Source organism: Xenopus laevis, chromosome 6L, assembly GCF_017654675.1.
Source record: "Xenopus laevis strain J_2021 chromosome 6L, Xenopus_laevis_v10.1, whole genome shotgun sequence".
Taxonomy (NCBI): domain Eukaryota; kingdom Metazoa; phylum Chordata; class Amphibia; order Anura; family Pipidae; genus Xenopus; species Xenopus laevis.
Window position 1 is genome coordinate 97,195,865 of NC_054381.1, and position 72,089 is coordinate 97,267,953.

The 72,089-nt window shown below is 39.3% G+C and overlaps 1 protein-coding gene across 1 annotated transcript; it reads right to left on the reverse strand.

Moving 5' to 3' along the window:
* Nucleotides 1–2,786: 2,786 nt before the first annotated feature.
* ranbp9.L (RAN binding protein 9 L homeolog) lies at nt 2,787–41,501 on the reverse strand. The gene is made up of 14 exons (NM_001172176.1): nt 41,366–41,501; nt 27,226–27,337; nt 19,986–20,038; nt 15,512–15,679; nt 13,976–13,998; nt 13,441–13,616; nt 12,340–12,452; nt 10,225–10,333; nt 9,189–9,280; nt 7,704–7,851; nt 5,518–5,639; nt 4,538–4,689; nt 3,738–3,849; nt 2,787–2,917 (listed from the first exon to the last, which is right to left on the reverse strand). The coding sequence occupies exons 1-14, from the start codon at nt 41,499–41,501 to the stop codon at nt 2,787–2,789; spliced, it is 1,647 nt and encodes a 548-aa protein (NP_001165647.1).
* Nucleotides 41,502–72,089: the final 30,588 nt, after the last annotated feature.

The window sequence follows — 72,089 nt, forward strand, 5'->3', positions numbered from 1 at the left end:
AGGTATTGTGCAATGCGATTAGCAAATACACTATTAGCAATAAAACATTTTGTTTTAGGCAAAACAACACGATACAGTAAGAAAAATAAAAAAAAAAGCTTTAAAATTGTTAGTGTGTATACACTAGGTAAATTGTGTGTTGTGTGCAAGTATGTGTCAGTGTTGTGAATGTGTGAAATTCCCCTGATCCCACAAAAATATATGCGATTGTGTGTAAGTGTAAATATAAGTGTGTTATAGTGTAAAATGTTTTTGTGTGTGTGTTACACTAACCTGGGGAAGCCTGGCTTAAGTCTATGCAAGAAGAAGCAGGAGGTCAGGAAGCCATCCATGTGCGTATCCGGTAAGTATAGAGTCGGGGGGAGCAGGAAGAAGCAGCAGCAGGCACGTGTTGCACATGCTCCTGCTTCTGCCTAAGGGGTCCCTGAGCGATCGCGCAAAGGGCCCGCTCATTTCCCCCTACTGCTCGTTGCCTAGGGGCGGGGAATGAGCAGGAAGTGAAGGCGTGGCTTTACTAGCCGGGGATGAAATCGCTTCCCCGGGATGAAATGCTCCAGAACGCAGAATCTACGTTCTGTGGCATTTCAAGTTACTTTGCCACAGAACGTAGACTCTACATTATGTGGCATTTAAAAGGCTGAAGAATCATAACATTGCCTTTGCATGCTATTTAAAATTTTGCCATAAAAGTACTTGCCCAATGCTCCTATCTTATCCCCCATGTTCCTGTATGAGATGGCTGCCATATTCGTGCAGCAGGAATCCTTTAGCATTAGAAACTAGTCAGGTTTAGGAACTTTAAGGGGGTTATCGAGTTTTAGAGTGTTTTTTTAATTGAATGAACTCAAATGTTTCCTGATTTAAGTAAAAACTTAAAATGGAAAAAAACTTGACTCACTGAATTTGGGGTGAATAACTCGAAATAATGCTCAAATGAACGTTATTATAAGTTTTTGAGCGAACCCCACCGAAAAAATCTCGAACATCATGAAGGCTACAGACATCTTCAAATGGTTCGATGGACCTCTGCCATTGACTCCTACGTGACCTGGAAAAGGTTTTAGCTGTGAGTATTTTCAAATTCGACCTATTTCCAGGTTCGGGGTATAATAAATCTTGAAAATGTTAAACTTTTTTTTTAACCCGAAAATTCGTGTTTTTACTGAAAAATACCTTCGAAAACTATAATTGTTTGGGTAGAAATCAACTCGACCCTTGATAAATAACCCCCTTAGTAACAATAACTTAGAAAAGCCGCCCATTAAATTGTATAAAAATATGAAGTTCGAGTGAAAAACGAAAACAAATATCAGCGAATAATAATCAACATGACCTATAGGCAAATTTTAATGCACATAAAAATTTAGAAGAGTCGTTTTTTAAGTGTCAGTATCACTTTAAAGCATCAAGAATCACCATTAAAGTTCTCCTTTAAATTACCTTAAATGTGAACTTCTTTTTTTCATTTCTGTAAGAGGAAAAGTTTGCATTTCTTTTCATTAGAAACAAAAAAAAAAAAAAGCCACACTGCAGTGTCCAGAATTAAACTTTTATTTGTGGATTAATTTACGTACAGTTACATTTTTATTGCAACTTTTATTTTTGCACTTAAAAATTAAAGGATACAAACATGAAATTAAGACACTTTTTTTTTTTTTTTAAAGACTAAATATTTGGTTGTTTCTACAAAGAATTAACCACGTCTCCCTATTTAATATAATGGAAAGTTATCTATGTTATAACAAAGAGAAAAGTTCTTCGCATCTTATCAAATAGGGCCCTGCTGTGCTGGCGACATGCAGCAGAGATGGACTGGGCTGTCGGACCTGTTGCTTTCAGGGCAATACACTCCTACACGCCTGTCGTTAAAACCCCAGCTGCTTTATCGGCCCTTAAATACAAGGCTCTTGTGCGTGGCAATGTTGGTGAAGAGAGAGTGTCAGCCCGTATGGTGGAGGGAAGAAAACACGTAAGCTAGCTATATCACACACACTGTGGGACCTTCAGCTTCTGCTGCCTCGCAATACCTCACTCCTCCTCGGGATGCTCACAGCAGAGGTAGGATCTTAACGAAGTCCCACCGTATTCCGATGGTTCACTTTGAAACGCAATAGAATTACCAGAAGCAATATGGGGGTGATCTCTATGTATCAGCCTTGTTAACATACACAATTGCATCATTTGCAGCCAGGCTCGGTAAGGGTTAAAGAACGGTATGTGATTTTTTTTTTTTTTCATCTGTAATCACAGTGCGTGCAGGTTCACAACAATCATATAATATTACAGCCACTAGAGATCTGGAAATGAAGGACTACACCAAAATCTCTTACTGATATAAAAAAAAAAAAAAGAAACAAACTGCAACTCTGGGGGTCCTGTGTCCTCGCTACTGCACGGCTAAGCAGTAAATGAAAGGACCCACCTATCAAAAACTCCACACACCCCTCCCCCTTCTTTTTTTTTTTCATTTTTAAAACTCACATTATTGAACATGCTTCAGAGTCCAGTCGCTGGGAAGATGCTCAACACTGGCGAGTTTCATTTAAATCAAATCAACTTATTGCCGTTATGCCAAAATAGAAGGGCACAACAATATGCGCCACCTTTGTTTAAAACTGAAAGAAGAAAAAGCGGCTAAAGTTCAGGAAAGAAACGTGCCTGGTAGAAATTAGATGATTAAATAATAATAATAATAATTAAAAAAACAAAACCCTAAATGCAAAGTAAAGGGGTACTAAGTGTCCTACTTTATTCCCATACTGCATAAATCTGGTTAGACTGCATAGCTAGTGTAAATAATCCGCCACCCTGGCAAATGCACATGAACCAATGCCACACTGAGCCATCATCTCCAAGCACTGAGAGGCCTGTTCTAATGCCAGGGAAAGTGGGGGCTGCTTTGGCAAATTGTGGATATCTGGGGGGACAGAGAAAAGAAGGGGTATTAGCAATGAACCACTGGAACAACACACATCAATAATAATGGGCAACATGGCTCACAGCCCAGGCAACACATTAGACCCCTGTACCCCACATAGAACAAGGTAAAGTTAGAGTTCTAAACACTATTACTAAACTATTACACATTTTCATGACATTTGCAGTTTCTACACTAGATAGAACTGTGTGTAACTGGAGTGTACCTGCAAGAGGGTGACATGATGCTCCCCAGATCTGCTTCATAACAGTCATTTGTTTTTAGCCTCAGCACTAGCACTTATTTTGGCTGGCTGGTCTGCAATAGGATCACACTAGATACAGACTAGTAAGACTATTGCGTGTCTGTGTGTGTGTCTGTGTGTCTCCGTCTCCTTGTGTGTCCATGTCCGTCTTCGTGTGTCTGTCTCCATGTGTCTGTGCCTGGGACTCCGTGTGTCTGTGCCCGTCTGTCTCTGTGTGTGTGTCGGTGTGTGTGTGTGTCGGTGTGTGTGTGTGTCGGTGTGTGTGTGTGTCGGTGTCTGTCTAGTGCATGTTATTGGATCATTATATCCTTAACATGCATTTTCAGCAGGGTGGGAGATTGCAATGAGGTTTGCTATTGGTTTTCTACTGTTCTGACAAAGAAGGGAGGAATGGATAAATCACCTAACAATAAATAAACTGAAAACGGCAATATTTGCATACTGACAATCATTTTTCATGATTCCATGTACCCTTAGAGGCTGTTTCATTGACTGTAAGTGGAACAAACAGACTTGCATACACAGGAAAAGCCATTGAAGCAGGGTGAGTCTTACCTAGTATTGCACTGTTAAGTGAGGAGCACACGTGCTCTCTCTGGATGGGGTCAAGCTGGTACCCAACTGGGCTATTCCAGGGATCAGAATATGCTAGTAAACTAAAAGCATCCTGTTCAGAATAGAAAATAAAGGAGAACTATAAGAAAACAATGTTTAATGGCACCATTTATTCATTGCTGTGAAGTGACATTTCGATGAGTTACGGGAGATTTCTGCTCAGCAAGTTAAGATCTTTAAATTACAGGAGAGTGGCAATTTTTTTTAGGAAGCCCCCAGTGAATCTAGCCCCTAACTCAAAAATAGAGTAAAGGTGGTCGTGGCCCAGGATCCAATCGATTCCAGGTCCAGCTCTGGGCTGGCGCAGGCACTTCAAAATCAGCTTAAGGCTGCACAAGAATTCCATGGGAAACATGATAGCACCACCGCCAAGTAGGGATGCACCGAATCCAATATTTCAGCCGAATCCTTCATGAAAGATTTGGGTGAATACTGAACTGACTCCTAATTTGCATATGCAAATTAGGGACAGGAAGGGGAAAAAGTAGAAAAAACATTTTTTACTTCCTTGTTTTGTGACAAAAAGTTATACGATTTCCCTTCCTGCCCCAAATTTGCATATGCAAATTAGGATTTGGTTTCGCCATGCACAAATCCTGCTGAAAAAGGCTGAATCCTGGCCAAATCCCAAACCGAATCCTGGATTCGGTGCATCCCTATCCCCAAGTGAACTGGCCTTTTAACCAGTAATAAAACACAGGAATTGTGGGATAACAGATGTAAGTCCAGAGCTACTGTACCTTAAGCATGTTTTTGTTGGTTGCATTTTTCCCACGTTCTCTCCTTAATTGCTCGCTCATGGCTTGAAGCTCTCTCCCAAAGCAAATCATTCTCTCAACGGCGGCTTGGCTGCCTCCACACAGCTGACGTCGGCCATGAGAGGTATCAACTTCTGCAACCACATATAATAAATCAGCCTTATGTCACAGTATGTTTGTGTACCTGGTAAACTAACACACTTCTTCAAGTGCCATTCCTATTACAAATCAGGATATTGACCACAATGCATCTTGTGCTGAAAAAAAACATTCCACTAAGAATCTCACTTGGTTCCTCTCATTTATGTAAAGATCAATGTTCAAACACTGGACAGCAAATCCTCCAATGGGGGAAGGGACACAATATTTAATGCACCAATAAACTGCTGTATAAAATGCAGTGTATGTGCCAAATTCGAGGCTATATTGTATGTAGGTGTTTGACGATGAAGCTCAAGTTTGTCATCTGACATATGAATTAGGTCCAGAAGCTGAAACAAATCAGCAAATTGGCAGCATGGTGGCACAATAGCTAGTACTGTTGCTCTGCAGCTATGGGGTCCTATATTCGATTCCAGCTAGGGTTCTAACTGCAAGTAGCACCTATGTTCCCCTGTATCTATGTGGGTTTCCTCTGGGTACACTGGCAGACTCCCATACTACAAAAACAAAGGCAGGTTAATTGGATCCTGATTAAATTGTCCCCCATGTGTGTGAATGTGATAGGGACCTTAGATTATAAACTCTGCTGAGGAAGGGACTGATGTACAATCTCCGTAAAGCACTGCAGAATATGTTGGTGCTATATAACAATAACAACCACCAATCAGGAACTGCTTCTGTACCAGTCCAACCTGCCTCCAATTGATACTTTAAATGGTTGGCTTCACAGCAATTGGAGCGTCGCGGGTAGATTAATGAAACTAAACATGTAATAGACTAGAGTTAAAAACACTGCAGACCCATCTCGGTGTCACATTCTTCCAGTTCAGGCTCATGTCTTGAGCTGCCATTGAGAAAGCCATTGGACGTGGATGCTGAAAAGCCATTGGAATAATGATCAGTCTCCATTTCTACATCATTGCTGAAGAAAAAAAAAGCACAAAAGAAAGTGTCATACTTCTTATAGATATTGCTTGCTCATTCAGTTCATAATCTAGAACAGTGATTCTTAACCTATGGGTTAGGACTCGATCTTCAGTCCCAGTGCTGTTTAAAGTAGGTCACCATGATCCACAGTGAAACTTACTTCTGCAACAGACAATAGTAATTAAAAGGTGATAGGGTAATTATATACCAATTCTTGGGTTCAGAGGTGGAATTCCAGACTTAATGTTTATCCAATTTTAAAAAAAAGTTTAAGAAACCATGACCCTAGAGACATATACAAAGTATAATTGTGTAATGTTGCAATGTAAAACGTACTTTAACTTTTATATGGGTAAAGGAACACCCTACTGGTAAATTAGGAATGCACCGAATCCAGGATTCGGTTCGGGATTCGGCCTTTTTCAGCAGGATTCGGCCGAACCCCTCTGCCCGGCCGAACCCGAATTTGCATATGCAAATTAGGGGCGGGAGGGAAATCACGTGACTTTTTGTCCCAAAATCAGGAAGTAAAAATGTTTCCCCTTCCCACCCCTAATCTGCATATGCAAATTAGGATTCGGATTTGGTTCGGTATTTGGCCGAATCTTGAGCGACGGATTCGGCCGAATCCAAAATAGTGGATTCGGTGCATCCCTATGGTAAATATAATGAGGAATTTATTATACAAAGTCCTTGTCCTTAAAAAGCTGCAAATGCTAATGCTCATTGTGCTGCAGTTGTCAGCCTCTGGGCATACAAAGTGATTACTTTGTTCAACAAGAGATTCTCCATAACTCTTACAGTGACCAAAATATACACACACACACATATATACATATATAAACACAGAAGGGAAAACGAATACCATAGGCATTTGTTTTTCTGCCACAAGAAAACAAAAAGTAATATAAGTAACAAACAATGCTGTTAGGTGCAGTTTACAGCATATACTTTGGATATTTGTATGATGCATCCATAGCAGGAGAATGGGCCAATCCCAGGAATGCTCAGCTGACTAAAGCCTGTCTGGGAACACTAAGAAATAACAGTTTCTGTTATGGTCTCTATAATGTCAATAGCAGCCTGAACCTAAATAAAAGCAGCTGGAAATAATTTAATGTATTCAATTCCACACATAACTAATCTCACCAGAGATAATAAAAAAACAAAACAATTACATCGTAGTGCCATAAACAGGAGGGCACTGCACGGCTATGAGAATTTAGTGCTCTAAAATAAACCCAGCAAAAGATCTAATTAAAGTAAGGGGATATCTGAAACCACTAACTTTAGAGAGGGAGGTGATAACAGCAGACGGCCTATTCATGTACTGAAATGCTGTTCAGCGGCTGAGCCATGAATTATTTAATTGTTAAAATCTTTAATTGGACAATATCATCCCTTATAAAAATAGTATTAAAGATTGTCCACACTAATTATAGCCCTATGCAACCGCATGCATGTTATAATGTAGTGTGTTGGTTTATTGATCCATGCAGCAGTTATATCTGAGAAGGCAAGACCGCCCCCAGCTCTCCCCTTTTGCCCCTCAGCAGTAAGTGTAAACTGTACAAGGAAAGGTCTGTGTATGGGAAGGCCAGTACACCGTGTTCTCTCCTCTGTTATCATTGTTATATTTTATGCCTGTGCTTGGCAGGAGCAGGAATTCCTAGTGTCCAGGCTGCTAGTATGACACCCACCATGAGAAACAGGAGAGCTGTTTGCTTCTACGTTCAATGCTTTTAGACGGCACACTTTGTACCTGATCTCAGAGAAGAAAGTTAGGGAAGCAAAACAAAATAGTGCATCACTGCACAGCCCCAGGGAACATACTGCAGCATTTCCTGTCACAGAGCCATTCATCATGGGGCAGAGGTTACTGCAAGGATGAGGTGCAGAGACGAAAGATGCCTGTTTTCTGGGAATTAAAAAGTAAGCACTTGGGGGAGGCAACAGACATGTGGCAGAATGAGTGGGGCTGCGGTTTGGTTCACTCGGATAAATATCACTTGTCAGTGCAGGGAAGAAAGTCTGCACTATACAGACGATGGTTTCTCACCTGGAGTAGCTGTTAAGTTGATGTGACATTGTCATGTTTATGCTGTTAAGTTCCGTTACATTTAGGTTAGAAGACTGGGATTTGCTATGACAATGCGTCTGGTGAGCCTTGTTTGATATTATTCCATTGCTGCAGTTGCTATCAGAACCTAAGGAAGAGAGATACAGACACATCTGAGTTCAACTTTTTATTTCAAATAACTATGTGCTAATGTTAGCTATGCTTTAATCATTAAAGACATTGCTAGTCCTCAGGCTCTAAGAACAGGTATGAAAGTAAGTAATACTAGTAAAAACCCTAAAAAACATTTACATGATAGAATATTCATAGTCTGACACCATTTCATGAAAAGGATTATATTTTTATTTGAGCATTGTGCTGACCACTGGTAGTTTTTCAGTTAAAACTCCCACTCTCTCTAGGGCACAAGGGAGAATGAAGGGCTGAGGGATCCTGCAACCAGTTCTCAGATCTGCCAAAATCTCTGCCGAGCTGCAGATTTTGCCAGAGCTTTGGAGTTGGAAGCAATTTTGGGTATCTGGAGTCTGTGTTGCCAAAAATATTCCGACTCCTAATAACTTCAAACACAAGCACTGAAAATAATCAGATTTAAGAGCTTCTATGAAGGAGGATATGGCAGAAGGAATTCTGTTTCTGAGAATAATACTTTAGTTAATTTTGGATGGTGTTTAACAGCTATTCTACAGCTATATGCAAGGTTCAATTAATATATAAATTGTTTTAGGTTTTACAATTGTTTTTGGTTTATGCAGTTTAGCTTTGATTCTAGTTTAGATTTACCAAAAGATTTATATTTTTGAATTTTGGCAGTGATAAAATGCCTTGTATGTTGTGTACTTAACTTCTTTTAATCAACATAAAAAATAGATTAGTATATTAAAGGAACAGTAACTCCAAAATATAAACACATATTAAAGTAATTAACATATAATATATTGCAAGCATGAGAAAGCGGTGTGTTTGCACAAGTTACATAACACCATTGTATTGGACAGAGTTGATCTGTTATGTGCTCTGTAACCTGTGCCTTTTCACTTAAGTCACCACAGCTGCAGCCCTGAGTCCACTAAGCAAGTGCAGTGCCACTGGCACCCAAAAGATGGTCTAACAAAACCAGGATTATGGGGAGCTTATGTACATCACTACTGCTGAACCTCAACAACACTCCTTTTATAGAGCACTAATAATAAGTGATGCACCGAATCCACTATTTTGGATTCGGCTGAACCCCCAAATCCTTCGCAAAAGATTAGACTGAATACGGAACCCTAATTTGTATATGGGTCATGCAATTTCCATCCCCACCCCTAATTTGCATATGCAAATTAGGATTCGGTTCGGCAGATGGACTCGCCTAATCCGAATCCTGCTGAAAAAAGTAGAATCCTGGCTGAATCCTGAACTAAATCCTGGATTCGGTGCATCCCTACTTATAATCAATATAGAGACTGCCATGTCACTTACCTAAGCAGCCATCAGGAGATTTGAGGCTGCGATTTCCTAGACATCTTACTTCACTGTCTGTGCCATTGACCATTTCTATAAACTGTCGCACTCTGAAAATGAAGAAAAAAAATACAACTAATTTTAAGACAAATCTGATACAAAATAGCCTAAGTAATATTAACCTATTAAATGGTTATATTCTCATTCAACTAGTATTTGTACATATATGCAAGGGTAGTAACTAGAGCAGGCTGCTTACAACAACATGGGAGTTAACATCCTGTGTTTTGCTAATGCAGAACAAGGAGTAATTCAGACATACAAAATCACAGTATGTCTTTTTAAAAGGTAAACATTAGCTGCTGGCTAGGGTTCTCTTTAAGGAACTGGCAACGTTTCATGCATGGGTCAAAAATAAGCTGATGCTGTATAGTACAATCTAACTTTTTCGTACATATTCTGATGTGCTGTTAACGGACTAACATAAACCCACTTTTATTTATAACATATAAGGAGAAATAGCTTAAAGGAACAGTTCAGTGTGAAAATAAAAACCGGGTAAATAGATAGGCTGTGCAAAATAAAAAATGTTTCTAATATAGTTAGTTAGCCAAAAATGTAATGTATAAAGGCTGGAGTGACTGGATGTCTAACATAATAGCCAGAACACTACTTCCTGCTTTTCAGCTCTATAACTCTGAGTTAGTCAGCGACTTGAAGGGGGACCACAGGGTACATATCTGTTCAGTGAGTTTGTAATTGATCCTCAGCATTCAGTTCAGATTCAAAAGCAACATATATGACCCATGTGGCCCCCCCTCAAGTCTCTCATTGGTTACTGCCTGGTAAACAGGGTAACCAGTCAGTGTAAACCAAGAGAGCTGAAAAGCAGGAAGTAGTGTTCTGGCTATTATGTTACACACACAGTCACTCCAGCCCTTATACATTACATTTTTGCCTAACTAACTATATTAGAAACATTTTTTATTTTGCAGAGCCTATCTATTTACCCAGTTTTTATTTTTACACTAAACAATTCCTTTAAAGGACTCACTTTAAGGTGAATAAAAGATTAGGATTTCTTTCTAGCAAACTTGGATATAATTGTTGTGTTGTTTCAATGGCTTCTCCCATTCTTCCTGACAATACCAGTTTCTGAATTCCTGTAGGAGGGAAAGAATAAAGCAAGAGAGGACATTAGGTTTTATTCTTATAGTGCTAATAATCATATACAGTGCTGTATGCAACATTTTTCAGACAAAAGTTCATTTATTAATTCAGGAGCTAAATTGTACCAATGCAATAACCAATGGCAGGGATCCCCAACCAGTAGCTCGTGAGCAACATGTTGCTCTCCAACCCCCTTGGATGTTGCTCTCAGTGTTCTCAAAGCAGATGCTTATATTTCAATTCCAGGCTTGGAGGCAAGTTTTGGTTGTATAAAAACCAGGTGTACAGCCAAACAGAGCCTCAATGTAGGTTGATAATCCACAAAGGGGCTACTAAATGGCCAATCACAGCCCTTATTTGGCACCCCAGGAACATTTTTCATGCTAGTTTTGCTCCCCAACTCCTTTAACATCTGAATGTTGCTCACGGGTTCAAAAGGTTGGGGATCCCTGACCAATGGTAACCAATTTTGTTAGTCTAGTTACTGGTGCAAATTAGAAAATGAAAGCAAATTGTTGGCTGTTTCTTATGCATCACTGCAGTTTAGCAGCTATGTGAGTACAACTGTCTACAACAAGAAAGTGACCGAGATGCAGTGAAAGAGATTAATGGATTGGCTTAAATGTACAAGACGTGGGCAAAGAAACTGACAAATTTCACTACTCGATTTGTGTTCAAGGGCATAATGTTTTTGAGGGTGATGAGACCTACTGCTTCCGGTCAGTCTATAACCTCCCACATGTTACAATGGGGGATAACTGACTGACAAGATCTTCAGTAGAAACACATTTAAGTACAAAAGAAGGCCCTCAACAAAACAATAGTTGTTAAATGTCTTGTTATTTAATTCATTTTATTGCATTTCATGGATAAGTATAAGTTTTTTCAAAAATCAATATAACAATAAATAATTTTATTTGGAGGTATTTGCTCCCGCTGGCAATTGCTGTGGCATACTGCACTGATGTCTCAAGTGACCTTAGATTCCAACAGATGTTTTGAGAACATCTTGACTCAAGGCTGGATTTCTTTTTTTATTATAACCCTTTACCAGAATAGGTGTGCGCACATTGCATTTTTTTCAGAGGTAAACCATTAAAGGAGAACTAAAGCCTAACTAAAGAAGTAGCTAGAAATGTTGTACATTATGTTTTGGGCTTCTATACCAGCCCAAGGCAACCACAGCCCTTTAGCAGTAAAGATCTGTGTCTCCAAAGATGCCCTAGTAGCTCCCCATCTTCTTTTCTACCGATTCACTGCACATGCTCTGTGCTGCTATCACTTACTGAGCTTAGGGACCGATACAATATCCAGTAAACATAGAATATAAATGTCCCAATATAAGGCTGATTAGATAAATACTACATGGCAGCACAGAAACCAGTGCAATTAGCATCAGAATTTAGTAATCAGCCCTCTAGCGTTAGCTTATATTACAGACAAACTGCATTTTCTGCTTGATCATTTGTGACGACCCCTAAGCTTAGCTTTTCAACAGCTGCTCAGAGCCCACAGAGCATGTGAGTGTCACAGACACTTTCCAAGATGGTGACCCCCTTTGACAAGTTTGAAGTCTTGGATCATTGCTAATATCGAGAAGCTGAAACTTTAGGCTAGTGCAATAATTTTAGTATATAAAATATGGCATTTTAAGCCATATTCATTTTTAGGCTTTAGTTCTCTGTTAATATCTTATCAAAAATATATGGGAAAGCTCTGCGTATGGCAGGCCAACACCACTCTCGAATACCGAAGCAGCCACGTGCCAGTTTCTTCCTTAGGCTTAGGGTTTCCAAAGTGTTTCAATGTCAGCAGACAGGCTATTATGGGCATTTTAAATGTCGAGCACTGTGGAGGTCAAAAGAACTGGGCACAGCTCTAAATGCATATCAACGAGACTGTATTGTCTTTAGTGGAATAAACTAACAACAGTGGAAAAAGACACACCAAGATACGGCGGCATGTGATGTAACTATATACCATACCATTCCTTACTTACTCTGTCTATTTTTAATAGATGCTAATTCTTCCTGCACAGTCTGGTCTGTAGATTTGGCAAAGGCTTCTGCTGTAGAACAATATCCATGGTGCACAAGATATGAAGAAACCATCCTAATTAAAAAAAAAAAAAAAAAAAAAAAAAAGACTGGGTTATGGTAAATTGAAGTATAATGGTCACATAAAAGGTCAGTTATGTGGTTATACAAACAATCAGACAAAAGCCTGAACACTGATCGAGAGGCATCAGCAGACCAGGTTTCTGAGTTCTGCCAGTTGGCCATAAACAAAAAGGTCCTTTCATTTAGCAAGCTTGGAAAACAAGCATATAGTTGCCCGATTCAGCCATCAGGGTCCTTGCACAATTTCCATCCAGTTCAATCATGCTGTAGGTTTTGCCCCACCCTATGCATGGGCCAATAAACAGCCCAGGTATGAGCAGATTAAGATCCAGTGTATCAGGCATGTTTAAAAAAAGAATTGTAAACATATGAAGTCAGGCATTTCACATGAATGTGCTTAACTACTTTGCTTTGTGTATTTTCAAAAAGACCAGAATTTCTTCCCAGAGTCAGGAATGTGTAAAATATATCATATATATTTTATATGCACTAAAGCAAGTCTTGAAAAAAAATCTGAGTCACCTGGCATTGAATGAATTTATCAGTGACTGTGATGTTTGGACATATGCCATGTAACAATATACCCATAAGAATGTGGGTGTAGGTCACTAACATAGCATCTGGTGAGCAAAAGTTTAAGCAAAGTGAACTGCTTCTCCAATACTGACCTATATTTGTATTCAAATTACTTATTATTGCAACAAACATGCAAATTATGCTGTCCATGAATTCTTTCCTATAATTGCTTCTCTCTTTCTTGCTGAGCTCTAGTGTTGTGTTCATTTATACAATAGGAAAAAAAATATATATTGAAAGGCAATTAGCAGATGTGGATTCAACCATACACACTAACATATTCAGACAAAAACCATGCAATATATAGAAATCTAAGAGAACAGCACTCATAACAGCAATAAACATACCATTTGGTGTGCAGGCAGTTACTCATGAATGAATAAGATGAAGCCAAGACTTCTTACCTCTGTATCATGGATTGCCATTCACCTGCTACAGGGAACCTCTCAATCTGTGCCTGTATTTTGGATCTCCATTCTCGAATGTAATCTTCTATGTCAAACACAAAGGGACTTTGTCCAAAATTTGCATCAACTACTTCTCCTGGGGTCTGCAGTCCCACTGTTGGATACAAGTTTGGCTGAACAAAAACAAACAATACATTAAAAACAATGACAAACAAAAACATTTGATAGAGTATATAGAATTGCAGCATATTTTACAAGACAACACAATTATCCTTTTTTACTTTCCTCTTAATATACTGCAATTTAGCACAAAATGCTTCATTGCAAATATTACAATAAGTTAGAATCATTGCAAATATTACAAGAATAGAATAATGTTCACTAAAAATGTTTTTCTATATTTGATCCCACAATAAATACTATATCATGATTCAGCCCAGCATTCAGAAGTTTCTGTTTCTTTCAGGTAAACAGACACCATATTAAATGGCTACCTACTCCTTTTTTTTCCTCAGACAGTAGGATAACTTACCGGGAGGTCTGTAAATGCGATGCCTGGCAAAGAAGCAAAAAATAAAACATTAATTACTTATTGCTATGTTTAAAGACACGTTTTAAAAGTTTTTAATATTTTTGAAACCTGCTACACCACAACAAATGCAGCATGTGCCAACATACATGAACTAGGCTTTAACCTAGTATAACAGTGGGCCTTGTTAGATGCCAAATTTAAGGAAAGCAAATACATTCTGGACAGGATTTGGGAGACGGCCTTTCCGTAATTTGGAGCTTTCTAGATAACGGATCCTATACCTGTACAGGGAGTTGTCTCTGCTAAAACGCAACTTGCGTAACGACTCAAAAATACCTTTGCATGCATATTAGTCAATTTGAGTGTCTTTAGCAGAGGCAATTCCCGGTATTGTCTATGACAGGACATTTAGTAGTTGCAACAAAACAATGCATGACAAATACCATCGTGTTTCATTGCCCTTACAGTGCATTTTCTCAGATGGCATAGATATCCCTTAGAGAAAGTCAAATCCACTGCCTTTTAACCAGATTTTGGCAAAACTGCATACATTCAAGGTGCTGCACCAAATCTGCCCCATATGTGCACTGACAGGCTGATGATGTACGTGACCAGACAAAGGGCTGGTGTATCTATGCCAGTTGTGAACACCCAACATGTGACAATAGCCTTAAACAGTGCTGCTTCATCTCAAGGCTCACTAAAATTTAGGATTAGGACGTTTTCATAATTGTAACACATCTATATACTATGCCTCTGATGAGCCAATCAGCCACAGTCATTCCAAGCAGTAGTGCAGAAAGGGTACTGACCACATGGTATATCTGATTTTTTGCATTTAAATCTACCCAATAGTGCACAGGTGGATTCTATGCTGGCGGATAGGCATTTTCCACCTGTCTTTTTTGAGCCTGAGGAGGACATGTGTGGCTTTTCCCAATATTTCACTGTGGTCTGGAACACCTGTGGCTAATTCAGAGAGTGAGAGATAAGGAGGCTTATTTGGTCCATAGTAAACAGATGCATTGAACTTACGAAGTATATGAAGTGTGACAGAATGTGACAGAAATATAAATAACACTATTAAAGTGTATGCAAAATTATTCTAAAGGGGGGTTAGCCTTAAGTTAACTATTCGTATATTAGTATATCATTCTTTCAAATGGGGTTCATAGACCTCATCTATAAAAAATGCTCTATAAGGCTACAAATTTATTGTTATTGCTACTTTTCATGACTTTATATTGAGGCTGTCTCCTATTCATATTCCAGTTTTTTGTTTTTTTTTGCAGAAAGGGCCAACTGGAGAGCTGCTGAATAAAAAAGCTAAATAACTCAAAAACCACAAATACTAAAAAACAATTGCAAATTGTCTCAGAATCTCACTCTGTAAATTGTACTAAAAGTTAACTCAAAGGTGAACAACCCCTTTAATAAAAGGGAGTCATTATATAATGACTATTCCTTTAGGTGTCGGCCTACCTTTACATGCTACTACAGGCGAGCGCATTTATGGTTTACTATACAAAGGGTTACCTAGACTGTGTCCATTCTTGGTATAGAAGCAGGTGTTGTCGATTAGGTTGACGCAACAGCCGATGACGTCACCAGTTGTGAAAGTTGGACCGTATGGCTGCCCAGTGCCAGAGGAACAGAACGAATGCCCATCATCACCATGGTAACCATAGGAATGCTTGTCCCAACCTTAGAATGGATACGATAGATATGAAATTAGTGTAAGACAATACTGTAAGGACATCAATACAGTGATCTTTCATCCATTATAAATATATATCCCTGAAACAAGATTTATATATATATATATATATATATATATATATATATATATATATATATGTATATATATATATATATATATATATATATATATATATATATATATATATAAAAAATTAAAATCAGAGGCTACAATACTTGTGAAACAAATTATGTTGTCTATATGTTGATCTGTCCTTGCAACTTGATCTATGTGGGTGAAACCATCCAAAAAGTGAAGGACAGGTTTTCACAACATAGGTCAACTATAAATACGGGGAGTAGAACATTACCAGTTTCCAGACATTGCCTTGAGTTAGGTCATACATCAAATGATTTGAGATTTAAAGTTATACAACATATTCCACCACCAAAAAGAGGAGGTAATCATATTTTGGAGTTAAAGAGGGCAGAGGTGAAGTGGATTGATAGATTAGGGACTTTATCCCCGGGTGGATTGAACAAAGATTTTGATCTTCATTTATTCCTATAAAGATGCCTGTATTATATGGTGTTACCATGTTATTCGTATTGTTAACTATTAACAAGTTCATTGTCTGTTATGAGAATAAAGCTTTTTGGCTAAACTTATGTATATGTAAATTGATGTGGTAACTATGGGGATTACGTAGTAACCAATGGGCGGGGTGGAGTGTCCGCTTACGCGCTGGTCCGCCTCCTATTTTTGAAGCGCATCGTCGCGCTGATCTGATACGCCACACGAGGGAGCGAGTTGCAACATGGAGTCTTGAAACGCTAGTGCACGTGTGATACGCTTGAGAAAGGGAAAGGAGTATTCCCGAAACGTCGCGTGAGTGCCACAATGCTGCGTTATGATATGGATGTAGAAAATTAGCCGAACAACACAAGCTAGTATAGCGGGGATCTCCCCTGCAAGTTTATTAGGTCAATGTTTAGGTTTATGAGGGTGTGACCACAAAATACATATAGACAAATATAAATAAAAATATAGTATTTGTCTATATGTATTTTGTGGTCACACCCTCATTGCACCCCCGCCTAATGATTTTTAAAAACTAGTGGTGAGCACAACTTTCCCCTGTTTGTTATAGTTATACAGGAGCAGTGACCAGCTCCATGTTGTAGCTCCCACCCCCTCCAACTATAGTCAGGTGATCCCACTGGTGTCTAATAAAAGGGCAGCCAAGTTTGGGAGTTTTACTTTGAAAGCAGCTAGTAAGTTGCAGGTAAAATGTATTCGTCCCTTTTATAAAATGTATAATTAAACCATAGAATTCTTAATGAATCAGATGAAAATTGAGCATAGGACTGGCCAGATATGGGATGACTTTGACGTAGTTGGCCAGCTTAAATATATTGCAATATATGGACAAACAATCCCTGTTTTGTTTAAAGGGTAAGGCATTTTTCAGTAGCAGTATGCACAAAATGTCGCTGTCTTAAATATATTGATAATGGGTTGAGTGCAGAGGAATCTTGTATTTGTCTATATGTATTTTGTGGTCACACCCTCATTGCACCCCCGCCTAATGATTTTTAAAAACTAGTGGTGAGCACAACTTTCCCCTGTTTGTTATATATATATATATATATAGATATATATATATAGATATATAGATTATATATATATCTCTATCTATCTATATATATATCTCTATCTATCTATCTATCTATCTATCTATATATATATCTCTATCTATCTATCTATATATATATCTCTATCTATCTATCTATATATATATCTCTATCTATCTATCTATATATATATCTCTCTATCTATCTATCTATCTATCTATATATATATATATCTCTATCTATCTATCTATATATATATATCTCTATCTATCTATCTATATATATATATCTCTATCTATCTATCTATCTATCTATCTATCTATCTATCTATATATAAATACACACACACCTGTTACTACTACACAATGAATAGATAAGGGAGGCCCAATGCAACTGGCTGCTCATTTCTGCATTTTAGTATAAAAGTGCAGTTAGTAAAACATTTATATGGAGAATTAATGATGTTCCTCCTATAATTCTTGCTAGTGTTTCTGGCTCCGCAAGGCTCACTAAAGTCAGACTAGGTGACTTTGTTAAACAAATTCAGTGAGAATGTCCCCCCACCTGACCAGTCCCTAAATGGTATATTCCACCGAAGAGTGGATGCTGCATAGTGCAGAGTAAGCAGAGTGGTTCTGAAAGCTGCTTACACAGGAATCCTAAACTGCTAGACAGCATCAATGTCTGTGAAAGGCTGAATACTTTTTTCATCACTTTTCAAAATTTACCTGCATAGATTTTCAAACATAAATACCCACTGGGATCCATTTTGTGTGTGTGTGCGGGGATTCATTTCTTCTTCACATATTTTAAGGTCATGCAGCAAAATTGTATTAAATATGCAATACTGAATATAGCATGGAGAATCTAGTAGAATTAAGTCAAAGGCAACTGGAACCTTTCCAGTTGCCTTTGACTTAATTCTACTAGATACTGTATATCATGACCTGGATAAATGATAATCTTCATATGAATATAGAATGGCAAAAAGCATGGATAAGACAATGTGCATGAAAGGGTATCTCAAAACCCTGTATTATGAAACAATCTATTTCTAAGCAACGTTCCGATATATATTCACTGATGATTTTCAGTGGAAGCCAAGCAGCAGTCGGTTCTCTTTTAGTTAGCTTTAATCTGCTGGCTTGCAACGCAGTCTCGGGAGTCAGAGACAGGAGTTCAGAGAATAGAAACAGCAAGACATATATACAGCTTTCAACAGCGCTATAAAACCAGAGAGCATGTGTAATGAATTTATATTAGAATGTTGCTTAGAGTAACATTTTCTTTCACTAATGTGCAACACCACTTGTGTGTGTCAGCCTCACCTACAAACGTTGTACAGGTCGGACCCAGATCCAGAGTATAATTCACCTAATATCACAAGCAAGGATTTTTTTTTCCCCAGGGGCAAAACCACCCAATCAGAGTCAATTGCCTGACATTCCAGCACCAGCTTGGGAACTCTGTCAAATCTGCATGTAAATGACACTTAAAAGCATAGCATCCAACAAGCTTTTTGTAATAAATAAAACATGGATATGACTCTTCCCTTCTCCCTAGGGACAAAATAGAGAGTAAACAAGTGTTCCCTTGATAATGTGGTTCAAATCCTGTTCAAGTTGTGTTTCTAATGCTGTGCATAAGTATCTCATGATATCTGCATGACATGCCAAACATGGAGTGTATCCCGTCCATATCAGATCACTGGCAGGAGCTGATATTTTGCTACTAGGAAAGCTATGCTGAGCAGGTGGGAAGCACTGCTAGAACAACATTAAAATCCAAAGCAGGCACGGACAGCCTTGTAGCACCTGCACAGTTAGATAACCTTAAGGCCACTGAAAAAACATCTCAGTATGAGAGCTGCAAACCTGAATGTCAGTTATTAGTAGTAAAAAAATACTGCTGTGACCGAAGTCACGCCAGCCTTTATACATTACATTTTTGGCTAACTATATTAAAAATATGTTTTATTTTGCACAGCCTATCTATTTACCTATTTTTTATACTGAGCAATTCCTTTAATGCTAAGAAATGAATGTGATATAGCTACACTCCCCTGAAGGGACATATATGTACCATTTGCAGATAAAATGGTCTGTTTGATATATTTCCATGGTAAATGCTAAGATATCCGGGAAACTAAACATTAAATTGAAACAGCAAAGTAGTTGTTTGGGTCCTGGGCAGAGCCTCCCACTCTCAGGCCTTATGACTGATAGACTGCCCTGCCAGTGACAGTGCTTATATGGCAGATGCACCATATCTGGAATACTTTGCCTGCCAGCAGTCTGCTCACAGGACAAACAGTGCCTACTATGCTTCCACCAATAAAACAGCTTCCACAGACTGTAATGTGCAATGGATACATTTGCAGAGCCCTAGGTCAGATTTACGGCCGTTAGTGAGATTCTTCCCTTTCCCCAGTGCTATGTTTGCCTCATATCAGCCAGTGCGGTGTTGCTATACAGCAGAAAATACAGCTCTTTTAAAGCTTGGGTTGAATGTAATGGAAATATAAAGAAAGAGTAATTATATAGTATCTCTTTAACTCTAGTCTCCTCTGTGGTTTAACAAACCCAGTTTTAGTGAAAGCCTATTTGCAGTCTGTGACTGATATTAAACACATCTTAGCTCTGTAAACACACACGGATGTACACGGTAAATCACATACCTGGAAGTCTGTTCAGATTGACACCCTGAGTGGAGAGACCAATTCCCATATATCTGTTTAGAAATAAATACATGCAGTCATTGTACTAAGAGGTATTTGTGACTCCTGCAAATGCTTATAGTTGGGTTTTATGTTATATTACAACTATGCATATAAAAACCACACCTCACATCATCTATTAAATGTGCTTAACGTTCATAAATTAAAGTGCTTAACGTTCATTTAGCCTGCTAGAACATATATTGGAATGTTTATGTGCAAATGATAATGGAACATCAGATTTATCAGCCATGATATAGCAGTGACATACCCTTCTTCACTTTAACAAACATTATATATTTCATTCACATTGACCGGACTGGAATTGAGCCTAGGAAGGCAAAACTGTTGCAGTAACATCTTACTTATTAAGGTTCTTCCTGTTCACATTAATCCACTTTTGTGGCTTCACGTTTGCTCATCAGAATGCCTTCACTATTGAGCCGAATCATAATTAAAAATGGGCAATTTAAAAAAAAAAAATTATGCCCTGAAAAAAAAATCTACACATGTATCTATACAGCAAAATTTTAAAAAAATAATGTTAAAGCAGCAAAGTTACCCCCCCCCCCCCATCTATGTACAGCTTCAGCCTCTAGGGTATAGGGGAAAGAGGACCCAGAGAGACAATCACGTAGGTCAGCAGGACAGATAGACGGTATGTGCCCTAAACACCATAACTGGTCAGTGGGCTTTACTTTCCCTTTATAATTCAAACTGAGCTACAGACCTCTAGCACTTTGATTTGGTAATAAATTGTATACAAGGAATTTGCTTAACTGAGTGCAGGGACCTTGTTCCCAGTGTAACTGCTGATACTACAAAGCTTGGCACACCAGTCATTTTTTATTTCAGAATCTCTGGATTTTACCACTGAACTCTGTCTGCTATCACCAATATTGGTAGACCCTACATCCTATATCAGAGCTATGCACCAGTTGTCTCAATTTTTGGCACAAAGCAGATTGTGCAGCAGATCTCTAGCATTGGAAAATACCAGCATAATGGATTAGACATTCCCATAAGGGCAGAGACACACGCTCAGATTTGGGGGGATTTAATCGCCCGGCGTTAAAACACCTCTTCTTCGGGGCGACTAATCTCTCTGAACTGCCTCCCGATGGCTAGAATGTTAAATCGCACTCGGAGCAATTCATTTTCCGAAGTCGTCTGAAGTTTCCTCGTGAGGCAACTTTGGAAAACAAAGCACACCAATTGCCATCCCGCCGGCGACTAATCTCCCCAAATCTGAGTGTGTGTCTCTGCCAGTGATTAAGGAGAGCACTTCAAGCAAAACGGCTGTGATTCCATTTATTTATGGTCTACAGTTCATGTTTCGGCCTTTCGCGCCCTTTTTCAAGTGTGAAAGGCCGAAACATGTTGTGTGAACTGTAGTCCATAAATAAATTGAATCACAGCAGTTTTGCTTGAAGTGCTCTCCTTAATCATTGGATTTGAGATTACTTAAGGGATAGCTGTGCCCTGGATAAGGATTGATACACTTGGGCGTGAATTCGTTAAAGGCACAGCGTAAGAACACCCCTTTGGAAGTTGTGTGTCTCTGCCCTAAGGAAGCTAGGGTACCCTTTGAAGTAACTTGTTTTCCAATTTTTTTTTTAAAGGCAAGCAGGAATAAGTGAGCCTTTAGTCTGTGATTACACCTATGGCTATAGTGTTAATTTTTAGGGATGGGCAAATTTGACCCGTTTCGTTTTGCCAAAAATTTGCCGCTGGCGAAATGTCGCAGACGCCCATTAAAGTATATGGGCCTCAAAAAAAATTTGCCCATCCCTATTCATTTTCCCTGCTATGAACGCCCAGTCAGGTTTATTTGTCTCAGTAGGCATTATATAAAGGTAAATAGAAACCCCACTGTAGACAGCCACCTTATGCAATACAGCCACCTTTATTTATTCAACACTCAGTTGTTGCCATACTTGACCTTACATCAGTGTGTATATTAACTATTACACAGTGACGTAACTAGAGGGGGGCGGCCCTGGCGCGGGACGCTCTGCCGGGCCCCCAGCCCCCCTCCGTACACCCGGAACCACCCGGCGTGAGCTGCCGGGGGGGCCCTGAGGGGGTGCGGGCAGTGCCCAATCGCACCCCCTGCTCCCCCAGTAGTTACGCCACTTGTATTACATGTTATCAGTGACCAAGGATTGTGAGAAGTTTTCTTTCTGTCATCAGATGCTCCTTCTCAGCCAGAGAATACAGTAAGCCAGTAAAAGTGACAATAAATTACAAGATCTGCTCAGCTGGACCTGTTTGAACAAATGAATGAAAACAGCAATGCCATGTGTGGCCCCTCATACACTTTCTCTGATAGATCATGCCACAATGGCCCATGTATGGCTGACTTTACTCAGTTAGTAAGCAGCACAAAAAGAAGCAGGTTGGCACCAGTTGTAAGATGCTCCTTTACAGCAGAACAATAGTGCAAACAGGCATAGGGCACAGTATATGGACGTGCCAAGTCACACTAACGGGGCTCTCCTATCCACCAGTTTGGAACTGGCTGCTGCACGTGTCCTAAAATGTTTCTCCATTTTCTACATGATCCACCTTAGATGAAAGAGGTTTCTTGGGAGGACTATTGGTTTACAGAGAAAAATATAAATTATTTTTGTGACATCTGTTTTCTAAAGGACTATATCTATAGTCAAAGTCAAATCAAATGAACATGCTGTAGTCATCCGACTGGCTTTCTTAATTCAGAATTGGCTTTCTGAATTGAAAAAGCCAGTCAGATGACTAACAAAACATCTTCCAGGAAAAAAAGAAAAAATACAGCAAGTCCAGTTATTTTGACTTATTACTAAAGATATGCCATGACCTGGATGAACGAGAACCTTCATAGACACATACCAGAACTAGCGTGACATTCCACTTCTGTAAAATACAAGGCTTTATAAAAAAAATTCATACTACAGGAATATAATGTAAACATATTCTCTTGTATTCATGAAAAAAATGAAATGATTTAAAAAGCTTCATGTCTGCTAAGCTCACCGTTCAGAAATATCCATATATTTTATTATTATTATTTGTACAGCAGTCCAAAACCAAATTTTACAGCACTATAAATAGGCATACTATATATTGCAGGGCCAAAAATAAAGTCCATTATAATAAACTGACCCAATAAAACCATATGCATCAAAATGGGTTTTTACACCTACTTTACAGCTTTGCTGAAGCTAGCCCCACAATGAGAATAGCGTACATGACTATTCAGCCAATGCCAGCTCAAAACAATTACTTGATATAAAAGACCCTAACACTAAGCTTCTTCTACAAATCTGTGTTTTTGGAATTTACACTTCCTGATAAATAGCTGTATGACCTTGGACACAGAAATACCAAACCAAAAATCTTTGGTATAATTTTTGCTAGGTTTATGAACTCCCACAAGCTCTATGACAAAGACAAAACATCATATATGAATGTCACGTGTATTATAAATTATTTGATACCACATATGAACAGGATTACCCAGAGAACACAAAATATCAATAGTGTGTTATATTCTGAACACTTTAGCCCCTGCAAAAAAAAACACAATGAGCTTGTTTTATACACTCCAAAAAACAGTTTGGCAATCTACAGATATATTTAGGAAACAGACTTTCTGGAAATTCAAAATGGGTGTATTTTATTTTCTGCCCCATACCCATGAACAGCAATTCTCAGCTAAACAAAGCAGATTTTATGAAATCAGCCTTTAAAAGAACATTAACACCAAAAAAATTAAGTGTTTTAAAGTAATTAACATATAATATACTGTTAGCATGCACTGTTAAAAGCGGTCTGTTTGCTTCAGAAAAACTACTATAGTTTATATTGATAAAGTTGCTATGTAGCCATTCAAGATGCAAAAAAGGAATAGATTACATAGCTGATAACAGACAAGCCCTGCCCAATACAATGGTGTTTTATCTGTTATACAACCTGTGCGTTTTCTCCTTTTTTCCAGCGTGAATGAATTTGATGGATGTGTATCTTTTTTCAACCTAACTTACTATAAAACTATAGTAGTCTTTCTGAAGCAAACACACCAGTTTTACCAGTGCAGAGAAACGGTACATTATATTTTAATTACTTTGATACACTTTCAGTGTTTGGTGTTACTGTTGCCCACTAACCGATTCTACAGTCAATTTGATAGCATTTTGTGATATACAAAACTGCATATAATGACAAGGTTTGTGCTAATGCCACATAAAAAGTATATGCGGTACTACTCAAAGAATAAGTGATAAGTCAAAAATCGAAATTTTAAATTAATTATGGAGGATTTACTCACAGTTCACCCCAGCCCCAAGGTGCAAGTCCAAAACAATATTCCAAAAAAGATGTGACGACCTCCAATAATAAAGAAGCAGTTAATTAAAAAATTAGAACATTTTATTAGGACATAAAAACCTAACGCGTTTTGTGTCTATTGGGGCACTTACTCATAGGTTTTTATGTCCTAATAAAATTGTCTAATTTTTTTAATTAACTGCTTCTTTATTAAAACTGCACCCAAATACTTGATGAAACACAAATTATCTGAACACAATAATATGCAAAAAAAAACTGGTATAGTACCAATAGCTAAAAGACACACCAGGTAAATAACATTTAATTCTAGTTTACAAAGCAATGAATGCAATGCAATAAAAATCACTCATTAATATAAAAATTTATCAGACGGTACAATTTGTGGTTATAATATCTGTTCCACTGCAAAAAAACATCATATGAGCAAAACAAGGCAAACCAGAAATAAAGTATGTTGGGTTACTGTAGCAGATCAGAAAGAAGAATGGGGTTCAAGGAGAGATCATATAGTCCCTTCTTGCTCATTCACTAGGGGTTAGGATTAGCTTCAGCAGCGATTGGAGTGGACAGAGAAGAACATTCACAGAACTGCTGTCACTTCAAGCTTTTGCCTACAGACTGTACAAGGTTCTACGTGCTTTGTAAGCAAGGGGTTAAAGTGCACATTAAATCATAATGCCATAGTGGCAGAATGTAACCATCTGAGGCAAGTAGAGAATAAAGTAACATGTGAAGAAGGATGCTAGCCATCAGGGCACTAATCCACAGTAGCCATATGCTCAGTGACAGTAAAATAAGTTTGGAAAATATTCTTATCTTACCAACAAGGATGTGTTTAGAAGTGATATGCATTAAATCCATGATCTCCAGCCTACTGGATCTTTGTTGCAGCCCCAAATTTGATATCAATGCAGTATCAACCATGGATGCAAGAGTTGGCACTGGTAAATAATGGGGGTTAAAACTAGTGAACAAAAAGGCTTTTAAAGTTATAGGTGTAGGATATGCTTGTAAAGGGGCAGTATACACCTAAAATGCCTTTGCTAAAAACAAGCACTACAAATCCATATTTTCCTATTTTTTGCCCCTACCTTATCCAAGTAGCAGCCTTTAAGCAGCTAATTATCAGGGGATTCTCAGAGTTCTGTGGGACAGGAAGCACTAAAGTGAGACTTGGCTCCATATCCTTGTTTAGTGTCAGAAATAACAGAAACCATTGGTATTTCTTTATTAAAATAAATGGGAAAAAGTATGTTCAGCACAAGGCCTATTCATTGAGCTTATGTTGAAAAGGGGAGTATACTGTCACTTTAATCACTCTACTCTTTCATTATGTAGAGAACCGGCAAGCACTCCGGATTCCACTCTTATGGTAAAAACGACTTATTTCAACAGATTAAAACCTGTTAAATCTGTTGAAATAAAAGAAGTTTTTACCATAAGAGTGGAATCCGGAGTGCTTGCCGTTTCTTCTCTACAATTTGAACAGACACCTCCAGCTATGGGTTCGGGGCGATTCACCCGGGCCACTCGACAAGTTGGGTGAGTGCTTTTCCCATCTAATTTCCAGCCAAAAGGTGTTCCATACCTAAGCGGAGGGCCTGGGGTTTATACACCCAGGTCATAGTATTTACAGGGTGAGCGATTTTGTGTTTTGAGACTCATAGATTGCAATTAAATATTAATTCAAGCAGCACCCGTTTAAGTAAAAAAAAGGAAACAGGACAGAGCAGCTTATATTTATGGCTTATATTGCATTACTCTTTGATTATGAGTTACTGTGATCAAAGCTCCCATTCACTGACAGCTGCTTTTCAATTTAGTTGAGTGAGAAACAAGTCAACACCTGTGTCTGTAAGTGGATACACATCAGAACCTGGAAGCCAAAGTCTATGAGCAATTACCATCTATTCACACATGATTTTACACATTTAAAGAGCATGTCCACCGAGAGAGAGAGAGAGAGAGAGAGAGAGAGAGAGAGAGAGAGAGAGAGAGAGAGAGAGAGAGAGAGAGAAAGAGAGCGCGAGTGAGAGAGAGAGAAAGAGAGAGAGAAATAGAGAGAGAGAGAGAGAGCGAGTGAGTGAGAGAGAGAGCGAGTGAGAGAGAGCGCGAGCGAGAGAGAGAGAAAGAGAGAGAGTCCAACCTGTTTGTATGGAATCCTGATGACGGAATGGAAGCCGAAATGGAGCCGAAACATTGAAATAAATCAACAAAGTCCTTGGAGTGCCGTCTTAGGGTAATTGTATTATATATATATATATATATATATATATATATATATATATATATATATATATATATATATATATATATATATATATATATATATATATATAAAGTTCAATATATAAAGTTTAATATATATATATATATATATATATATATTAAATTAAACTGCAACTAAAAGCAGTTATGTCAGTCCTCTTCTATATCAAAAATCAATTGCCTTCCAGCCAACACGCTAGTTCCCACAATGCCCTTTCACTTCCTCCTCTAGGACCTCTAATCAAGGCATCGAAGAAGCTGAAGTGCTAACTGCCAATACAATGTTGCCTTGGTATTAATAGTCAGGGAAAGGAGAGCAGGGCAATACAGAAGACAGATACTGCTTCGAATTTAAATTACATTTACAAGAAACTTTAAAATCACTGACCTTTTTAAAAGCTGTATAATGAAAAGTTGCTAAAAATGTTATTCCTCTTTATACAAAAACAGCTGTCCGGTGAAAATACCCTTTAAGTGAATAGGAAGTGGCTGCTAGAGGAGTTGTGTTGTGTTGGTTGTCCTGCTTGTTTGCAAGATAACCATGGCAATCAGAATTACCAGTGTATAATAACACTTATAAATAAAGACAAAGTATCATACCTACCCATCTCTACCTTTACTTATAATCTTCACTTCAAAGTAAAAGATTCCACAAGCTGCTGGGATTGGGTGTGTTGAGCGCACCGAAGCAGCATCTTTTGACGTTTTCCCATGACCTGCGAAGGAGAAGAAAATAAAAATCCTTATTAAGGCACTGGCATATCACTTTACAAGAAGCAGCTGTGAAAGCGGAGATACTATCCCCATTTAGGTCGAGAGCTGTTTTTCCTCGTACCAAGGTGGTCTCTTCACACGATACTACTTATTTGTACATGTCAAGTCACATGTATTTCATTACAAAAAGACAAACAAAACACCCGTGAGCCATCAAAGCAATACAACATAATATTATTTTAATTCACTTTAAATATACACTTATGCCAAAACTCTTTTGTGTAATTAAAGCAAATAGATACTGCCCCAAGCTGGAATTCTACAAACTCCCTGCTGCTGCTGCACACAGTCTCATACGGATATCCCCCAATATGTAACAGTCTATGCGCCCAGCCACACACAAATGATTATCATTTTGCACTAGAGAATCCTTTGCGGCATTATTTGTTTTAAGGTCACAGAAAACCCACAAAAGGTAAAAAAGGAAATATCACAGACTTTAATAACAGGCATCATCAGTAAAGCTTTTGGTGTGCATTAAAGGAAAGAGAATTAAATACATTAGAGACTTGCTGCTAGCACAGTAACAAAGGCAGCACCTGCATCTGATGCAGAAGAATGCAGTATTAGCTATCCTTCTGTGTTTCATGCAGGCAATGCATTTTTAATGCGCCACCAGCTCTTTGCTAATGTATTTAATATCAGCTTTTGCTGTGCACCAAAAACATGACATGCTGCTGGTGCACTGAAAAATATATATACTCTCATGGGGATTCACCCAAATACATATACAGCTTAGGCATAACCAAGGTCTCTATGAATCCATTGTTTAATAAAACATCCTCCTATATATAATCTTGGCCAAACACGTGAAGGTTATTCTCCTCTCGAGATGCCAGGGTTCCTTTTGGTACAGGACACAAAGTTGCAGAAACAAGGATTTGGTTTCTTTCCCAGTCAGTGATAAGACAAGAGACAGCTCTACTTATTGTACAATTTTAACACAAAAAGACGATACATTCCTGCGTTTTTGTTGACAGTAGAAAGGTCTATTTTTTATATATTGAAAAATACATAAATTAAGTTACCAGTTGTAACAAACACCGCCTGCAAGAATGGGATTCTTTTTACACTAAATGTATCTTTCTGGATCCAGTAGTGGGAAGTAAGGGATTGATTTTATCAGCCAATATAACAAACGACTCCTTATTTTAAATGCATGAGAGCTGGACAACTCATAGGGTGAAGGCTTATGTAGAACTCCTTAGTTATCCTTACAATGGGTTAGAGTGAAAAAAAAAATGTATGCTCTAATGAGCAGGATCCTCTTTATCTCAAGTACCAGCCAGTATTTGTACAGTATGTCATCTATAAGTCTGATACATACATCTATTTATTATACTGCACTGCAGAATATGATGTTACTTTATAAATGTGTGTTAATACAGGTATGGGATCTGTCTGCAAACACGTTATCCAGAAAGCTCCGAATTAAGGAGTGGCAGTCTCCCATAGACTCCAAATAATTCAAATTTTTTACAATAATTTCCTTTTTCTCTGTATTAATCAAATAGTACCTTGTACTTTATCCAAACAAATATATAATTAATCCATATTGGTGGCAACACCAGACTATTTGGTTTATTTAATGTTTACATGATTTTCTAGTAGACTCAAGGTATGAAGATCCAAATTACGGAAAAGATCTATCGGGAAAACTCCAGGTCCAGAGCATTCTGGATAAAAAGTCCCATACCTGGGACATGAATTTATTGGGGGGGGGGTAGAAATTTAACCTTCATAAAATACATTCTTAATGTAATGCATGTGATGTAGGGATTTAGGGCAATTGTAGAATCCTGTAGTATTTACAAAAAAACAAAGAATACTTATAATCAGATGATGCCCACTTGCCTTCACCTGTCTGTGCTCAAAGCCACATCTCTACTGCAGATTGTACAATTATGTTTTCTGCACTAAAAGGGATAAATATCCAGTTAAAAAAAAAAAATCAAAAAGTAGTTCAGTGTCCTCTGAGGCAACTTTCTCACACTCCAAATCATACATTTAGATTAACTGGCACCTGTCCTAATATCCCAACAATAAGGCATGCTAAATTGGGATGAGACAGAGACAAGGGACAGGACCATATCAATGCACTGATGTAGACCCCATCCTACGATAAATATCTGTTACAGGCCAGTTCAAGGCCACACAGACACCATTGACTAAAATCACCTGCACAAGGGGTGATCTTGAAGTGACTAATAGCTCAATGGATGCGAGATTAAAAAAGGAAAATCAGAATTGTTCCACAGCAACTGGGGGTGCACGTGCGGTAGGAATCAGACAAAAGCCAACAACAGTAGTTATCTTCAGCTAATTCTGCAGTTATCTTCAGCTAATTTCAATGCAGTACAGGACAGTTATCCAGAATGCTTGGGACTTGAGGTTTTCCAGACAAGGTCTTTCCGTAATTTGAGATTTTTAATACAGTGAATCATTTCATTATGAAGTAGTCTATGGGAGATGGCCTTTCCATAATTCAGAGGTTTCTGGATAATGGGTTGGTGGATAAGGGATCCTATACCTGTATTAACATGACAGTAACACCAAAAAATTCAAGTGTTTAAAAAGTAATTAAAATCATGTACTTTTGCCCTGCACTGGTAAAACTGATCTGTTTGCTTCAGAAACACTACTATAGTTCATATAAATAAGCTGCTGAGAAGCAATGGTGGAAATAGAAAAAAGGCTATATGGCACAGGTTATATAGTAGATAACACCATTATGTTCTACAGAGCTTATCTGCTGTGTAACTTGAGCCTTTTCTCCTTTGAATGGCTGCCCCCATTGCTATTCAGCAGCTTATTTATATAAACAAAAGTAGTGTTTCTGAAGCAAACACACCAGTTTTACCAGTACAGGGCAACACATTATATTTGATATATCAGTTTAAAACGGTACATCTTTTGATGTTACTGTTCCTTTAACTGGGCTGTTTTTCAATGTTGAAACATATGCAGTGGGCATTTACAAATATTAGTTTTCAGAATGGATATAAATTGTATTTAAAGTTATCAGGTTTAGCATTAGAGAGGCACATGGCATAGTAGGACAGCATGTGATCTAAAGAGAGCAACAGCAGACTTGAGTTCTAGTCAGCGTTTACAGATTAAACTTCATATTCAGGCACTGCAGTCATCTATTTAAGTAGCTCTGCAATAGCTGATGCACGTATAAAATACACAACGCACATACCTCTGACTGCTTTCATGTTATTAATAGCACATTACAAAGAACAGTAAACCAGTCATGGACTTTCTGAGTCAGAATTTTGAGATGGCAGAGGAAAGCCAATAAGTGTTTATAATGATTCAGTCACACCCATGTTCCCTGTTTCTCAATAGTTCCAACTAGAAATCTGCCTTGTGATGTCAAACAAACAGAATTAACAAGTGTCAATTTACAGTTCGGCCAAAATACCAAATGCTGGCAGCGAGCCCCTTGCTCGTATGACGCACTAAATGAGAAACGGCAGTTTCCTTGCACTTATTCTTATTTGGTTGCCTGACAATTTTTCAACACCAGAGCAATCTGTTGATTTTCTATGATTTGGATATCCACAGGTACCATATAATAGGCTTGTGTTGGTACCTGCCAATGTTGCTGCTGGCTTTCTCTAGATACAGAAGTCAAATGCTCCTTCTTGAATGATGGTATAAAGGTAAATTTCTGAAGGCAACAAACAGTGAGGGAGGTAAAATATATTGGTAGAGCTCTATTTTTATATATATATATATATATATATATATATATATATATATATATATATATATGTATATATATATATATATATGTATATATATATATATATATATATATATATATATGTATATATATATATATATATATATATATATGTGTATGTATGTATGTATGTATGTATGTATGTATGTATGTATGTATATGTATATATATATATATATATATATATATATATATATATATATATATATATATATAAAGAGCAAAAAAAGCCAGCACAGCTCGTTTAAAAAGTCTTGTTGCCTGGGTGCTAACAGCAAAATAGTAATGTATATCTGGAAACAGGCGAGCACACACAGGTCTTAATTGAAAAACAAAAGGTGTTTATTAAACAAAAAACTGACGTTTCGGCTAGCACTCTAGCCTTTTTTCTATATTTTTTTTTTGGTACAAAAACAGCAAAACAAAGAAGCGCTAAGAAAATTAACTTGAGAGAAAAAGACTATGGGCACGTCATTAATAACTTAAAGATAACATAAGATTCTGTTTTCTAACAGAAACATAGTCTATTTATAACTAGGATTCATTTCACTACTTTCCAGTAAATGCTCATTAAAATGCATGGGTGTCAATATAAATAAGACAGTACAGATATGTGTACACAAATATGGCTCTCTTTGTAACTAACACAATCTATGACAATGACTCACCTGCTCCGGTAAAATGAAAGGTTATACACAGAGCCTAAAGATATATTACCCTCAGTGGGCAAATGATAACAAATGTAGAATATTTAGTATACCCTAGTATGGGACCTGTTAACCAGAATGCTTGGGACCAGGGTTTTTCCGGATAATCTAGTAAATCATGTAACCGTTAAATAAACCCAATAGTCTGATTTAGCTTCCAATAAGGATTAATTATATCTGAGTTTGGATCAAGTGCAAGGTACTCCATTATTATTACACAGAGAAAGAAAATTGGTTTTTGAACATTTTGATTATTTGGATAAAATGCAGTCTATGGGAGATGACCATTCCGTGATTCAGAGCATTCTGGATAACAGGTTTCCGGAAAACGGATCCCATACCTGTAATAAGATAGCATTTGGGCTAAGCATCTCTCAGATATGGAGAACCTCTTTCATAAAAAGCATGAAAAGCAAAAAGAAAGGTGTTGTTTCAAGGATCCATACAGAGCACTGTAAAGACCCCTATAGCAGAGTGTTTGAATATGCTGAGTATAGATGAACACTGTCCTGCCAACAAGATGATTAGTTACCTGATATATGGGAGAGGAAGACAGAACAAAGGAAGAGAAGAACATGAATGGGCCGTCAGCATAAAAGCAGGAATTAAAATAAACACAAGGCAAGCTACGGTCATCATATATTTTGCTATACAAATGTGCTTTAAGGACAAGGAAAGGTAGCATTAATGGGGGTTACCAAGGTGCTGGGCCCTATTAATTGTAGACTCTTCTAACTGGTCCAAGGTAGTTTATTCTCAATGCGGTACAGACATATTGTTACAGTTTCCCAGCATCCCCTATGCTGCCCCTGTGCAGTAAAGCAATTATTTGCCAATAATTCACACACACGCAGCACATCCCAGGAACACAATAAAACGATAAAATAAAACCTGACAGAAAAAGTATCCTGGGTTGGTTCATTTTTTAAATGAGAGGAGCACCAATGCAGGGCAACAAACGGGCAACTTACCATTGCTGATTATTACCTTTACAAAAGAACCCACATGAGGAGGAGGCATTAACTTTACATTGCATTCTTATATTATTTATGGGCAATGACACAACTTTTCTCAGAGGGGGTGACTGGGTGGAGGGTGCACCTGGTCTGGAGGGGTGAAGAGATTCAGATCACACATTAATGCTCAATAGAGTAATGTCCTCAGTTGTCTGTTCAGGTGGCTGCCACTGGAACATGGTATTTGTACCTGGATAGAGAACTGGCTAAAAGATAGACTACAAAGAGTGGTGGTAAATGGAACATGTTCTAATTGGACCAGTGTTGTTAGTGGAGTACCACAGGGCTCTGTACTAGGTCCCTTGCTTTTCAACTTGTTTATTAATGACCTAGAAAATACTGTTTCTATTTTTGCAGGTGATACTAAATTGTGCAGAACTATAGGTTCCATGCAGGATGCTGCCACTTTTCAGAGTGATTTGTCTAAGTTGGGAAACTGGGCAGCAAACTGGAAAATCAGGTTCAATGTTGATAAATGCAAGGTTATGCACTTTGATGACAAAAATAATATAAATGCAAGTTATACACTAAATGGCAGCGTGTTGGGCGTTTCCTTAAATGAGAAGGATCTTGGGTTTTTTGTAGACAACAAGTTGTCTAATTCTGGGCAGTGTCACTCTGTGGCTACTAAAGCAAATAAAGTTCTGTCTTGCATAAAAAAGGGCATTAACTCAAGGGATGAAAACATAATGATGCCTCTTTATAGGTCCCTGGTAAGGCCTCATCTGGAGTATGCAGTGCAGTTTTGGACTCCAGTCCTTAAGAGGGATATAAATGAGCTGGAGAAAGTGCAGAGACGTGCAACTAAACTGGTTAGAGGGAAGTAAGACATATGATGAGGGTAGACAAGGTTGGGGTTGTTTTCTCTGACAGAAAGGCTCTTGCGAGGGGACATGATTACACTTTACAAGTACATTAGAGGACATTATAGACAAATAGCAGGGGACCTTTTTATTCATAAAGAGGATCACGGTACCAGAGGCCACCCCTTCAGACTAGAAGAAAATAACTTTCATTTGAAGCAACGTAGGTGGTTATTCACAGTGAGGACAGTGAGGTTGTGGAATGCACTGCCGGGTGATGTTGTGATGGCTGATTCAGTTAATGCCTTTAAGAATGGCTTGGATGATTTCTTGGACAGACATAATATCAAAGGCTATTTCCATAGTTAGTATAGATATGGGTATATAGTTACATAGTTACATAGTTAAATTGGGTTGAAAAAAGACAAAGTCCATCAAGTTCAACCCCTCCAAATGAAAACCCATCATCCATACACACACCCCTCCCTACTTTTAATTAAAATTCTATATACCCATACCTATACTATGGGTTGTTATTTATGTGAAAGTATGGAGGGGTGTGTATGGATGCTGGGTTTTCATTTAGAGGAGTAGAACTTGATGGACTTTGTCTTTTTTCAACCCGATTTAACTATGTAACTATGGTTGTTAAAAGGTTACCAGTAAGGCTGCAAAAATTCGTCTGTATCGCTTTAACCATTAGGGCTGGGACACACTGGGCGATTTGGGGAGATTTAGTCGCCTGGCGACTAATCGCCGCGTCTTTCCACGACCAATCTTCCCCGAATGCCTCCCCTCGCTCTGCACCTGGCTAAAATGAAAAATCGCCTGCGCTAATCACACGCGGCGATTCGTTTTCCGAAGTCGCCCAAAGTTTCCTCGTGAGGCAACTTCGGAAAACGAATCGCCGCGTGTGATTAGCGCAGGCGATTTTTCATTTTAGCCAGACGCAGAGCGAGGGGAGGCATTCGGGGAGAAAAGTCGCGGCGATTAGTCGCCAGGCGACTAAATCTCCCCAAATCGCCCAGTGTGTCCCAGCCCTTACAGTGCTCAACCCCAGAACTTATTAATTAAAGTATGTTGTGCCTATATAAACCTGCATTCTGCATTGAATGAACTTTGCAGCATACATGTCCTGTTTGCAAATGTCAATGTTACTGATGATGTGTCAGAGGGAAAATGGCTGCCGGGTGAAAGCTGCGATTTGAAAATGTGATGGTGCTGGCAAATGGAGGGGGTATATGCAGTACAAATTATGTGGCTTTGGTGGGAAAGATAGTCCCAATTTATATACATGGTAGGAAAATGTAGGCTTTACATGTCCTTTAAGTTAACTTTTAGTATGTTATAGAATGGCTCATTCTAAGCAACTTCTCAATTGCCCTTCATTGCTTCTTTTTTATAGTTTCCCCTTTATAGTTCTCTTCTTCTTCTAAATCTTTCCAGCTTTCGAATGAGGGGGGTCACTGATCACATCTAAAACAAATGCTCCGTCTGTAAAGATACATATCTATTGCTATTTTTTATTGCTAGCCCTTTTATTCAGGCCCTCTCCTATTCATATTCCAGTCTCTCATTCAATTAATGCATGGTTGCTAGGGTAATTGGGACCCTAGCAACCACATTGCTTAAACTGCAAACCGGAGAGCTGCTGAAAAAAAAGCTAAATAACACAAAAACCACAAATACATTTTTTTTTTAAGCAATTGTAAAGTGTCAGCTCATTTAGTCTAAATCATACTTTTAAAAGTTTATTTGAAGGTGAACAAACCCTTTAAGATGGCAAAACACAAGCCAATAAAAGCCACCATTTGGGGGTTTACCTTGATATGGGATGGTGACTTGGCAGCTTTATGATCATTAAAACCTGTTTTTGAAAATGTACGCACTTGAACAGAATACATCACAAATACAACATGGGCCCAGGGAATGTACATTGATCAATGGCACCTTTTTTTGTAGGGATTCACTTTTCACTTCTAGGATCATGGCCAATGTCTCAAGACAAGCAAGATCAATAAGACAACTAAACACGTTTAAGTTGTATTGCTGGGGGCTTCAGAAGTTCCACAATACAGTCGGGCTTCCAGTTCTCCTTGGAAGTGTATTTTCAGGCTGTTGTGAATGGAAAAATTAGATCTTGCAATTTTTAAGTTGTTGTTGTCAGTGTCACTTTAAGGTTAGTGGCACAAGGGTAATTTTTTCAGATCTGCCAAGCCCCTGCCTTCCGCCTCCTCTATCTCTATGAAATCTGGCCTGTTAGCACATACACAGAGCTAGTAATGAAGCAAAAAGCAATATCACACAGGAACAGTTTAGTGTAAAAATAAAAACTGGGTAAATAGATAGGCTGTGCAAAATAAAAAAATGTTTCTAATATAGTTAGTTAGCAAAAATGTAATGTGTAACATGCTGGAGTGAGTGGATGTCTAACGTTACATAACAGAACACTACTTCCTGCTTTTCAGCTCTCTAACTCTGAGTTAGTCAGTGACTATAATGGGGGACCACATGGGACATAACAATTCAGTGAGTTTGCAATTGATTCTCAGCATTTAGCTCAGATTCAAAAGCAACAGATATGACCCATGTACCCCCCCCCCTCTGCTTGGTAACCAATCAGTGGAAACCAAGAGAGCTGTAAAGCAGGACATAGTGTTCTGGCTATTATGTTAGACATCCAGTCACTCCATGTCTCCATCCTTTATACATTACATTTTTGCCTAACTATAAAAACCTTGGGGATCTGGCTGAAGCCCAAACCTAATCCTGGTTATGATGCAACTTTATCTTTTACACAAAGAAATATAATTTTAGTGGAAGTAGTAAGACACACAGAAATATATTAATGTTGGAGATGAGGCACACATAAATAGTATTTTATTTATAGTGAAAATACTCCCCTACTCTTTTTTAGCTTACAGAGAAAGAAAATGGTCAACAACACACACAAGCACACCCCAACACTTAGCAGCCTAGAAAGTCCATTATGAACAGCTGGGACCTTTAGGAAAGTTAGTATAACTAACAATGTAAACAATGAAAGTCATTTAGATAAAGTGCAAATAACACTTTGGCTCTGCTCACCTTAGACCTATGGCAATATTGGCACTTTGACCACTGCATTGCTCTCAGGGAAAACCGTGGCAGTAGAAGAAACACCCTTTGATCACCTGTCATGGCTTCCCACTGAACACAGTTGAAGATGCTGACGGTAACAGACAGGCACCACTTAGGAAGACTTGCTTCTGTGTACCAGGTGCTGTGTGATGTTACAGACGCACCATCCTCTGGTGTCAGCAACTGTGTTAAATGACCTACTCGGAACCCATGCACTCAGCTGTCAGTCTAAATAAAACAGGCCTAGAGCTTCTAGCCAAATCAGCATGTTTTAAACACTCATCTGCTCAGTGTCTCTATGGGCTGAGAACTCATGGGGCATTTTCAGCCTAGTATATTTTACACCTCCTGTTTGAGCTGGCTGAATTATGTCAGACTGGAAAGTGAGCAACATTGGCTAACTACCATTACGCAGAGGCTTTAAAGGAGAAGGAAAGGTTAAAACTAAGAAAGATTTATTATTTATCTATATAAATACACTAGTAAACCCTCGGAGTAGTGCTGCTCAGAGGCAAAAAAGAGGCCCTGGCAAAAGAAACACCACATTTCTTTCCTTCTATTGCGTACACATGGGCTTCTGTATCAGACTTCTTGTTTAGAGAATAAGCCTCCAGGACTCGGCATGAGCATGCTCAGTTTGCTCCTCTCCTGAGCTCAGAGCTATGAGTGAGCAGGGAGAGACTCAGGCAGGAAGTGATATCACAGCAAACTAATAGTGCAGATGCTATCCTAAACAAACAGACAATGTCTAGAGCTTTTTGGAAAAGCATTCTATAGAATAAAAATGGCATTCTATCTTGTACTGTTGTGGCGAATCTATTGGCAATAAACTGCCATGGTAGCTTTCCCTCTCCTTTAAGGCTAGGGCCAAACAACGGATTCTCTGCAGGTGGAGAATTCACTGACCCACTGATCTTCTTCTCTTGTGGCACAGTGCTGAGCAAGATGTTCACTGGGTTATTGCATTTTTGAGGAAGAGAAGCAGCAGTTAACTGGGGAGTGCTAAAAAACTAAGCACACTCAGAGATTTTACCTTTGCTTGCCCTTTAATATAAGCAGAACTCATGATAATCAGTTAAAGGGATACTGTCATGGGAAAACATGTTTTTTTCAAAACGCATCAGTTAATGGTGCCGCTCCAGCAGAATTCTGCACTGAAATCCATTTTTCAAAAGAGCAAACAGATTTTTTTTATATTCAATTTTGAAATTTGACATGGGGCTAGACATATTGTCAGTTCCCCAGCTGCCCCAGTCGTGACTTGTGCCTGCAGTTTAGGATGGAACTACTTTCTGGCAGGCTATTTCTCCTACTTAATGTAACTGAATCAGTCTCAATGGGACTTGCAGTACAGCAGAAAAGAGTGACTGAAGTTTATCAGAGCACAAGTCACATGACTGGGGGCTGCTAGTTTGCTCTTTTGAAAAATGGATTTCAGTGCAAAATTCTGCTGGAGCAGCACTATTAACTGATGCGTTTTGAAAAAAACATGTTTTTCCATGACAGTATCCCTTTAAAAAAAAAAAGAATACTTGAATTATATACACTTTATTATTAAACACTTCAATGATCCTCAGATTTCCTGAAAGCTGTCCTAAAAGGACAACAAAGGCAGAATTGCTCCTGATGTTCGTCTCCTCTATCCCTTCCTCTTCATTCCGATGTAAACAGAGACTTCAAACGGCTTTTCACCTTTCAATTAACTTTTAGTATGATGTCGAGTGTGATATTATGCAACAATTTGCAATTAGTTTTCATTTTTTATTATTTGTGTTTTTTTGAGTTAATTGGATATTTATTCTGCAGCCCACCAGTTTGCAATTTCAGAAATCTGGTTTCTAGGGTCCAAATGACCATAGCAACCATTCACCGACTTGAATAAGAGACTGTAATATGAATAGGAGAGGGCCTGATTAGAAAGACCCCCCCCCCACATTTGAAAGCTGGAAGGAGTCAGAAGAAGGCAAAATATTTTAAAAACCATAAAAAAAACAACAAAAGCCAATGGAAAAGTGCCAATTAAAAATATATCATATTTGTAAAAATCTAAAATTCAAATGTCAAAATGAAATTTAAAGACTTTCTTCAATTTCTCTGTAATAAGAAACACCATGACTTCAACTGTTTCACTTGAAACTAAAAGCACATATAAGCTTGTATAATTTATTAAGAGAGACTTGAAGTCCCTCTTGAAGACAGAAGAAGCCAGTAGAGGATTGCATGCGCAGTAGCTCCGTACTGGCAAATGCCTCCAACTGCGCATGCGCCAAAAACGCTGGTCAAAGCAGGAAGAAGAGCGTCGGGAGAAGATGGCGCCCGTGAACTCCACAGCAGAGGACCTGCGCCGAGGGGTGAGTAACAACTTATTGGCATTTGCCCGGGGAGGCAGGTAGGCCGGGGGGGAGGAGGGCCTACACAGGGGAGGGGGGGGGGTGGTTTTTTCCCCGTACAGGTTGACTTCTCCTTTAAATAGTCAGGTGGAAAAGCTGAATCATAGGTATGGGCTTAGGTTGTCTGCAAAATTCAAGCTGGGTCCCTCCTCTTTGGCGTGCCATCAAGCCACTGTCCCACCTCTTCAGTGACACAACTATTTGAATATAAAAATGGCAGAGAACAGCAGGCCCATTGAGTAGGTTGACGAGTGGGTTGGGGTTGAGTGCAGTTACAACAAAAAAATATAATCAGCAAAGAAACCGCACTCCAAGGACTTGTAAAGTTATCAAAACAGGTGATGCTTTATTCTCAACGTTTCAGCTCCCTCATTGGGGCCGTCTTCAGGAGAGTGGATTCTACATAACAGTGAAACTAATTATAGGTCTGACGTCATCAGTAAGTGTCATATTCCATGCGGAATTTAACATATATCTCCATCAGAGAGTTTCTATCGAACTTGTGCAGAATGGTGTTCAGAGACACCTGATGTGTTTGTGTGTTCCAACCTATTAAATACTCATATATTCTTAGTGCATATTCCGTGCTTGTTGTGCATATTCATTATTGTCCATAAATAAGAAAAGGAAGTTCGTAAAACCCAGATACACTTACCCCCCTTCTTGGGATGAGCGTTGGGACTTCTTCCGCCAACATCAGCCCTTTCAGCACAGACACTACCAGTGATTAGGAGCCAAAGAGATCTCTCTGTCCATTCGTGACTGTGTCCCCCTCGGAACTCAGGACTACCCGTACGCACATAGTACAAAGGACCGCCCCCGTTGCCATGGGAGTGGCGACGCTTGGATCTTTGATCCGGTTACGGAACTATTCTAGCGCCGTATTGCTTCCAATATATTTTCTGTTAAGCCATCACTCCACCACTATGTCCAGCACCCTCCATCAGGCTAGCACTGAACAGTTATAATACCAATAGCACCGCTTGTCACAGAAGGGCACTCACGCTCTGTTCTGTGACAAGAGGTGCTATTGGTATTATAACCGGTAAGCTCTAGCCTGATGGAGGGTGCTGGACATAGTGGTGGAGTGATGGCTTAACAGAAAATATACTGGAAGCAATACGGCGCTAGAATAGTTCCGCACTGAGCTCCGGGGGACGACGACACAGTCACGAATGGACAGAGAGATCTTTCCGTCTCATATATATATATATATAGTGAATAAAGTACCCCATTGTAAAATATAAGGATTTTATAAGTCCTTGACCATATAAATGCATGAGGCTGAAGGCTGTGTGCTTTAACACGGGTCATGGAACTCTGAGGTTTACAACAATGGGTACTTTATTTATTATAATACACAAGTTTTAGCGAGTCATGTGACAAAAATGACATCACTAGTCACCATTTATAAGGATATAATTTACAAGATATGCATGGCCTTTGTGTAATATATGTATACACGCACACACGCACTTTAGTTAGTAGGAACCCACAGCAGCCTATAAGATGAGGGGGTTGTGTCCAGAGAAATGTCAGTTATTTGTTAGGGAAAGTAAACATTTCAGTGGCGAAGTGTATGTGAGACTAAGGTAATTTGAACAGTGATTAATGTACATTCCTACAAAGGATGGCCTAGTCAGGCTGTGTATAAGTTGAGGCAGGCGAGGAAGTCAAGGCTAGGGCCCTGTAGCTGGGCCCAAACAACAAGTTCCAGCAGCCACCAGCAGGTTTATGTGGGGGAATGGTGGGAGCTGTGGGGCAATGTTAGGGGCTCAGGTTGGATATTAATGACACTACTGACAGCTCTTGACAGATTTTCCTTTTCATCTAAGCACAAAGGGTTTCAGATGTAAACACAGGAAAAGGCATTATTCACATGGAAACGGCTTCCCAGCTATACACCAAACAAGGGGCTACTTACTGACGGGGGGAGCCATCTTAGCCAGCTCACCGAGTCTGCCCTCCCCCTCCTCCCGCCAGGGCCCTTCCTGGGCCCATCGTCACCTTAGAGTCACCCCTTTTCTGTTTCAGTTCCCCTCAACCCTTAACCACTTTTAGTTCTATTACCCCTTCCGTGTGATACCCCATCCCCCCTCCCCCGATGATCTCTGTGAGCCCTCCCACCCTACACAATCTACCCCGGCTGCCCCCCTTCGTTACCCGCCGCAGAGGCTGCTGACCTTTGTAGTGGACTCGCAGGTTGCCGTGAGACAGGCCCAAATAGCTGCACTTGTCCCGGGGGCTCCATGACCGAGGCGGCGGGTCCCGTGAGAGGTGACCAACAGAAGAGAGCCCGTGTAGAGGAGGAGACGACATGAGACACAACAACACAACAAGACACTGCCACACGGGGGCCGAGCGAGCACAGGAAGCAGAAGGACCCGCCCACAGGACACTATGTCACACACATATGCACACTCATTATGCAGCCACTTACACGGACTTGTGCGCAGCCCGGAGGCTCACGTATACATCATGTGTCTGCTGTCAGCACTAAAGCCGGCCCATTTGTTTTGCTTTGCTTTGTTTTGTTTGTGTGGCTCTGATTTAAAATGGGATATAGCTTTGTACAACGCCGTAGAATATGTGGGCGATATAAAAAAAAAACCAACCTTAACTAACTACACTAAAATAATGCTTAGTAATAAAATCACAGCCTCCACTGCTTGTTTTGTTGTACATCTGAAGCTGTGCAAATACACAATTTAACAATTATTTGCTGCAATATGTCATATGAATCATCTATTTTGCACACAGAGGCTTTTTAGCCTTATAGACTTGAATTTCATGCAGTTGCCCATTCCATCCAGGGCTGCATTTACACAGTGGGCACCCCTAGGCCAGCTGTTGTTCATTACCCCCGTCCTTCCCTCTTATTCGCTCAAATTTTCACCATCAGGAAAGGAGCAATGGGGATCGGGGCACAGGAAATTAAAAAAACGATTGTATCTCCTGCGCATCTCCAGTGTTTCTCAACCAATGTGGGAGTGGTTGGGCAGCATACCGCCCACTAAAATCCTGCCGCCCGAGGCCGAGCGAGCCTTGGTGGCCTCTCCACAAATCCGGGCCTGATTCCATCAGTGTCATATTGAGATCAATAGGAGCTTTCGTTTCATAAACATTCATTGCATCACACTTACGATTACCAGATATTGTGAAAAAGCTAAGCAATATTATTCAAAAAAAAATGTCAACTGATCTACTTTAATGGCTCACCTGATATCCTGGCCCAGAGCTCTGCTTCTTTACAAATCACAATGACCTGGGCTAGCGTAGGGCAGGGTGGGTGGCATACCTCCCAACATTTTGGAAACGGAAAGAGGGACAAAAAGATTTGCCATGCCCCCTTTTTGTGGCCACACCCCCTAGTTACCATGCCCATTTTACTAAATTTGCCAGGTTATGAAAGTTTGAACACTTTTCTGTAGTTTTTGTTTTATAACAGTTTTACTAATGAAGGTGAATTGCCCTTTAAAGAATAAGTAAACCTTTTTTTTCCTATCTCTCATATTACCCTAAATAGTCCCCTAGGATAACCTACCTTATGGGGGCTCCCGATCGATATCAGGCCAAAAATCGGGCAGATATCGATTGGTCAAGTTTGATTTTTTTGTATGATCCAGGACCGCATCGGCTAGTTGATGTGGTCCTGCGACCCGTCGGAGCCCATTCGTATTAACGTAATCCGATCATTCGGCCCCAGGGCCGAACATTCAGATTCATCTGATATCGCCCAGCCGTTAGTGGGCATATCGGGTCAAGATCTCTTATAGTGTATGGCCAACTTTAGTACCAATATTAAGTCTGATATGGTTTCTGAATAATCAGTTGCAATTTCCAGCTCATTTCACCTTTCTGTTCCAGTGTGAAGCATCTCCCCCTTCCCCTCTGAGAGCTCTTCTTATCTATATCTTCAGGGCTGGATTAAATAGCGGGCGCTATCTGAACCAGAGCAATGGGCATTGGTGCCTGGGAAATTTTAAAAATGATTGTATTTCCAGCGCATCCCCAGTGTTTTTGAACCAATGTGGGTGTGCATATCGTACGCCGAATTCCAGGTGAGTCTGGTCTAGGGGTAGGCAGAAGAGATAGCTGCCCAGAGCCCCCTAATTGTTGCGCCCTAGGCCTCTTCTGCCTACCCCTAGTTCCGGCCCTGCTTTCCACAAATCCAGGCATCTTATATCTTAGATATCTAAGATATAATATCTATTATAAGATATGATATCTATCTGACATCTTATATCTTAGATATCAGATATTTTATCAGGAGACAGCTGCACGCGCACATGAAAGTAACAGAAGCGAAAGTGCAAGGCAGCTTTTTTTTTCTAAGCTCGTTCATGTCAGTCTGCATGACTTACTGCTGGATCTGGTTCACCCAGCATTTGGGTTTCTCATAGAGCGGGTCTTTACTGAGCAGAGCGCACATCTTCTGCATGGTGAGCGATATTACCCTTACAGTCAGCGAACCCCCGTGCATATAGAGAAGACGTGTGCCTGCTTCCTCCTTCCTACATATAAGGGTGGTGGGTGGTGACTGCAGCTCCCTGTGGATAATTTCAAATATGGCGCCTGTCACCAGAGTAATGAGGAGAAGCACGGTACATAAATTGAATTGAAGTTAGCAGGTTTTTTTTGGCTGTGCAGAGAAATCAGGACTTTCCAGTAGAAATGCGGGACTGCGGGTTGATCTGTCAAAAGCGGGACTGTCCCTCTCAAAATGGGACAGTTGGGAGGTATGGTTATGGAACAGCACCAAAGGGCTGCAAATGCTGTCCCATGCTAATCACAGGCCACAGAATGAAGGGCTATACACATGAAACCGAATTAAAATTGCCCGCTGTCCCATCACCCTTAAAGGGCCATTGCATCATTAACGTCTTGGGTTTTTTTAATAGTATTTCTCTAAAGGAAAATTAACATATAAAAATAATTATTTTCTCTCTCCTGTTTTTCCTAGACTAATGGTTTGAATTTTGCCTAAGGAGTCATTAGGGGTCATTTACAATTCAGAATGCAGTGCGCAATGTGTATAAAAGGCAGCAATTGGCTAATTTGTTTGCACTTTGCACACTGCACCCTTGGATCAGGTCATAGCTGAGTTAAACGGCACCTGATACTAGAGGGGAGAGCAGCATCCCCAGCCTGCCTCCTAACTTGTGCATCATTTGGATGGGGATCAGACCACATCCTTACCGCTTGCCCAAAGGCTAGCTGCACCTCCTGAAGCAGTGTTCTAATTTGCCTTGGGGTGCAAGTTCTAATTAAGTGAGTACTAAGGAGCGCACACTTGTGACCTGTAGCGCTCTAGCACTTGTGCCCCATGGTATAAAAAATTACCTTTATCAGACTGACTGGGTAGAACCTGATGCTTATTTACCATATAGGCACTCGAGGACCCGTGCCTAGGATGGCAGCTTTAAAAGGGCGGCCCTTTAAAGCCTATATGGTAAAAGAAAACTTTCTGGAAAAAAACTCCAATTCTGGTAAAAGACTTCACTTGCCTGCTGCCCAATACTTTTGCATCAATTCTGGCACCAGATGTGGGGGGGTCTGTGGTTGCCACCTGGCCGGTAAAAATGATGGTTGATAACAATGTTATTAAGAGGGAAAAAAGATAAATATATAGGAAGGCCGGTATTTTTTTCCAGAAAAGGTTGTAACTAACATCACCCATGTACCAGAGAGGGGCCTGGGGCATCACCAGATCGAAATACACTGTTGGGTAGAGCCATCGTTCTACTTTATCATAGCCCTCATATTATAATCCACTAACAATAAGATAGCAAGTGGAAAGGCCTAGCTATCTACGACTATTTTACCCCTATATTCTTCCCCTTTTTCCCATGATTTTATGTCATGGGAACCTTTAAATTAGATGTGTTATATACAAGGTAGTCTTACACTTATACTAAACCCTTCTCTAGTGATAAATTACTAGTGATTACTGCTTGCTGAAGCGGAAACACTACAAATGTCCCTTGGGTTCAAAGGTTAATTTTGATTCTAATACACAGAATAAAGGTTTGTGCACTTGAAATCTGATTGCAGGGGTAATAAAACAAAATCAACCATCCATGCATAGGCTGTGTCGTGTTCCCTGGAACAAAATGAAGCACAATCAACATATTAAATGCAATAATAGGAGAAAAATGTATTTCAGAAACACATACTCACACATATATCTTTAATAAAGGTGCATCAAATATCTTGTAGGCACGTGACAAAAATCAAAATATATTTTAATGTGTGCACAGAAGTGGTATTTCTGTATACAAAGGTGCACCATTTATAAAGAAAAGCAACTTTTTTTTGCATTATAAATATGCCCCTTTTAGAGCAATTGCACTCTCTATACAAACTATTCCGGTCCCCTTCACTCTGGTTCTAAGTACAGGAGTTAAAGGTAGGAAGGGGGGCAGGGGCCGCCCAGAAGACTCCCTGACTATAGCGTTGAAGGGTTTCTTTTTCAATTATTGGCCTTGATAATGTGCCTTTTCAGGCTTGCCACCAATAATACTATGTGGGTGCCAAGCACTGGCACCAGCAACTGAAAAACACTGCAAAACTTCTATTTCATCCTTACTCTTATTTTTACTAATTATAATAATTTTTTGGCCCTCTGCTATTTGTCTTCAATTCTTACTTCCTAATTGCTAAAGTAATTAGGGTAAACGCTGTGTTTTCTTTGCTGGCATTAAACCAGTGCAGATAAAACACTCACTTACTCCAATATGCCCCATACGCCAGCAGCACTGGCAGACATAGCACCCACCTATCAGTGCAAACACAGGGCAGATCTCACTGCAAAGACGTGACTCTATGTATTTTTTTGCTGACATTAACAAATAGATGCTATGCCTGCCAGTGCTGCTGCATGATATGACAGATAAGCAGAAATCTGTAGGTATTTTCTCTGCCATAAGAGAATAATTCATGTGTGCCATTAAGCCCTGGCAGCAGATAACTGTACTACAAAAGAAAAAGGGTTAAATAAACACATTACACCTTTCTCCCTGGTAATTAAAGTTCATCTTTTTCCTTTCAATCTTGTTTTTTCTAGGCCCTGGGACCCCACACGGGGAGAAAGTAGTACACTGGGGACTGTGGTCTCGAAGCTACCTTTCTAACTTGGAGTTGAACTTTTCTCTAAATCCACCAGTGCCATGTAGTAAAACGAGATTCAGAGAACTAAATGTGGTAAGGTAAGGCTAGGTAAATCGATGTCCACAAATAGTTTTTAAAATCAAAGATAAGAAATCAATTCCGTTTTCCAAGAGCTAAAGTTCTTCGAACGCGCGTTTCGCCTGAGCTTTATCAAGGCAAAAAAATTTACTGTGATTTTTAGGAATATGGAAATGAGAGTTCATCCTTTAATAAAAATGTTCGCAAAAATCAAATGCTAGTGCTAGTGCCTTAATTTTCCTGCATTCCACTGCAGGACAAAACACAGCCTAGTATTTCTTATGGGCCTGTACTAACAAAGGTGCATCCAAGCCCCAAATGCAAGTGGAACGCAACACAATTCAATGCGTCCACTTTATATTGGCAGTCTTTCCATCAAGTATTGGGTATATTTTTATACATCTGCTCCTTGTTCTCTAAGGAGGGAAATAGTGTTCAATACCACAGTGAAATAAGGTCCAGATTTGTGGCGAGGTTACAAAGGTTAGGGCCTAGGGCGGTAAATATTTCAGGGGTGGCATACCATCCAGCCGCATTCTGGGGAGCTCCAGTGACCCACCACATGTGGAATGGGTGCACGTGAAAGCGGGCGGGCGGGCCCTAGGACCTGGCCGCCTAGGAGCGCCGAAAAAGGAAATCCGGGCCTGAGTGAAATACCACCTTGAAGATACTGATAAAAGACACTTTAAGGAAGATGCATCTGTTGTTGAAGATCAAGGAAAGACTGTAGTACTTCCCTTTATATAGACATCGAAATGGTACAGGTCTATAAGAACCCCTTTGAAAAGCTATTAATGTAAATTTAATCACTCAAACATTGAAACAGGGTCACGAGGGTACTACAGGCACTTTTATTTGCCATGCTATCAATACATGGGATGCTGTAGGTGGGACATAGTTTACATTCGCATGCTTAAATGGGTGTTAGAGATCCCATTATTTGGGGGATTGTCACAGGCTAGAGATAACCTTGTTCAATTTATACCCAACGTTTACCGTGTAACAAGATTTAACTTGTTCCAAAGCAGTTATGATAGTTAATTATGATTGGGAAGTTTATTCCTGTTAATCACTAAATAACATAAGTTACCTAAATGTTCTATGAGGGCTGCCTTACCATATTTTAAATCCTTCTGGATTCCTAGTTTAATCTCTAGTAAATCTGTCTGATAATAAAGGGCACATTCCCATTAATGACGTATTATATATACAGTAATGTCATTCCATGTACTGATACCCATAATAATGAATGAATCCCCTCTGAAGATATAGTATAGAGCACATACAGTAATAGTGCAATTATCATTATTGATATATTTCTGTATGCTACTTATGTATTATACATCCATACTTTATACCAATATATTATACATTCATATATTTACACTGTATACATAAAAATAAATAAATAAATAAATAAATAAATAAATAAATAAATAATAAAAATAATAAACCTTTGAAAACGAAAGTGCTATAAATGTTATTTTCCTGTTTTAATCCCAGGGCCAAAAAAGGTTGGGAACCCCTGTGTTAATTGATTCAAATTTGAGTTCACTGGCATCAGTATAGAGGAAGCAAACCCTGCAGTCGTGATGGGTGGCCCAAGGAACAGGGGGGCCCAGACTATGGGGTCCTTTTTCTCTATAGCTGTTTAAGGCCAAAGAAATCCACCCAGTCGCCCTCCTACCTCCAGCCAGGGAGCAGGGGAAGCAGATGGTGGGGGACATCAGTGGTGGGCAGGAAATGTCAGGCAGGTTCAGGGAGTGGGTGGGTAGTTCTGGGTAGGTGTAGCTGTGCGCTGGCCCTTTCAAAGATTTATTTGCGGGGGGCCCTGAGCCAGCAAGTTACAGCACTCTTTGAGTGATTTAGTGAATTTATTTACACATGGTGGGATGTAGCTTTACTTTATGATAATCTTTCATATCTAATAAAAAAAATATGAATAAATATTCATGACTACAAAAAGGGATGCACCGAATCCGGGATTTGGGCAGAATTCAGCCTTTTTCAGCAGGATTCGGACATGTCTAATTCTGGGCAGTGTCATTCTGTGGCTACTAAAGCAAATACAGTAAAGTTCTGTCTTGCATAAAAAAGGGCATTAACTCAAGAGATGAAAACATAATTATGCCTCTTTATAGGTCCCTTGTGAGGCCTCATCTGGAGTATGCAGTGCAGTTTTGGACTCCAGTCCTTAAGAGGGATATAAATGAGCTGGAGAGAGTGCAGAGACGTGCAACTAAATTGGTTAGAGGGATGGAAGACTTAAATTATGTGGGTAGACTGTCAAGGTTGTGGTTGTTTTCTCTGGAAAAAAGGCGCTTGCGAGGGGACATGATTACACTTTACAAGTACATTAGAGGACATTATAGACAAATAGCAGGGGACCTTTTTACCCATAAAGTGGATCACCGTACCAGAGGCCACCTCTTTAGACTAGAAGAAAAGAACTTTCATTTGAAGCAACGTAGGGGGTTCTTCACAGTCAGGACAGTGAGGTTGTGGAATGCACTGCCAGGTGATGTTGTGATGGCTGATTCAGTTAATGCCTTTAAGAATGGCTTGGATGATTTTTTGGACAGACATAATATCAAAGGCTATTGTGATACTAAGCTCTATAGTTAGTATAGGTATGGGTATATAGAATTTAATTAAAAGTAGGGAGGGGTATGTGTATGGATGCTGGGTTTTCATTTGGAGGGGTTGAACTTGAGGGACTTTGTCTTTTTTCAACCCAATTTAACTATGTAACTCTGTAACTGTGTCCTTCTTCCGGCCATACCAAATTCGAATAAAAATAAAAAATGTTTTCCACTTCCCATCCCTAATTATATATATATATATGCATGTGCAAATTAGGATTCGGATTTGTTCCGGTATTCAGCCGAATCTTTCACAAAATATTCAGGGGTTTGGTCTATCCAAAATAGTAGATTCTGTGCATCTCTAATTACAAATTTCAAATATCTTTGGTTTTGGGTAGATCTAAACCAAATCCTTTCATTACTCACTGTAACAAACAGCTTATAATAGCCTTATATTTTGTACATGTTCTGCATATCTAAAATTAAATCATACCTTGTTTTCTGTATTGCTTTATAAGGAAAATGGTCTTAGAGGTTGGGAACTGCTAAGTTTCCTAATTCTAACTTCTAATGGACCTATTCATTTAGTTACACCTTGATCATTGCCTCTAATATTCAAACCTATTTTCTTTTGCCAGGTTAAAGAAGAGAAAAATGAAGTAATTTTGGTAAGTAGAGAAACTTAGCATACTTAAAGATGTAGGATAATGTAACAATTTTAAAAGTACATTTTAATGTCATGAAATATAATATAACTTAAAAACACTCCAAACCTTTTAGCAGATATAACACTCTTCTTGAACTATGATGCATAGCCTAGCATATGTTACTCCAAAGGGGCCACATTTGTTCAGTTTGTTAATTAGACTTTGTTAAATTACAAGTCAGACTTATCTGTGGATCAGTAGCCTTAGACACCAACTCTGCCCAAATGTATCTAACATTTCAGTTGATTTACAGATTTGACCATTGCCACTGACATACCAACAATGACCTGATTGCTAAAAACCGATTTCATTACTAATGTCTAACTATTCTTTTCTTTTCCAGCAAGGGGAAGTCCTGTAACCCCTTGCATTTTTCAGAGAAAAGAGATGCCAACCCTGCATTCATTTATACTCAAAACGATATCTCATAGTATAATGTGTCTTTTATTTATCTTGATCAATAATCTCCCCCCCCCATTTTTATTTAAAACACAGGAACTACCAAAGATGTACACAGAGATGCCCTGTTTGGTAAGCAAATAAGAGTTTAAATAATATTAAATTAAATAAAGCAACATTACATACATGAACTGTTCTACTTTGCTGTCTTAAACAGCTGCAAACAACTGAATATGGCAATCTCCTCTGCCAGGTAAATATTTAAAAAAGGCTAACACAATTAAAACAAAACAAACCCATAACATCATGGTAAGTATATTTTGGCATTTTCCGACAAATAACTGATTTCATAATTTTTATTTCATAATAACTAGGAACCAGTAGAAACAACTGTTAATAATATCAGTGAGGTAAGTAGGAAAACATGAAACTTTGAAAATATATTTTACTTTTATTAAAGTAGTCTTTGTGTTACAACTCCTGTTATCTCTCTCTTACCCAGGGGAAACCAGAGCAGAATGTAATTGAATAATGGGAATTATAAAGAAAATTTACCTTGTTGTAAATGCATGTTTTTGTACCTTCTCTATGAACCAGAATTGATCTGAAATGATCTTTGTCATTCACTCTCTCTCTTAAGCATCATCAACCAGATAATCAAAGTATTGATGCTTGAGAGGAAAACATACCGTAGGGATGAGCAAATTTTTGACGCCCATAGACTTTAATGCATTTTGGCAAATTTTTGACGCCCATAGACTTTAATGCATTTTTGCAAATTTTCGCCACCAGCGGATATTTTGGCGAAGCAAAACGGATCAAATTCATCCCTACAAATAAGATATTTACATAACACATTATCAACCTTATTTTCCAATACTGTGTCACATTGCCATATGCAATCGATATTAATATAGCAACAAATTGATTAATTTTAGGTTTATATTCTTAAACAGAAACAACCTGAGGAAATCATTGCCCATGACATTTGCCAGGAGACAAATATTGCCCATAATAGCTGCCAAGAAGAACCAGATGAAAACAATGGTCATGACATCTGCCAGGAAGAACCTGAGGATAATATTAGCCACCACAGCTATCAGGTAAGTAGTTATAAATTAACTAAAAAAAAGAACATGCCTCTTCCCCAACAATACATGGCTTTTTGCTAAATATATTTTAAAGCCTTCTTTGTAGAGCTCAATTAATTATCTCACATTTGCTTAACAGAATCAATCATGTGATCCATGTGATCAATAAACTTCTATGTCTTTTCCAGGAGCAACCTGAGGAGCCTGGCACAGAGATCAGCCAGGGTAATGCCTCAGAGGAAGAAGTTAATCTAGAAGAACAAGAGGAAGAAGAAAAAAAATAGTGATGACATGCTTATATCTAGTGGGGAAGAAGAAAGCATTAGTGATGATCTGTTTCCATTTCTTGAGGTATGATTTGCTATCAAGGACATTAAGACATTTTGTGCATTGAACTGATTGATTTATTGGGACATGTTTAGTGTAATGTTTATTTCGTATGACTTTGTTTAGGCCCACTAATGTCTGGGAACCTAAAAACCAAACTGCAGTTTGAATCACCAATCCAGCTCATGCTAAAACACTTTAAGAACTATATATTTTTGGAGTGTCCACATAAACTGCAGTGCCCAGACAGAAGACATCAAAGCTTATCACTACAACACCATGCTGCACACATTACATGGGGAAACACACAAATGGGTCATTTTTTTTCTTTGCAGCTCTAGAATACATTGAAAACTTTGAAAATACTTTTATTAAAGTTGTCTTTGTGTTAGAACTCTCTCTTACCCAAGGGGAACAAGAGCAGAATGTAGAAATTGCCACAGACAGCTGCCAAGTAATTTAATGATGGTAATTATAAAAAACATTTACCTTGTCATAAATGCATATTTTTGGACCTTCTCTATAAATCAGAATTGATCTGAAATGATCTTTGTCATTCACTATCTCTCTTAAGCATCATCGACCAGATAATCACAGTATTGATGCTTGGGAGGAAAACATACCGTAGGGTTGAGCGAATTTTTGACGCCCATAAACCTTAAGTGAAATGGGTCAAATTCACCCATCCCTACAAACAAGATATTCACATAACACATTACCAACTTTATTTTCCAATACTGTCACATTACCATATGTAATATATATTAGTATAGCAACAAATGGATTAATTGTATGTTTTTATTCTTGAACAGAAACAACCTGAGGAAATCATTGCCCATGACATCTGGCAGGAGGAATCTGAGTCAAATATTGGCCATTTCCAGGAGCAACCTGAGGAGCCTGGCACAGAGATCAGCCAGGGTAATGCCTCAGAGGAAGAAGATAATCTAGAAGAACAAGAGGAGGAAGAAAAAAATAGCGATGACATGCTTATGTGTAGTGATGAAGAAAGCATGGCAAGGTATGATTTGCTATCAAGGACATTTTGTGAATTGAACTGAATAAATTATTGGGCCATGTTTAGCATAATGTTTATTTAGTATGGCTTTGTTTAGGCTCACTAATATCTGGGAACCTAAAAACCAAGCTGCAGTTTGAATCACCAGTCCAGCTCATGCTAAAACACTTTAAGAACTATATATTTTTGGAGTGTCCAAATAAACTGCAGTGTCCAGAGGGAAGCCATCAATGCTTATCACTACAACACCATGCTGCACACATAACATGGTGAAACCCACAAATGGGTCTTTTTTTTTCTTTGCAGCTCTGGAATACATTGCCCAAAATTTAAGGGGGTTATTTACTAAAGAGGTTTTTTGGGCAAAAATTTCAATTTTTAGAGGAGAAAAAACCCTCACCATTTCAAACCTCTCATGTATAGGTCAATGGGAGATGTCCTTTTTACAATTTGAAGGTGTGATCTGCTCTGGATTTTGTCCGATAATCCAAAAAATTCAGGGTTTTCGGGCACTAACCCGAAAAAATTTAGCGATTTGGGATTCAAATCCAAGAAATTTGTACAATTTGGGTTTTTGCCCGATTTTAGCAATTTTTCCCCCCGACCTGACTGTTTCAAGTTATTTTATTGATAAATAATATAAAATTGTGCATGGGAGTTTGGTCGAGCTTAGTTTAATACAAATAAGAGTTTTAGTAAATAACCCCCTAAAAGTCTCACACACATTAGTTCTATTAGGACAAACCATAACCCATATACATAAGAATAAAAATCTTTGTAATAGTTATGTCCACCATTAACAACACTGTTTGGGCACAAGGTCTCTTTGCTATACTAAATATAAATTAAAAACTGCTTAACAAGAAACACAGTGAGGAATCTTATGTGGATGCCTCTCAACCTGATGTAACAGAAACCAACAAACTAAATGAGCAACAAACTAAAAAGAAAAGCTTGCAATATTTATTATGTTTGTTTATTTACTGAGTTAATCTAAAATAATGTTTCCCCTTACCAGGTCCGCAACGAACATGGATTTGACAAACTATACCCGGTATGCAAAAACATTTTTTACATTATTATCCCTGTTTTTAGCCTTCTCCCTCTATCCTGGCGTTATATTGTCTTATTTTCAAATTTTGCACTTTACTTTTTTTTAAGGACCCAAACAATGTGTTGAATCAGGAGGATTTGGAGTAATCCATAAGGTCAGATATGAGATTTTAAGATTGTAAGGGGCGGGAATGACCTACCTTTTGTGTCCCTTAAAGGACCAGTAACATCAAAAAACATTTTTAAAAAATTCGATACTACACATCAAAAAATAAACACCAAGACAAATAAAACTTTAAAATTGCAAAGACTTTATTAAGAAATAACTTACCGAAACTCCACTTCCTGTCTTGTTCAGAAAAGGCGAAAGGGCGACCATCCATTGTGCGGCGCTGGATTTCTCCTCCCTGGCTGCTGACAGCATCACATCAACTCTATGGAGCAGTTGGAATTCTTCTGGCACAGTTGTTCCTGTCGATATATCTCCGTTATCTTCCCGCATGGTGAGCAGAGGGGAGCTGCATGGCATTCATCTTGTACCAGACGGACTCACAAATAACCCTCCACTCTCCGAATCACTCTCGAAGCCTTCGGGGTATCTCTTGTATGTGCAGTGCCGCCCCCAACTTGCACACAGAGCCGGCTACACAGAGAGGAGCGGCAAGAACTTCAGAAACATCGCCGGCTTTGAGTGAAAGAGAAGCCAGTGCCGACTGCTTGGAGCGGACCCTTGTTCTGCGAGACTACATTCCTGCACTAGACGCGACCCGGGAGCTTCATGGGGGCTCCGCTTACCCAAGTGACACAAGATTCTATTTATGAAGCAGCACGCTACAGTTGCCCAGCACCGCCGCCACAAAGATCACAGCTGGTATCATGGCAATCACGATCTTGGCCAGCAAGCGCACGGGTCCCCTGTCTGGTTCCCTTGAACCTCGCTGCTCCATAGCGATCTAGCCACTCTTGTTTTATATGAAACAAAATCTGCAGCCGCTGCCGTCGGTACCAATGCGCTGCCTTCCTTCAGGTGTGGAGGAGCTACAAATCTACTTGTGTTCGGGGGCTGACACTCTTCTGTGAGTTTCTAGCCGTGATCTTCGTGGCGGCGGTGCTGGGCAACTGTAGCGTGCTGCTTCATAGAATCTTGTGTCACTTGGGTAAGCGGAGCAAGCATGAAGCTCCCGGGTCGCGTCTAGTGCAGGAATGTAAAAAGTCTCGCAGAACAAGGGTCCGCTCCAAGCAGTCGGCACTGGCTTCTCTTTTCACTCACAGAAGTTCTTGCCGCTCCTCTCTGTGTAGCTGGCTCTGTGTGCAAGTTGGGGGGCGGCACTGCACATACAAGAGATACCCCGAAGGCTTCGAGAGTGATTCGGAGAGTGGAGGGTTATTTGTGAGTCCGTCTGGTACAAGATGAATGCCATGCAGCTCTCCTCTGCTCACCATGCGGGAAGATAACGGAGATATATCGACAGGGAACAACTGTGCCAGAAGAATTCCAACTGCTCCATAGAGTTTGATGTGATGCTGTCAGCAGCCAGGGAGGAGAAATCCACAATGGATGGTCGCCCTTTCGCCTTTTCTGAACAAGACAGGAAGTGGAGTTTCGGTAAGTTATTTCTTAATAAAGTCTTTGCAATTCTAAAGTTTTATTTGTCTTGGTGTTTATTTTTTGATGTGTAGTATCGAATTTTTTAAAAATGTTTTTTGATGTTACTGGTCCTTTAACATAATGTAATTCTATATATTTTATATATTTATCTATCTAGTATATAAATATTCATACATATGTCATGTATCACTAAATTGGTGAGAAGGAGATACAAGTATTTTATGCCACATTTTAAGCAGGATTCATATTTCCTTTTGGAGTTTGTTTTTTGTTTCTGAGACTGCAAAGACCCATGTCGTTATACCCAGGTACTTTATCAAATTCAAGTCAAAATTCACCACAAATCTGTTTTCTTTCAGGCATGGCATATTATGGAAAAGAAAGAAGTGGCCATAAAAGTAAGAAAAGATCTTAGGGTAATGTATATTTTTACTATTTAATTTATTATAATGAGAATGTTGCAGAAAGTGTTGTGTTACACATACAAATCAACTGCCAGTAAAAAGAGACTTTGTAAACCATGATTAGCAAGTCGACCCCTTATATAATGGATAGCCATAAAGCAAAATGGAATTTATAATGATTAGAAATGGACATCTTTAAATGCCCCAAGCTCTGCTCAGCCCAGTGAAATATTCACTGGAGGTGTATTTATTTAACTATATCAACCACTTGTAATATTTGGAGCTTATAAAAGGCAATCGTGTGACTTATATTTATTCATCTCTATGTAACAATACTATAAAGTAACCACCCCTAACAGAAGGGGATTTAAATCACACCTAATCATATCAAAAAAATATCATATCACCAGTTCAACACATTGCAAGTAAACACATGGGGGCAAATTCACTAAGGCGCGAAGCGCCGAACGCTAGCGTTTTTTCGCTAGCGTTCGGCATTTTCACTACTGCGCAAATTCACTAACGAACGCTGGCGTAGTTTCACTAGTATTACTTCGCAACCTTACGCCAGGCGAATTTTCGCTAGCGATGAAACTACGCAAACTCACTAACTTGCGCAGTGTAGCGAACGCTACCTTTTACGCTAGACTTCCTTCGCCACCTCAGACCTGGCGAAGCGCAATAGAGTAGATAGGGATTGTTTAAAAAAAAAGTAAAAATTTTTTCTAAGTCCCAAAAAACGCTGGCGTGTTTTCTACATGATGGCTGATAGGCTGAAAAAGATCGAAATTTTTTTGGGGCTCCCCTTCCTCCCCCCTACTTTTCCTGACTCATGGCAACTTACCTAGACAGTGGGCACATGTGTAGGGCAAAATAAAAATTTTTTTGGCAGATTTGAAGGTTTTCTAGGCATTTGTAGTGCAGATACGTGTTCCTCCATTGAAATTTGAATTTCGCGCCGTATGCAAAATTAGCCTTCGCTAGCGCAACTTCGCTTTATATAGCGAATTAACGCTAGCGCAACTTCGCAAACTTACGCTACCCTGTGCACAACTTCGCATTTTAGTGAATTTGCGGAGCGCTGGCGAAAATTCACCTGGCGAAGTGCGGCGAAGAGCGGCGAAGTTGCGCCTGCCGCAACTTCGATTCTTAGTGAATTTGCCCCATGGAGCGGCATAGAAGAGAAAGGGGGAAGTTAGTATCTATGATTGAGGGTGGACACCATTACTGCACACCACAGAGAGACTTGAGAGAACTGATAGCCGGATGATCCCTCTATCCCCACTCTGACTGTAGACTCAAAACTTCCCAAACAAACTTGATAGTAGGGATGACCTCACTGGATCAGAAATCGGGGTAACCAATCTTGGATAAAACCAGTTTGTTTATGACGATCCCTAAGCAGCCCAGACCACACTCAGCATGTGCACAGTCTTAAAGGGGCAGATTTAAGAAGGGTCGAATATCGAGGGTTAATTAACCCTCGATATTCGACCAGGAACTAAAATCGTTCGACTTCGAATATCGAAGTCGAACGATTTAGCGCAAATCCTGCAATCGAACGATCGAAGGATTAAATCCTTCGAATCGAACGATTCGAAGGATTTTAATACAACGATCGAAGGAGTATCCTTCGATCAAAAAATCACAGGCAAGCCTATGGGGACCTTCCCCATAGGCTAACATTGACTTCGGTAGCTTTTAGCTGCCGAAGTAGGGGGTCGAAGTTTTTCTTAAAGAGACAGTACTTCGACTATCGAATGGTCGAATAGTCGAACGATTTTTAGTTCGAATCGAAGTCGAAGTAGTAGTCGAAGGTCGAAGTAGCCCATTCGATGGTCGAAGTAGCCCAAAAAACACTTCGAAATTCGAAGTTTTTTTAATTCGAATCCTTCACTCGAGCTTTGTAAATCTGCCCCTTTGTCTTGCAAAGATGTTTAACAAAGTTACAAAATGGTGACCCCATGTAGCCAACTTTGAAAGCATAAATTGTTTGTTTGATTAGGCTTGTGGTGCAGTAAGTTCATGTTTATATTTAGTATACAAAATACAGCATTTCTAGCCTTATTCTATTTTAAAAAAAAAAACAAGCAATTGAGCCAAATCCAAAAATTTTTTATCAAGTCTTTTCCCGCACCACATTTCTTCAGTTATTTTATTGATAAATAAGTTAAAATCGTGGATGGGAGTCTTATTGAGCTTGGTTTTTAATAAAAAAGTCGAGTTTTAGTAAACGAGCCCTATATGTTCAATACTTTCTCTAGTAATTTGGCTTGCTTTGGGCGTTCCGTTCTGTCTGCTGAAATTTCTAATAAATAATTGTTCATCCCTCCCTGTGTGTGTAGTTTGTTAAGTCCCTTTGTGTGCCCACTGCCATGTGTAAGAAACAGGAAAATGGAAAATCATATCATACTTACTAAGATTTTCGTTTCCTGGACTAGAACATGGCAGTGGGCAGGGGCTTCCCTATTGTACTCAGTCAATGAGAATGGGCACTATTGAAGGGGGAGATGTCATTTTATAAGTAGTCAATTCCTGTGCCTACCTCATGGCAGGGGGATTAACCCTTTGTGTGCCCACTGCCATGCCCCATTCATCATAGCCCAAACCCATGTGATGTCACAGACCGCCCCCCAACCCAAAGGCCAGAGTAAGGTACAAAAAAAAAAAAACGTGCCAATCCTAGGCATAATAGCCCAACACCAATGGATATTTTTTAGTAATTGTAGCTCATGGGCTGACCCTACCTGCATTAAAGATCCAAGTAGTCCTGCTATGAGTTTTACTTTGATTTTGAAGTAATTTAATTACATACATGTTTTAAATAAGGAAAGGAATTAATTTAATAAAAAGGGCATCCACTAGTGACACTTTCTAGTCATAACACTGAACGACTTGGTCCAGTTACATCAGGAAAGGCTGTGTAAGATAATTAATATATAAGACAGTATTTCACTCTGATCTATATTAAGCCATACATGCCCAGATTTGGCTAGATAGTTTGGCCAGTTTCAACCACACTGCCCAACTATCTGGGCATGTATGGGCAGCCGCGGTGCCGTGGTGTGAAGTGAAGAGGAGCCATAACTCTCTTCATTTCCTGCTGTTTCAATCATTCAGGTGGTTGGGCCATCCAAAACAAAAGGAAGGTGGCCATATACACATATGGCCTCTTGTACGTTATCCATTTGTGTGGCCCATTGCGATGTATGGCAACCCATAAACCAGTGGCATACTAAACTAAGAGTTTTCTCTGCCTCAAAAAACTACAGATTTGTATTCTATATGCACTGATAAGCATTGAATGAATTTCCCTCTGTACACAAAGAGCAGAAGTTTTTGCAGTGCATTCCCATTGTTTATGCAATGCAGGTATTTTAAATCTATATGTTGGGAACCCAAGGAATCTGGTCTAGTGCAGCAAGTTGTAGGCAGCATATGGAAACCAGGATGTATTCCTTATCAATTGCAGGCTCTGAAATCAAGGCAAAAGTAAATAGGTAAATGAAAAGATGGATTCATCAACACCTTTTTTGGTTTGAAAGTAAATACAGCCTAGGGGATGTAAAATGGCTTAGGGTATGTCCTAATAACCCTTTTCAAATAATACTTAAAATATATTTTTTGAATGGATGCACCCCAAATCTTTTAGGAGGGATTTGGCCGATTAGCGAAAGTCCATGCACATCAGTGTGTGGAAAGCATTAAAAATTTAAAATTAAAAAAAAACTATAAAAAAATTAATTTTGAAGAGTTGAATTGAAAAGTTTCTTAAAACTGGTCATTCTATAACATACTAAAAGTTATCTTAAAGGCGAACCACCCCTTAAAATAACCTTGACATAAGGTAGAGCAAAGTATCTCTTTCTTTGCAGCTAATTCTATTTGATTCACTTCGAGTTTGCAGGTCAATCCTATTCACCCAAGTTTTAAAAAAAAAATTGATTTTTTAATAAATTGCAATTGGTCGAATTTTGAGTTCATAGTCATTCATGGGAATTTTAAAAAACTCACATGAACTCAAATTTGACCTGTGATAAATCCCTATGTGTATCCTTATTCTGTGGTCAATCATTTTTTTTTCTTTAGAATTTTTGATAAGTAAGCTCTTGAACAGGCTTGTGATCCCAACAAGCTGATTCTAGACAATTTTTATCCAGTTAACAAGAATATTTTCAATCCTGACATAAGACCATTAATTAAAATGTGAAAGGATCATTTGTGGATTTTTTTTTTTTTTATCTGGACAGTTCATTGAGTAACCATGATATGATTAAGGGTCCTGAGTGGCAGAACAAACATCTATCATCACCCTTACTGCCAAGCCACATACCTATGAAGTGTTTTAGATTTAATAATGGGTTAACACTGTCCAGGATTACGAAATGTTATTACTGAAATGTCACAAAAGCACCAGTGTTTAAAATAGGACTTTGTAATTTTTCCAGTTGGTTCAAACAGATGGAGCTGTGTCACACAGTGTAGTATCTAGAGAGAGGTCATTTTAAACTGGTGTTTAATTGATGGAGAATAGTAGGGATATGTTTGCTCCTCGTGTGGTTGTTCTTGTGGAGCTAGATTCATGAACTAAAGTCAACTGAGACACTGCTGTTTTGTGAATCCCATTGTAACAACTAACCAGCAAACGTCATCTATGCATAGCAAAATCTTACTTGCTATGGCCAGCAGATAGAAAAACAAACAACATACCTTGTGAACATCCAGGTGGTCAAGCTGCTGAGAATTTAGATTATCGACTTGGATGAAAAGCTACTTTTTAAGTGGTTGTTTTAAGGCCTGGCACTGCCGCACTAGGCCAGGGCCTTTGTGGCCTCGCCACAAACCTGGGCCTGGATGGGGGGAATCTGTATGTTTTGGGGTATGTTGGTGACATTTTTTGGTAGGCATGGAAAAATAAGTTAATTGACTCCAAAGCATTTTGCATTAAAAACATGTTTGTGGGACAGATGTTGAAATGAATTCTGTTTATGACAGGTAGTAAATGCAGGGACTGGCAAAGAGGGACAGCACAGAAAATATGCATGAGTCTGGCAGCAGGTGAAAGCAATAATAACAATCTCTAAGTAGCAAGTAAAATACTGAACAGCAAAAGGGCGTGGCGTGACGCGCACGGAGTAGGATGCGTTCCGTTGAATTCCAGTCCACCATCCTGCCATTACCCTGATATACCAGGTTCCCCACTGATCCCCGAATCCCCAAAGACAACAAGCAGTTCTCCACTTACCCCTCCCCTCAAACTAGGGAGACCAAAATGCCCAAAGGGTAACCCTAACAAAACAAGTAAAAAAGTCACTGTTATTCAATAAAGCTAATGTAAATTATATCAGGACAAGAACGGCAAACTGTTGGTCATGCTATCTAGGGAAGTCTCCCCTTTAACAAATATTCTGACCATCAAGGAGAGCAGAGGCTCCACATTCACTGACCCAAACAAAATCAATCAAATATTTAGGCAGGTCTACTCTCAGCTTTATACTTCACGGATGACTCTCCCCAGGGAACAAATCTCAATGTAGCTCTATTCCACTCCCATGATTAGAACATAAGGACATGGCCTTACTAGATGACCGCATTTCTGAAATGGAAGTACAGGAAGCCATCTCAAAATCTGTCTCTGGGTAAAACCCCAGGGGTGGATGGTCTCCCAACAGGCTTAAACATGGGAAGCAACTAGTGCCAATTAGTTCTCCTTAGTTAACAAAGTCCTGGAAGGGGACACTCTACCTCTGTCCATGAGCAAAGAACTTATAACCCTTAAACTGGCAAAGATCCACTTAATTGCGCCTCCTACAGGCCAAATTCACTACTTCATGTAGATGCGAACATTTTGGACAAAGTTCTTTCCCGATGGTTAAATCAAGTAATAGTTAAACAGGTTCCATACCAGGCGTTACTAAGGACATAAATATCTGTATACTCTACACTAATATGTCAATTCAGCATGATAACTCTGGAGTCACTGCAGCGCTAGATAACAAGAAAGCATTCAAATCGCTGGAGTGGTGCTTTCTCTGGTCTACTATGGAGTTCATGGGCATTGGCCCCAACTTTAGAAAATGGGTTTGGGCATTATATAACCCAATAGCTTAAATAGGAACAAACCAAATTATATCCACCCCCTTTTCACTTAGTAGAGGCACTAGGCAGGGTTGTCTCCTCTCCCCCTTGAAGTTCGCATTGGCTATGGAACCCCTTGCTTCCCTATTGAAGAACACCGCTGAGGTTTAAGGGGTGGTCAACTTTCACTTAACCTTTAGCAAGATGTAGAGAAGGATATTCTGAGACCATTTGCTATTGGTCTTCATGTTTTATCATTTGTGGATTTTGACTTATTAAGCTTTTGAATTGGCAACTCCACAGTTTGCAATTCCAGCAATCTGGTTGCTAGGGCTCAAATTACTATAGCAATCATGCATTAATTTGAATGAGAGACTGAAATATGAATAGGAAAGGTTCTGAATACAAAGATGAGTATTAAAAAGTAGCAATAACAATACAATTGTAGCCTTACAGAGCATTTGTTTTTAGATGGGTTCAGTGACCCCCATTTGAAAGCTGGAAAGAGTCAGAAGAAGAAGGTAAATAATTCAAAAACAAATTCAAAAACAATAAAAATGAAAAAAATGAAGACCAACTGAAAAGTGGGCCACTCTATAACATACTAAATGTTAAGTTAAAGGTGAACCACTCCTTGAAAGGTCTTAGGCTGGTGCAGAAACAGAAACTGTGACAATGTATGTTGAGGACACTATTCTGTTTTTAGAAAACACCTATGGGGCACTGAATGTGGCCCTTGTGGTAATTAACCACCACACATTACTCTAGGTGTGTCTAATTGGGCCAAATCCCACATTTTTCCAATTGATTCTTTTCCCTTAGACAATCACGCATACCAAGCCCCTCTACAATGGGTATCCACATTTAAATATTTTGGAGTCCAAAATATATTTGGAGCCGCGATGACAGTTATAGTGGGGAAGGCCCAAAAGGGAGGCACCAGGGCTCGTCGGCGAGTAGTTACGCCACTGCGAATAAACCTCTTTAAATTTATTCTGCTACCCAAATTCACATATTTGTTCCACCAAGCTCCCATACTTCCTCCCAGTAAATACTTTTTGCAAACTGAAATCTATGCTTTCCACTCTGTATTGGGACTTTTCAACCCCCCGGACATCTCATCAATTTTACAACATTCCTCAGATATGAGGGGGTCTAGCAGCCCCTAACATGGCCACAAAGCTTCTAAAAACTTGGTTGTGGGCTACCCCATCACCACAAACTGCTGCTGCTACTGCTAATGAAGCCCAAGCTGTAGGCTCTTACGAAGCCCTACTATACTGAGGAACAATAAATAGTCTATTGCCATTAACAAAAGCATCAGTACAAGTTTGGAAGTTAGCCCTACTACATTTTCCTAGAAGTGTCTCCCATGCCTCCATCTGTACTCCTCTATGGTATAATCCTCAACTTCCAAACAAGCAAAAGTTGTGCTCACCACTAATTTTTAAAACCATTAGGCGGGGGTGCAATGAGGCTGTGACCACAAAATACATATAGACAAATACAAGAGTCCTCTGCACTCAACCCATTATCAATATATTTAAGACAGAGACATTATGTGCATACTGCTACTGAAAAATGCCTTACCCTTTAAACAAAACAGGGATCGTTTGTCCATATATTGCAATATATTTAAGCTGGCCAACTACGTCAAAGTCATCCCATATCTGGCCAGTCCTATGCTCAATTTTCATCTGATTCATTAAGAATTCAATTGCTTCAGTATACATTTTACAAGGGGACTAAGTTTTACCTGCAACTTACTAGCTGCTTTCCTCAACTTCCCTACCTGCTATCTATCCCCAAACCCTATGGGCACAGTATAATCTCAAATACCTGGGCCATATAACTGAAAATGGAAGAATATTATATATTTATGTCCTGAAAGCTATATATAACTGACCAAACAGGATGTTCTTCCACTACATTCAGCTCAGGCATGCCCTGAAAGACTAATTTGGTTACAAGAATAATGTTACTACTGCCCGTAGATTAGAGGAAATGATATTTACCTCAGATCTGTCAAAACAAGTTTCCCAATTCTACTCTCTCTCCTGAACAAACTAGGGAGCCCTGTCCTACCAAAACTTTATGCAAAGTGGACCCAGGATATACTGTAACTAACCTTACATCTAAAATGTGGTCAGATATCCTGGAAACCCACAGTGTAATGTTAATCAGCTCCAAAGCTAAAATGATATAATCCTGATACCTACACAGATCCTGTCTTACCTTCCACAGGCTACATCTGATGAATCCGAATATACCCAATATATGCCCCAAATCTAATCACTCACCTGCTAATTATATTCATCTGTTTTAGGAATGTTATGATATTCAAAAATTCTATAATCCTACTAGACCCCGCAGCACTCCTGTTAAACCAAGTAGAGGAAACTACCCCATACCCAGCAGAACGGACGCTCCTGTGTTAACTTTTTATCCAAGCCAAGAGGCTCATTGCACTTAACTGGAAATTGAATCAACACCCCCAAAAAGAAGCAGTGGGTGGAAATGATTAACGCCTCAGTTCCCTCAACTGACATATTTGCTCAGGGGTTGCCCAGAAAAGTTTCACAAAGTATGGTCCCCATGATTCTCTGAGCACCTACCGTCATTGCTACCTCAAACCGAAACACAAATGAACAACCCTCCCTCATTTTAATCCCCCCCCTTTTTTTTATCGTGATAGACATGTACTTTTTATATAATGCACCTATTTAATTGCCTAGTGTTTATGTAAAGGTACTTGTTGCCTGATCCAACATGATATTTTGACCAATTGCTTTGATGTCTTTGATACAATATGTACTCTGGAATCTGTTTTCCTTTTTGTTGGGTGAAAATTAAAATTCAATAAAAAGAATCTGAAAAAAAAATAGTAAACAGCGCCTTCCATTTTGAGTTATGAACCTTGTAAGTCAGACTGTTGCTGAATTCAGCATCCACTATATTGAAATGTCTCATTCTAAACATCAAAGAGTTGACTGAGAGCACAAACACTGTTGTCTGTCTGGTTTCCCCTTGCAGCATTTGGAGGTATCACTGATTTGTGGTTACTAACCTTAATATACCCAGCTAACTTCAAGGGGATGAAGACCATCATTATGAATACTCTCTGCATATGCAGATTATTGAACTGGTAAAATGCATATGTATTTTAATTATTTAATGACTGTGATACAGATTTATGCCCATGTGTTCATTCTATGTCATGCCAACAAAGGCTGAACGCTCTGACACTGTTATCTGCATTGTGAAATAGATGTCATTACAGACATGTCACACAGTCCTATCTTTCCTGTTCAAATGTGTACTATATAACAGCCTCTCTGAAAACCATCTGTAAATGAATACATTTAGAAAGCATTAAATCATTGTATTTTCTTTTCCTGTTTTCTCCCCATTCTGACAGTTCAGAGGGCATTCTGGGCAGGAATCACTAAGCCCTTCTATGGCTGTGCCACTGCTATTTTTCCTTTTGCCTTTGTTAAGCACTGCATAGTCAGAAATAGATCACGAGAAGAATATTAAACACACACACATATATATTTATATTTTTGGTTTAGAAATCTGTACAGTACAACACTTGTTTATATAGGGGCAGATTAATCGAAATGTGAGTTTAGAGCTTAATAAATAAAAACTCGCCCATGTTCTATTCATTTTTAGAATTGTATTTATCACAGGGGGAAAGTTAGAACTCACTATTTGATAAATAGAACATGGGTGAGTTTTTATTTATTAAGCTCTAAACTCACATTTTGACAAATCTGCCCCATAATGTTCACTGCTTTCTGTAGTGCATAGGGGATTAAAACAATAGTGATATACATTTGTGCAAAGCAACTCTAGAGAGAGTATGACACACTATAGTAAAACACTGAACAAAAGGACAGAAAGGCCAGAACCCTGGAACAAGAAGAACACTGTAGAAAAACACATCATGTGATAGTGTTAACATAGAACTACACAAATGAATAGCTATAACATTGTCCCTTTTGATTACTAATATTGCTTAGCATGAACAAATGATAAGGGTTAGCGTTAGAGCAGGTCAGAGAGAATATCTGCACTGGCCCCTCAGCCCAGCGAACTTTGATCCATTGATCAAGCTGATATTTTTATGGAGTCATTGTTGCATAAAAAATAATGAAGTGGCCAGCTGTGCCCTGACTGTCCCAAAAACAGCTCAATAATTAACCTTTCATATGGGTGCAACCTAATATAACACTTCCCATAAATTTAACAACCAATGGTCAGTGTGCCAAACAGGCGATAGCAAGTATCCTATGTTTTGGTTGTGGAGAGAGGCCTGCCAGAGAAGCACACAAAGCAATAGCTTCAGAGCTCAGTGGGATGGTTGTTCAGTGCTTGGATTGTTCCGAGAAACAGAGGCTGTGCCAGAAGAGGAAGCCTGAAAGAAAACAGTGTTCTCACTGGAAAATTAACCATTTCAGTGTAAGAATTAAAACATAAAGTGGTATCTCTGTACACAGATGGAAAATTCACCTCAGTACAAAGCAAGCTTCACTGGAGTATGTGTAAGCAGGGCCACCATTAGAAATCACGGGGCCCCGTACAACAACATTTTTGGGGCCCCCTGGGCCTGCCCACCGCGGACCCCACAAACTCCACACCACAGTTAAAAGACCACACAGACATCAGCGCTAAAAACGGTAACCCCCCCATACACATAGTTGTAAAAAGCCATTGATGGCCAGTTAAAAAAAAAACTGTGGTGCCAGGGCCCCCCATAAAATGTTTTAATTTAAAAAAAATTGGTGACCAGGGCCCCCCCTATAAGTTAAAAAAAAACATTGGCGCCAGGGCTCACCATAAAAGTTTTTTTTAAAAAAATTAGCGCCAGGGCCCCCCATACAAGTTAAAAAAAATTGGGGCCCCAGAGAATATTCTTTGAAAAAACATTGGTGTCAGGTGCCTATATATTATTAAAATAATACATTGTGGGCTAAGGGTTTAAAAAAAAAAAAACAAACAAATATTGGTGTTCAGTAGAACTGAAGTTGTGGCTTCAGGACTTCAACTTCGGCTGCTTTCGTGACTTCGGGTCTTTTCACAGCTTCGAGACTTCGACTGTTCGCCACTTCGGGACTTCAGGAGAGGCGACACGGCTTCGGCCCTGTCAAGGGGGGCCCGGCTATTTCAAAAAGGGCAGCACAGCCGTGCCCCCTTTCAGGCCCGGCCCCGTACAATTGTACCCCTTGTGCCCCCCTGATGGCAGCCCTGTGTGTAAGTATATAATATATAAGAACAGACATTCTGTCCTCACACCACTTTCAAAATACAAAATTGTAGGTCCCTAGAAAGGCCACAGTATGACAGAAAACTGGACTACATGTAATTTTATATTATTTTGGAAGTTCTGTGAATGCAGTATTTTAACGGCTTATTTATAACTGCAAGAACAATGTGCAAAGCGCAATTTTGGATGGCATGTTTTTTTATCCACAGTGCACAATTTCCTCCCACAATGCCATCAGCTTTGCAGCATTAAAGGAGAACTAAAGGTTAAACTTAAGTATATTTCTATCATAAGTCTCCTGGACTCATAATTTGGTTGTCTAGAAGAAGGAACACTGCTCTGCAGAGAATGTAGCGTTGGACTCGGGTGACGTCACTAATTTTCAAGGCAGCTTCCTCCATGCTGCCCGAGGCAGCCTTGAGATGCACTGGGCTCAATTCTTTTTAATGCACATGTCTCAGAGGTGCAGCCTTTCTCCTTTTTTCGCGCATGCGCATTACTGATGTAGAGGTGAATCCTTTAGTAAGATGGCCGCCGCGTTGTACAGAAGCAGCGCGGAACATCAACCATTATTTTCTGCTTTTGTATTTGCAATGCTGAGCAGAAAATATAGCGATCGAGGTCATCAGTGATGTGATGTGAGTACTTTAGAAGGAGGTAGAGCATGAATTTTTCCTTTCCTTCTCCGTTAAACGCAATTGCACAATTACTTTTGTAACTTGCAGCTTAAATATTTGTAGTAGGGATGGTGTCGACTCAGGGTCAAGTGTGGAAGGAGCTCTAGGGTTCCTCAGCATCAATAGATGCACCTGGGCATTTTTGGGCGTAACAGGCAAGTGGTTGCTCGGCTCAACTATGCAGAAGTGCAAGGAGCGTGTTTAGACACAAGTACCTTTAATGAATACAGTCAGTGTTGGACTGGCCCACTGGGATACCAGGAAAACTCCTGGTGGGCCCAGGTGTTATTGGGCCTTTTGCTTCTAACCATTTGGCCTATTTAATGGTCATTTCTTATTTCTTTAAATGGCTTAATAATGGAAGAATAGAGTATGGTATGTAGAAATAAAAGACTAGAAGAATAAAATTATATAGTTTGGAAAGTACATCCACGGTCTAAGGCATTCTGGTGGGCCCCTGGCATCCTAGTCCAACACTGAATAGAGTAGATACAAAGCCTTGTGTTCATTTTAGCTCAGACATACTTATATTCATAAATGAACCCTTTTTTGTGTTTACTGGCACGCAAGTATCTGAATACAATTTTACACCTTCAGGAGACTTGTCCCCATCTATACATATGTATGTATGTATAAGAACCAGAATCAGCAACTATGGGATTTTTTGAAAAAATTAATCAAGCATGTACAACCCAAAGATTATGTGCAAATTTTAACTGTGCAACTGGGTGATGTCTGGAAGCAGTGTGCCCCCTTTGTATCTTTCTCTCTCTATGATACAGAGACTAATATTCTGAGACAATCTGCATTTGGTTTTCATTTTTTTCTTTATGGTTTTTGAGTTATTTAGCTTTTTATTGTGAAACTCTTCAGTTTGCAATTTTAGCAGTTTGGTTGCTAGGGTCCAAATTACCCTAGAAAGCATCTATTAAAATAATAAGAGACTGGAATATGAATAGGAGAGGGCCTGAAATTTCCTCTCAAGGCAACATTGTGGTGATTTCAGTAGCACAAATTTATCATGGGCAACAAAATCTCCCCGTTTGCCATTACCCTTATGGGGACTGCCAAAAATTAAAGGTGAGTACAACCTTTAACCTTCTACATTTGTAGGGACAAAAAAGAGTTAAATTATCCAAATGTATCACATTCTTTCCCCTTGAATAATAAAGCATAGAAAACTGCCAAAGCAGAAGATATATTTTGAATGATTGATGTCTTTGCTTGCATTTATTTCTGGTTTGGTGGCCCTCCCCTGGTCTAGGCCAAAAGGTAACTTACAAATGCAAAGTCTCTGAAGGGATGCAAGCTCTCTCTTTTTGCTATCAATAGATTTCCCAAATATAGGGCATTTTTCACTTGGTCAGAAAGTTCTGTGTTTCATTTCCATAATAATAGTATATGTAATTATACACTATTGAGATAAACCAAAAACAAGCATGTGCTTTCTGAGTTTCTACTCCTCTGTGCCATTTTGCTAGTAAAGGGCATTGCTATGAACTCAAACCATAATTGATGCATTCCATAAACAAAAGAAATGCGCAATACCAAATAAAACATATATTTTATTAACTCAAAATAAAATGCAGTATATATGTTAAAAATTTCAAAATAGGAGATCTATCTGCAACAAAAACAGTGGAGCAACAATAATATTATCCTTCCATAATACCCTTTAATGAGGGATGTGAAGACAATGTATCACTGATTAGCTGTACATCAGATGCACATAATTACTCAGAGCTACCAATAACTACAGCAGAATAATTAGAAAAGCCAAGCTAAAATAGCTAAGGCAATACAAAGCCAAACCCCTTTAAAGCAATGATACACTGTGGGAGATCATCTTTCCCTCAGACAACAAAGAGTTTAAAAATACAGTACAGGTACGATACCTTCTAATCTAGAACAATGCTCTCCAACTGGTGGCCTGTGGGCCACATCAGGCCTGCAACCCCCTTGTGTGACCCCCCACATGAAAGTCTGCCAGCTATGACTGCTTGTGTAAGTTTAAAAGGTATCAATTATGAGATTAATTTGCCCCTGCATTGTTTACACCTTAAATTCCGACGTAAAATAATGCATTGTTCACACCTTTAATTCCCCCTGCACCTCTATTGTTCACACCCTGTATTGTTCACACGTCAGACACAGACTGAAAGTGCCCAAATTGTTAACCTGTTCACATCTCAAGACAAACTGCTGGAGGGGCACCAGCATTTTGTCACTTTATGTAGCACAGTATGAACTGCCCTGATAAGTTTCCCTGTCTCCTGCTGTATTCTGCATTCCGTATGCTCCTTGTGTGTGCCATACTCTGCCTGCCCTATATTCCTTGTGTGTGTGCCATACTCTGCCTGTCCTAAGCTTCCTGTGTGTGCCATACGCTGTCTGCCCTATATTCCTTGTATGTGTGCCATACTCTGTCTGTCCTATGCTTCCTGTGTGTGCCATACTCTGTCTGCCCTATATTCCTTGTGTGTGTGCCATACTCTGCCTGCCCTATATTCCTTGTGTGTGTGCCAAACTCTGCCTGTCCTAAGCTTCCTGTGTGTGCCATACTCTGTCTGCCCTATATTCCTTGTTTGTGTGCCATACTCTGTCTGTCCTATGCTTCCTGTGTGTGCCATACTCTGTCTGCCCTATATTCCTTGTGTGTGTGCCATACTCTCTCTGCCCTATGTTCCTTGTGTGTGTGCCATACTTTGCCTGCCCCATGCTTCCTGTGTGTGTAATGATATGTCTGTGTGTGCCATGCTCTGCCTGTGGAAGGTGAACCTGCTGGGGTTTGTTTGCATTTGGAAATAGTTGTTAGGGGGTTCTCAAGTTGTTTATTCATGTGCTGGGAGTTGTTGTGTCATCCACATGGGAGTATGAGGCATATGGATTTATGGGTCTGTTTTATTTTGACATAATATACAATATGACGTAATTCACATTTGAGTGATGAGTGATATCCCTGCAGGGAGCACCAATCATTTTTTTTTGGTGTGCTTCCACCATTAATGTGGATATGGTCTTAAAGGTTCTTGTGGTAACATGGGTGTGGTTTAAAGCGGTTGTGGTTTGAGTGGGTGTGGTTTAAAAACAGGAATTGGTCAACATTGGCTTTTATTAATAACCTTCCACCACGTAGGCCAAAAAAAATCCAGCCCTTGGTACCACAGATGTTGGACAGCACTGATCTAGAAGAATGGGGATCACTTTGTATAAAATGCGTGTAAAGTGTTGCCACGTGACAAAGTCTGTCTATGCCCAAAAGCAGGGCTGTCCAACTGGAGGCATACAGGCTAGATGGGGCCCTCCGAAGCATTTTAATGGCCCCCAGTCTGCTCTAGGCTTCCACAGACTTCATTCAACAACTTCATTGCTACTGTCCTGATGCTTGACATTCAGATGATGAGAACACTAAGGTATGAATGTGATATGGAAATATTATAGGCTTAAAACTGTCTCCAACATCACACATATAATTTGCACCAGGTTTCAAAATTCTACATGAAGAGAAAATATATTTGTATTTGTGACCAACAAAGCTCCCAATTCCAATGGTAAAACCTATATGTAATTTCCAAATGTAAAAACATTCTCACAAAAATAAGATAGAATGCCATCAAAATCTCAGAACATACATGGGGTGTTTTACAAACTACCAAATCTTCTGTACTGCTAATCTTGTATTAACAGCACTAGATAATTTCTATTTGCTCTCTAGGGCCAATTCTACTGGGGTCTAAGGTGACCTGTTGGATGAGGATCACACCAACACATCAATGCACTCCTAATCCAAAGTGATTGAAATCTGATCAATATCTGGCCAATTTTTTGCCAGATATTGGCCAGGGAGTTCTGTCAGTAGACCCCATACTCAGGACAATAAGTTGGTATAAACATTCTGGAGGGATCTTAAAATTACAGTAAGATGTAACATTGTAAGGTAGCCATTATAACCACATGTGACACCATTACTTCCAATTTCTTACTGTTCTTAAAGACATTTGTAGAATCTAGTGTGTGATATATCAGTATTGAGAACACAGCTAAACCATCAAAGACTCCTCCAAAACCTTTGTATTTTTGAGCATAGGGCTTCAAGCAGGCTAAAACTGCCACTTGTGGGGCAGAATAGAATGTTATCAACACACCTTTCCCCCTTAGTAAGTTTAGTAAGGAAAGTAAGCTTAAATTTGCTGCATGAAAGACAATATCATCCCACACAAATGAACTAAATTCCATGTGAAGAGAAAAAAGGAGGCTTTGAAAGCTTGGCTGATGTGTTAATAGTTGGCAAGATAAATAATTCGGAGCAAAACAAAAATAATCCAAATATTCTTTAGTCAGTGACTGCATTTTGTTAAATAATCCAGAGAAGTGTGATCCCACATAAACACAGAAATAAAAACACCTACTAAAATCTGCACCCAGAATATTCAATTGAAAAACACCCTGGACAAGGCAAAAATTGGCCATCTTAATTAAACATCTGCACTCACAGATGTACC

Coding starts and splice junctions, on each gene's coding strand:
- ranbp9.L (NM_001172176.1), bottom strand. CDS start 41,501: ATGTCGTCTCCTCCTCTACACGGGCTCTCTTCTGTTGGTCACCTCTCA. Junction 13,617..13,975: donor TCGCATTTACAGACCTCCCG/GTAAGTTATCCT, acceptor GTTTTTGTTCAG/CCAAACTTGTATCCAACAGT. Junction 12,453..13,440: donor TGGCAATCCATGATACAGAG/GTAAGAAGTCTT, acceptor TTTTTTAATTAG/GATGGTTTCTTCATATCTTG.